Source organism: Lissotriton helveticus, chromosome 2_1 (assembly GCF_964261635.1).
Source record: "Lissotriton helveticus chromosome 2_1, aLisHel1.1, whole genome shotgun sequence".
Classification (NCBI taxonomy): domain Eukaryota; kingdom Metazoa; phylum Chordata; class Amphibia; order Caudata; family Salamandridae; genus Lissotriton; species Lissotriton helveticus.
Genome location: NC_136059.1, coordinates 1,730,619,354 through 1,730,691,442, shown reverse-complemented (window position 1 = coordinate 1,730,691,442; position 72,089 = coordinate 1,730,619,354). Strand labels below are relative to the sequence as shown.

Sequence of the window (72,089 nt, the reverse complement as noted above, 5' to 3'; positions counted from 1 at the left end):
AGAGACCAATGTCTCGAAATGCATTGGGTGTGAAGTTTATCATGTATATTGTGATATTGGTTGTAACATTTGAAAGTGTTTAAATGTTATTGGAAAGTATTTTTGATGTAAAAATTCATCAAATAATTTTGTTGAAATATAAAAGTTTATTTTGAATGAAACAATTGAGAAAATGAATTGAACATTTTATTGCCAGAAATACTCATGTGTTGATGCATGTTGTTGTCCCAGTCGCTCTCGTGGGGCTGGGCCTCTAAGTTTGTTGTTACATATGCTCAGTAGGCATTTACACAACATTGCACACGTATCGAAATATCGAAGTAAACTGAATCGGAGTGCGCCAGGTACACCATCACTCATTTAATTTTTCCTTCCAGGATACAGGCATTGAGCCAATGATAACTGTCTTAAAAACATTTGTCAACAGCGGTGCCCACAGGCCAAGATTACATTTAAAAAGGTGAAGGGGCACCCCATCTGGACCTGGCGCTTTCAAACGTATCGCCTGTGTTAAGTCTTCCTCAACCTTGGATACTGAAATAGATAGACTAAGTTGGGTGGCTGCAGATAGATCTACGGGCAGGTCCCCTGCAAACTCCTCTACCCTCTTGCCCTGCGGGTTAAAAATATCAGTAAAGTGACCTACCCAAGCATCTGACGAGATCAGTGAGTCCATCTGCCTCACTTCCTCGATAAATAGAGGGTGGTTAATAATTTCTTAATTGTTTTTGTATCTTTTAGGGCTCCCGCTCTCTCCAGATCTTCCCATGCAGAACTTTTCAAATCAGCTTTTCTTTCCACAATCACGAGTTTAAATTTGTGCCTTGCAGCTTTGACTAAGTTTCTATTGCGCGGAGTAGAGTGGAGTGCCGTTTTTAATTCCTTATGGGCTCTAGCATATATGGAGTTAAACCATCGGGCCTCCTGAGGTTTCTTATGTTGGGTGCGCCTGGTCAGTTGTTTAGCTACATCGGAGCACAGTGAACCAAACTCTCAGACAACGTCCCTGGGGGAAGAGTCTAGCCGCAAGGATCCCATTATTGAGTGGTAATTTCCTCTGATGGTACCTTCCTCAAGGGGGCGTGGCTTGGCGCGCAATGGCGACGGACGTAGAAGGGTAGAGCTCCAGCCCGAGCTCCCCTTCCCAGGGCCGTTTCTCCGGTACCAGTATCCTGATTAAGCCACAGTTGCGGGCGGACCCGGAGGTAACCCCCACCCACACTTCAACCGAATTTGGGGCTGTTTGCCTGCTGAGATCCACACCGGCAGCAGCGGTGTACCTGTAGCCGCGATGAACGATCCTGTCCTGGTGCACCCAACTACACGAGGCCGGGGCTTTGAAGAACGCAACAGGCCCGGCGGCGCGGCCTACCTGGAGCCATCCGGAGACACCCGCCACGCACGGAGGGGGACTGGGCGACTCCCTCGCCCCTGCGTTGCGGCCACCACGGCGACGCCCCTGTGAGGGGTCGGAACCACTTTCGGAGCTGCTGCTGGAGAGGTGCGGCGCCCGCATGTGACGGGCGCCGGTGAAGGAGCCCTGCGCCCAGACGAGCCCGCGTCTGTGGCGTAGTAGCAAGAATCACATTGGAGCTTGGCCCAGACGGGGTCGCTGGGACACATTCCAGCTGCTTTCGGCTGCCCACAAGCTCTGCACTGGGACGAGTGGCCCTGACTGCCTCCTAAGCCACATGCCAGGAAGACCGACCCCGGAGGTGGAGGGAGACTAGGAGAGGCTGAGAGCGGCGACCTGACTTCACTGGCTGCCATCCACGGGGACAGACCCAGAGAGGTGAGAAGCTGGGACGTGCAAGAGGCGTGCTGCTGAGGGACGATCACCAACAACTGGGCTCCCTTTGCCGACCCTCGGTGCAGCGGCGTTGGAGGTTGGGCCCCCCCTACGCCCCCCCGCCCGTTGGCGATGGTCGTGTACAACGGGTGCAGGCTAGGCGCTGCGATTCCTCCCTCGATGGTTGGGGGTGGTGCACCCACATCTAGAGTCGTGCTCCTGTAGGAAAGCGTGCGGCCTGCACAGGACACACAACATCGCATGCCGAGGCGCTGCTCAGCGGTGCTCCTCCGCCAGGCGTGCCCCCCTCCCACCCGCATTGCTGGCCTGCACCTGCCTACGTGGACACTATCACTGGCTATGATGCCCACGGAGCGGGACTGAGCGGATACCCCCCCCCCCACTGACACTATTGGTGAGACTGAGCCGAGCACTTTCCGCACTTAGTGACCAGCCTTCGCCAACGCCGCAATAGTGATCTACCCTCGGACACAGGACAACATCTCTTCCGGGGGCCAGCGTCCGGACGCCTCGACTACACCTGCACAACTGCTGCGATCTGCCTTCCAGATTTGCCCGCATTGAACTTAGAGGACGCTTCCACACAGTACTTTGCTCATGTCTGGGGGTGTAAAGACACGCACAGGAACAGGTGGCACTTCACTGAAGGGGAAGCAAGTCAAATCGCCACCCAAGATGGACTCTGACACTGTGACGTCCAAACTGGACAATGTACTGGCTGTAATGGAACGCCTGGAGGAGTCCCTTCAACAGACTCGCACCTCCCTGGAAACAAAGATAGATAAAGTGGCGATAGACCTAACTCATCTTAGGGCTGACCACAAGAAACTGCAGGACCGCACCACAACGTTGGAAGGAACAGTGGCTGATCTGGAACCTCGAGTGAGCCAAACGGACAAACATGTGCGTGACCTTCTAAACAGGGTGGAATTCCTGGAAAAGCGAGTGGAGGATGCGGAAGGACGGGCACGACGGAACAAAATCAGACTGGTTGGCATACCGGAGAAATGGGAAGGGACTGACCCCACTGGACATGTGGAGGACTGGCTAAGAGGCCTCCTACCGGAGGGCACGCTGTCGCCGTATTTCATGGTGGAGCGCGCGCACCGCGTGCCTACAAGACCCCTCCCCCCGGGCTCTAACCCTAGACCACTGATCCTTCGCGTCCTCAACTACAGGGATCGCGACACCATCCTGCGCGAAACCAGGAAACTTGGCGACATCCGGATTGACAACGCCACAGTGATGCTCTTCCCCGACTACACGATCCAGGTGCAGAGACAGAGACACTCCTTCCTGGCGGCAAAGCGGAGGCTGCGGCAGAAGGGGCTCAAATACTCACTCCTTTTCCCGGCTAGATTGCGAGTAGTGGCGCAGGACAAAACGCACTTCTTCACCGATCCTGAGGAAGTTGAGGCCTGGCTGGATGGAGGGGTCGCCCAGGAGGGCTAAAGGCACTGTCACGATGTCGCGCTCCAGAGGACCGAGACGATGCCGCGGACACAAATCGCCAGTATCACACCACTCACAGGAGGCGACGGCGCACTCCCCCCCGGCGAACCTGATCTTGCAGGAGCAACAGGACGCACTACGCAGAGTCACGGAAATCAGCGGCTCCCCGGCACCCTCCTCTGCACCAAATGCTAGCCCACGTGTGTTCCCCAGCGACGACGAAGCCATCTATGGATTGCCGGACTCCCAACATTCTGCCGACCTTCCCGACGTCACGCCGCAGACGGCAGATCTGCTCGTCTGAGGAGGGCCCCTGGCCTTTCTCGGCTCGAAACACTGCGACAGCTGGTTCAACGGCGCTAACCTGACCCGCCCTGAAGTGCATGAAGCTAGACGGCGGCGGGCGAGGGTGAGGCCCCCTTGCTCTACAGTCAAGGGCACCGATGAGACGCAGTGAGTAACCTCTTGCAGACACCACACACGCTTGTCAAGAGACATTGAGACATTCCCCCCATTGAAGCGGTTACAGCTGTTGTAGCGGCACACGGCCGTACTCTATCAATGACTTGTGCCCCCATACTAACTCTCCTGCAACACTATGTTGCGAACAAACATACTACCTTCAATTCGGGTAGCTTGGCCTCCCGGTGATGCCTGCCAGCTGTGGCATACATTCCACAGCCCGGGGCGGGAAGTTCCCCCCCACTCCTCCTTTTTTCATCTCTTTTTCTCTATTATTGAGATCAATATTGCTATGTCGCTATTGGTACCAACCACTTAACTCCCCCTAGACTAGTATAGCTTATTCAACTCACTTGAGTGTTTGGACGGCAGCATGTTGTGCGACCGACCTTTTGGTATTTTTTATTGTTCTGTATTATTTGGACTCCGTGTTTTTCATCCTACCCCCAACTCTTGGAAACTGCCTGGGTTGTTCCTAAATGTGACAACAATTATGTGTGGTCTGGATGGGGGAGGGGCACTGGGGGGGTCACTGGGGGACCGCGCTCAGGGGATTGGGACCGGATGACGGGGGTGACTCCCACACAAATGACGATAATGGCTGAAATTAGGATATGTACATGGAACGTCAGGGGCATGCACACACCGGCGAGGCGTTACCAGATTTACTCTTATTTGAAACGCCACAAATTTCATGTAGCACTGTTACAAGAAACACATTTAAACAAGGCGGAGGTAAGTGCTCAGCGCCGCAGATGGAGCGGACAGCTTTATGCCACTGAGTACTCCTCCTTCGCCCGCGGGGCGCTGCTGTGGATCCGGCCTGGCACCCCATGGGTGGTCATGGACACACATATAGACACTGAGGGCAGGTACGTGGTAGCTCGAGGCAGGCTCGACAGACAGCCCATAGTACTAGCTTCGCTATATTCCCCGAACACTGATCAGGGTAGTTTCTTTACTCGTCTCTCGACAGTACTGGCGACCTGGCATGAGGTCCCGTGGGCCCTGGGGGGTGATTACAACTGCGTCCTAGATGCAACTCTAGAAAGATCTTCCCCGCCCCCGACCAGTACACAGACACACACCGCCACGAAAGCCTTAACTGACTGGGCCATACAGTGGGATCTCCATGACGCATGGAGGACACGTAACCCAACAACACGGACATACTCCTACATGTGCGCTTAGACAGATTCATGATAACCACTGACCTGCTCCCGATAGTTACAGACACACAATATATGGGCCGTACACATTCAGATCACAAACCCCATACTCTAGCCATCGCATGGGAGCGCCCACACCCGCCTATCCCCACCTGGCGACTCCAGCCAGACCTCCTACTAGACGCAACTTTCCGTGATTCCCTTCTCACACAAACCGCCCAAAACTTTGAGGATAATGCTGGCACGGCGTCCACCCCCAGATTGAATGGGACGCATTTAAAGTGGTGACCCAGGGACACTGTTTAGGCACACAGGGTCACATGCGACGGCAACTAGAGGGTGACCTGACACGATTAGAGACTGAACTGCTGGACCATGAACGGGACGCGGTGGGAGGTGCAGATGATCCCCTGACGGAGGCAAGAACAGTACATGGACGCCTCCTGGAGCGATTGCGCAATCTCAACTTTGCGGCACACTCTGCCCGCACACACCGCCAGGGTGATAGACCTGGCAAACTTCTAGCCTGGCTGATTGCACGGGATGACCGCATGACCCCAATATCAGCGATACAAATAGATGGGGGAGGGTTACTCTACACGCAACGCCAAATACATGAGGCGTTCATAACTCACTATACAGGCTTATATCGCTCTCGGCTCCGTGTCCCACTACCTGACATAGCTGGATATCTCTCACCCCTGCAGCTGCCTATATTGACGTCTACACAGCAGGATGAACTCGGAGCACCACTTGCTTCAGAGGAACTCCGTGATACCATCTTCAACCTCTCGAACGGCAAATCTCCTGGTCCGGACAGCTTACCCGCCGAATTCTATAAGGCTGGCTCGGACATACTTATTCCCCAGCTGTTAAAAATGTACACTGCAGCCATGGAAGACTTCTCCCTCCCCAGACGCTTAATGAGCCTACCCTAATCTCCTTACTCAAACCCGGCAGGGATGGCGAGCAACTAGGCTCTTAACGTCCCCTGGCCCTCCTTAATGCCGATTATAAAATCCTTGCCTCCGCCCTGGCCCGGAGACTGGCCCCCCTAGTGCCAACCTTGGTGCACCATGACCAAAATGGCTTTGTACCAACACGCCACACCTCCTATAACATCCGCCGACTATTCCGCATACAGGAATACGCTTCACGCCACTGGCCACGTGCCGGGTGTCTAGTGCTGGACTTAGAAAAAGCATTTGACTCGGTGGAATGGCCATACCTACGGTCGGTCATGGATAAATTTGAACTGGGGGACGAATACGAGACCATGGTTGGCTTATTTTACCGTAGACCCACAGTTCGTAGCCACACTGGTACGTTGCTTTCGGACCCGATTCGCGTACAGCGAGGCACCAGACAAGGCTGCCCCCTGTCGCCCCTGCTCTTCTCCTTGGCCATGGAACCCCTGGCCACAATTCTCCGGACCCGAGGTGCGGAGTGGGGCATACCGATGGCAGATGGCCTCCACGCGGTATCGCTGTACGCGGACGATCTCCTTCTTTATGTTAAAGACTTGACCGTTGTCCCGGAGTCCCTCACCGATATTTTCAGCACCTTTGAGGAGATGTCGGGCCTGAGAGTCAACTGGGCTAAATCTGGGGCCTATTCCTTTGACCCAGATATACCCGAATGCAACATTTATATCGGGGGCGAAAGGCTACATTGGTATTCCACAACATTCCGGTACCTAGGAATCCATATCTACCGTAACCCTACAGACATTCTGGAGGGGAACCTGCTGCGAGCGATCGCATCCATCAGGTCACAGATCGGAGGACTCTGTCGCTGAATGTACCCAGCCGAGTAACCCTGGTGAAAATGATAGTCTTACCGAGACTCTTGTATTACTTTGCCAATATCCCATCCTATGTCCCCAATCGGGTATTCCGAGACCTCGAGGTCCTATTTCGTGGCTTGATCTGGAATGCGGGCCGACCGCGTGTAGCGCTGACGAAGTTGTATATGCCCACAGAATCGGGGGGACTAGCGGTTCCCAACATGGAACTGTATTATCTGGCGGCACAGATGCAGTGGGTGTCGGGATGGCTAGGTGGCAGGAACCTAGGGGACACTGCCACGGACGTCACTATCTGGTCTCAATTACAAGTGCACGCTCTGTTTCATCCGCTAGCCCGGGCTCCCCGTCCCCCGCAGCTGTACCTAGCGGTAGCGCACAGGTGTTTCCTACGATGCCTACGACTTACCCGAACAACGGTGCCGTATGCCCCGATACTTCCTTTGCTGGGCACCCCGCTAGCAACTGGAATACTGACGGATGCAATGCTGACCAGTTGGTCCACTGCAGGGGTGGAAACACTAGGGGACCTATACACTGACGGCGCCCTCCTCCCCTTTGCGAGCCTCGCGGAAGATACGACCATCCCAGCTGGGCAATTCCTTCTGCATGCGTCACTCATCCGCACGCTGACTGCCGCCTGGGGTGACATGGCTGAAGAGCTACCAACGCACCACTTCATGCAATATCTCCATGTTATGAGCAATGGCTCCCACATAATACATTGGCTAGCGCAGGCTCTCCTGATGCACACACAACCCGCCACCTTGCAGCTGAGAGAGAGGTGGGCGGCGGACAGGGGAAGGGACTGGATGGACGGGGAGTGGGCGATGGTGTTGGCTGGGCCGGTTAACATCCCGCGCAATCCTCGCTTCAAAATCATAGAACTCTACATACTACACCGTGCCTATCTCACACCGGACAAAATAAACAGATACTTTTCAGTTTCAGACACTGCCTGCAAACGTTGTTCCCTGGTAGGTGCAGACCTCTTACACATGCTCTGGCTATGCCCCAACATCCAGCCATATTGGGATGAGGTAACAGCGCTGCTTACACACTGCACTGGCGAACATGTACCGGGAACTTAGGAGGCCTGCATTCTGGGACTGTATAAACGCACAAAGCTAAACAAAGTGCCGTCCCGCTACTGGGACCTCGGGTTGATTACGGCCAAACAACTGCTTACCAAGCGGTGGAAGGCTGACAACCCTCCGCATATACGGCACTGGTGCCTATCACTCACCAACTGGGCACGGGCGGAGAGCACAGTCTTAAGATGGGAAGAGACGGCGGGGCTTAAGAAATTTCCAATTGCACAGCACTTGGACGACATTCTCCAATCTTTCCTGCAGAAATGCTTGGAGCAGGGGATCACTTGAGGGGATCTGCACCCGGCCTCCACACCCCCTATAGGGGACATCACGGAATACACCTGGGCCGCTGCCCCCCCGCTCCCTTCCGTCTTTCCCCCCCCTCCTTTCCCCCCCCCCAACAAGGTGCTACGGACCAGAATTTGCGCCCCCACGCAACTGCCACACTACGCACACCGCACTGAATACAGCCTGTGCCACGCTTATACTCCGAAATGCCCAAGACATATGCCCTAATGTTAAGCAAAGAAGTACTTATCGCCCCACCCCCACCTCCGCGTATCAGACCTACATTACGCACCCTGGACGCGGACCGCCCCACTGACTGCACTCCAGTGGCGCCACCACGGCGCTCCCGTGGTGGACGACCCCCCCGGATACACGCGCGACCTACAAAATGTACCCTACTCCCAGTCCACTGGACCTACACAGACACCACACCGCTGCTCCTATTCCCCTACACATGGATACACCCACTCACGATCCCTCTCCCTTTTACATATACCCCCCAAGTTCATGTCCCGATGTTTTATTGATGTGCTGGTCCTGTTTCCCGACCAGGCTTTCTTAAGTTTGTTCACAAAAGACATTGTACGCATTGCACGCATAACTTTAGATCACACATCCTAGCAAACATGTTGCGCTCCTTCCCTTTCCAAAGCCGACGAAACACAGCAGCACTGACCAGCGGCCAGAAGGGAACGCCACTGCGCGCACTATCTGAGGCAGGGCAGGTGGACCCGGGTTGTTTTATGCACAACCGGCTATCTCTCTTGAATCACAGCTACTATTCTATTCTATTCTATACGGAATTTGTTAAGCGCACGGTCACCCAGGGGTTTCATGGCGCTGATGAAAGCAGATGGTAGATGGTAAGTGAAGGGGCAGATGGTATATTGCTCTAACCGTACGCTTGTTTGAATAGCCAGGTCTTCAAGGCTCGTCTGAACTCTGTCAACTTGGTGCAGCTCCGGATGGACAAGGGCAAAGAGTTCCAGGTCTTAGGGGCGAGATATGCGAAGCTGGATCCGCCGAGTCGTTTCTTTTTAAAAGTCGGCACCGTGAGGAGGGACAGATGGGTAGAGCGAAGCTCGCGAGTAGGTTCATATTTGTTAATGAGTTGGTTGATGAACCTGGGGCTCTTTCCGTGAAGAGCCTTGAAGATTATGCAGCCTGTCTTAAAAGTGATCCGATGGGTGATGGGGAGCCAATGGAGGGAGGCCAACAGAGGTTTGGCTGACTTCCTGCGATTGCTCTTGAATATTAATCTGGCTGCTTGATTTTGAGCAATCTGCAGGCGTTTAGCGATGGTGAGGGGAAGGCCCAAGTAGGTAGAGTTGGAAAAATCCAACCGCGAGAGAACCAATGCGAGCACCACCTGGATGAGAGCAGAATGGGTCAGCAGATGAGCGATTTTTTTAATCTTTCTTAACTGAAAGAAGCAGGAGGAGATCACAGTTCCGACCTGGGTCTTCAGTGATAGATCGGCGCTAAGAGTGACCCCAAGACTCTTGGCTGAATGGGAGGGGGATGGAGGTGTACCCAGCGAGGGTGGCCAAAAATGGGGCCCCCAACTGAGTGCACTGTTGCCAGGAAGTACTAACTCAGTTTTTCCTGGGTTCAATTTAAGGTGGTTCCGATCCATCCAGCTCTGGATGTGCAGCATGGTCTTGTGAAATTCCTCGACAGCGTCCGGGGAGTTGAGGGGAAATACCAGCTGCAGATCGTCTGCGTAGTTGAATATGATGACCTTTCTATCTTTCAGGGAGTGCAGTAGAGGTTTGAGATAAAGATTAAAAAGGAGGGGGGACAGTGAGGAGCCCTGTGGGACACCGCAAGTGGTAGGGAGTGTGGGGGCTGTGAAATTCTCCAGTTTTACAGCCTGGGATCTGTTAGTCAGGAATGACTTTATCCAAGAGAGAGCCGCGCCGCTGAGGCCGGCTTGTTCGACACGGTGTAATAGTATGGTGTGGTCCACCGTGTCGAACGCGGCCGATAGATCAAGCAGCACGAGGGCCTGATGGATTCCACTATCTGCATTGGTCCTTAGGGTGTTCTGCACGGCGAGGATCACCGCCTCGGTGGAGTGTGCCTGGCGGAATCCCGCTTGGTTGGGTTCCAAATAATCAGATGATTCAATGAAATTGGATAAGCAACTGGTTACGTGAGTTTCCAGTAGCTTGGCACCATATGGGAGAAGGGAAATGGGGCGGTAGTTAGAGAGGTTGGAGGGATCGGCACCTGGTTTTTTGATAAGAGGGACCAGGGTGGCATTTTTGAAGGAATCGGGTACTATTCCTCGTGATAGGGAAGTGTTCAGAATAGGGAGTATGCCCTGGGGGAGAGCAGCATAGACTTCTTTTAGAATGTGCGGGGGGCAGGGGTCATTGGGTGAACCCGATTTTACTCGGTTCATTAGCTCCAGTAATTTAGGTGGTTCGATGGGGGGGATATCCTGAAGAGTGTTAGGGGTTCTACAGATATCCGAGTCGTCTGTTACAGCATGGTTGGTTTGGATGCTGTTTTTTATGATGTCAATTTTCTCCTTGAAGAAGTCGTTAAGCAGGTTGCACATTGCCTGTGAGGCAGGTTAAGAGGGAGAGGTTCTGGAGTCATTGCATAGGTCGTTGACGGCTCTGAAGATTTCTCGAGATTTGTTTTTGGCGTTAGAAATTTTATCAGAGAAGAAGGAGGCTTTGGCAGATAGGAGGGAGTCGTTGTCATTTTTGCGGGCTGTCTTGTATAGTGCTCTATCTGTGGCGTGGTAGTCGTGTCTCCACTTCCTCTCCAGTTGACGGAGTTCTAGTTTCTGCTTTTTTAGGTCAGCAGAAAACCATTTGTGGGCGTCCATACGACGGGCGCGGGAGAACTTGGTCAGGGGAGCGTGTACATTACATGCAGAGGAGAGCCATTCGGTATGTGCTTTGTCCATCAGATTGATGTCAGGGCCCTGGGTAGGGATGGAGTTGGTCAGGGTGGAGAGGAAATCTTGGAGATTTAGGGATCTCCATTTCCTGACAAACCCTCCCAGGGGTGCTTGGTTGTTAAGGTGACCCTGAATGGTGATAGAGAATTGCAGTAAGTGGTGGTCAGACCATATGCATGGTGAGGCCGTAGGACAAGAGGTGGGGATATTGCGAGACCAGATGTGGTCTAGGATATGTCCTTTTTCATGGGTGGGGATCAAGACATGTTGGTGGAGGTTTAAATTGGAGAGGAGTTCGAAAAGTTCTGTGGCGTGAGGCCCAGCTTCCGGGTTGTTGTACCAATAATTGAAATCCCCTATGACCATGACCTTGTCGTAGTCGACGACTAGACCTGCTATTTGCTCAGACAGGGAAGCAGGGAAGGAGGGCATAGATGAGGGTGGCCGGTAAATCAATGCTAGCACCATGGTGCCAGTCTCAGTGTCGGATTTGATGACTAGATTGTCCGTATCTGGTAAGTCTAGGGGAGGTAAGATGGTAAACCTGAGGTCTTTATGAATGATAGCGGCAACACCTCCTCCGGCTTTTCCTGATTTTCTATTTGCAGACAGGATGTAATAATCTGATGGTATAGCCGAAAGTATATCTGGCAGGGAGTCTGTAGTGAGCCATGTCTCAGTGACAAAAAGTATATCAGGGCTATCCGATTTCAGGAGCAGGAATATATCTAGTTGGTGTTTGACCAGGGATCTGGTGTTAAGATAGAGACAGCGGAGGGTCCGGGAATTGGGTTTGGGGGGGGCTTACTGTTTTTAGGGTTTGAAGAAGAAGTAGGGGCCGATTCCTGTGAGTGATGGTGAGAGAGAATGTTGCTTGCCTTGAGGCGGGCGAGAGTGATAAGGTCGAGGGATTGAAGAGCGGGGTTATGGAGAGAGTGCAACTCTAGGGAGGAGTACCTAATAAATTCTTCATTATGCCTGGTCCCCGGGCCCGTCCAGGCGCGGACGGGCGCAGACGGGCTTGCCTTAGGCGCGCCTTCGGCGCGCAGACGGCGCTCCCGCTGCGCTCGTCCGCTGCGCTTCCTGCCATGGCACATGATGAGGCTGATGGAGGGGGCGTGGCCTCAAGGGGGCGTGGCTAGCGAGCACGCCTGCGATGGCGGCCGCTGAGTGGGAGCAAACAAACAATTACCGCAGCAGCGCTCAATCGGCTGCGTGGTAGGAGGGCGATGAGAAGATTGGGTAAGCTTTTAAAAGTTCTCAAATCAACACGTTAAAAAAGCAGTTTATACAATTTTCAATTTTACAATTTTTTAAAAAAGCGTACCTCCAGAACCCGGCTTTCCGCCTCAGGTCTGGGAATCTGGTTTCTGACAAGGTTTTGCGAGCGGCGCCTTATAACGGGGTAGGGGGCGTGGCCTCAAGGGGGCGTGGCTAGCGAGCACGCCTGCGATGGCGGCCGCTGAGTGGGAGCAAACAAACAATTACCGCAGCAGCGCTCAATCGGCTGTGTGGTAGGAGGGCGATGAGAAGATTGGGTAAGCTTTTAAAAGTTCTCAAATCAACACGTTAAAAAAGCAGTTTATACAATTTTCAATTTTACAATTTTTTTAAAAAAGCGTACCTCCAGAACCCGGCTTTCCGCCTCAGGTCTGGGAATCTGGTTTCCGACAAGGTTTTGCGAGCGGCGCCTTATAACGGGGTAGGGGGCGTGGCCTCAAGGGGGCGTGGCTAGCGAGCACGCCTGCGATGGCGGCCGCTGAGTGGGAGCAAACAAACAATTACCGCAGCAGCGCTCAATCGGCTGCGTGGTAGGAGGGCGATGAGAAGATTGGGTAAGCTTTTAAAAGTTCTCAAATCAACACGTTAAAAAAGCAGTTTATACAATTTTCAATTTTACAATTTTTTTAAAAAGCGTACCTCCAGAACCCGGCTTTCCGCCTCAGGTCTCAGGTCTGGAATCTGTGGTGATACCCGCCAAACGCCACCGCCAACATGAGTCTCTATTGCTAGGAATAGTAAGCTACATGAACGCTCGTTCATTGACACACCTAAGACATCGCATAGAACTACCCTCTGATTTCGACGCCTCGCACCCACTTGGGGGAAGACCTCCACCGACACACTTACCCATGATATACATTAGTGGGAGCGGGCTGCTATCCGCCTGGCGACAATGACGAACACCAAAGTTGTTTTATAAACTCACAAAACCTCACAGACCTGTTCGCTCGTCGAGACATGTGGTTTACTGAATGTGCTAAGTGCTGCAAAGAAATACTGTACGCCGCCGAACCTCAGGGCTGTCGGCCATAAGGCTGTGTTCGCCAAACAACGTTTTATATGGTTATTGATTTACGCGGCCGGCCCTGAGGGGTTGTAAGCTGTAAGCTGTGTAACATGCACTTTGTACCATAAAGGTCTTTTTTTTAAATGATACCTTTTTTTTAAATTATACCTTCCTCAAATTTGGGGGGATTAATCTTGCCCCAATTTATTCTGACTCCCTTATTTGTGTGATAGTGAATCAGACGTTCATCGCCCTCTCTCATTCTGGATATTTAAATTGAGAGAGGCGATGAGGGGGTTATAGTCGCTCGCACAATTTATTTCCACCATAAAATCACGAACGAACATAGGAAAGTTCCTAGATATTAGCATAAAATCAATAAGGCTGGCCCTGCCACAGCCAGTATATGTGGGACACTGCAATAAGGGGTCACTAACTAGGCTATTGATAAAGCCTAAGTCATTCCCTACAAGGATAGAGTTTAAGGCTTCACCCTGGTGCAAATGAATGAAATGGGGCTGGGGCTGACCCTCAGTATCTACCAGCCCGCACACACAGTGGAACTATGTTTACAGGTTGTGCAATTAAAATCTCCTGCCAAAAGGATACATTACGGTTGCCACTTCCTGATAATTTGAGTAATCTCATTTTGTAGGGATTCCATAACCTGACAGTTGTTCTGATCAAAGATGTTGTGGTACTAATTCACCAATGGTATTTTGACTTTAATAATTAATTGAAACCGAGGTGACGAATTTAAACAGCAGGCTTTAATAGATCAATATTTTACAACTATGAACATCGCTATCCCACCCTTGGCCCTCCCTACGACTGATGGTAATGCAGGAACACAGAAAGACCAATACCCTCTATGGTAAAATCATCTCTGGACCAGGTTTACTGTAGGCAAATGATGTTGAAGCCTCTGATATATACTAGCCATTCCTCGTTTGTTATTTTGGAGCAAGCTCCTGCAATATTACATGAAATACTTTTAGACGGATGGGTAGCATTTTCCTGACTAAATAAACCCCCAGGTGTGTTAGTGGGTCCATAGGGTATAATGCACACTGAGGACGTGGACCCTTCAGCGGAGGGTTCTCCAACGTCTGTGGCATTCCCTGGGTTGTTACGTGCCTGTGCCGCACATCCATCCGCTACCTCGCTGATGTGGACTAGTAGTCAATTGTTATCAGTGAGGTCTGAGAGAGTTTCATAGTGATTCGGGAGGGTGAACGGCAGTGGCTGTGAGCGAGTAAAAGTTCTTCATCCTGTAGGGATCAACGCTTCGCTCAAACTGTTTCTCCTATGGGGTGGATAGAAAAAACCCAGCGGGTAGGCCCTTATGGGGGAAACGCATATACCTAGGGTCCCTAAAACTAAGGACCACACAATCTCCCTCAACAGATTTTGCTGTGTAACCCAACCAACTCAACCGCCTGGCCATAATAATGTTATCTAACAGGTTAGCCTGAGGCGATATTTTACTATGGCACCAATGGGCTAATTTGTTGATGAGGCTTTGGCAATTTTCTCGACCAACACTATATACCCCGTAGCAAGACACTTTGAGGAAAGCCATCAAAGCAACATTAATCATTTGAAGTATTTTGCTACTGACACCATTCCGCCCTTACGAAGAGGTGGTAACAGGGAACAACTCCTGAGAAGGTTGGAAACAAAATACATTTTAGAGCTCAACAGTAAAATACCTAATGGCTTAAACATGAGTGAGGATTTTTACACTTGCCTATAACTCATGGTTGAAGGTTTTCAGAATTGCCCTAAGATACAACTGCCCCGAGGCCGACACTTTAACTACTTTATCAGGAAAACACGATGGGAGCACACTGCTAGCTTCTCCTCCGGATCGCCCCTCTGCATTATGGTATATGAAGTACGTCCAAACTGAAAAGTGTCAAAAAAAGTTCATGTGTGATTCACCAAAGTTGGTGCAAGTAAGTACTTGAATTTTCAGCATCTCTAGACACGAGACATGGCTCCTGTTTCGGGCTAGTATCCCTTATCAGTAGAGAAAAGTTCAGGGGTGGAAGAGAAGGCCGCCAAACAACCGTCACAGGCCTCAATGCCTCTTAGGCGCGCAGGTGCATCTCCAAAAGCTCGTCAGCTTGGGGGCTCACGGGAGCCCTTTAACAGGAAAACACGATGGGAGCACACAGCTAGCCTCTCCTCCGGATCGCCCCTCTGCATTATGGTATATGCAGTACGTCCAAACTGAAAAGTGTTGAAAAAAGTTCATGTGTGATTCACCAAAGTTGGTGCAAGTGAGTACTTGAATTTTCAGCATCTCTAGACACGAGACATGGCTCGTGTTTCAGGATAGTATCCCTCATCAGTAGAGAAAAGTTCAGGGGTGGATGAGAAGGCCGCCAAACAACCGTCACAGGCCTCGATGCCTCTTAGGCGCGCAGGTGCATCTCCAAAAGCTCGTCAGCTTGGGGGCTCACGTGAGCCCTTTAACAGGAAAACACGATGGGAGCACACTGCTAGCCTCTCCTCCGGAATGTACAATTAGTTTTGAATATGGTTTTACATTTTCCTTATTGACGGCTGTCAATTTATGAATAGTAAGCCATTATATATTTGCACTAGGGGGATCATCACTTGTACACATTATTTCATACAATAGGTCTTTACATGGGCTGAATCTGGCAGGCTGTTGCTCACTTGAGCTTCGTGTTTTTTATCATCGTTGCCAATAATCCACTTTTTTACATTTGTAAAGGGTTGCACTTCATGAATTGCTTTTACACAAGGACGTCCATTTATTACATTGGTTTTTAACATATTATATTTATAATATTGTTTTACAGTCCACCGTGATTTTTATACCTCCTTGGGATTTTAGAGACGGTATCTAATTCCTTGTATGTTGTATTTAGATGTTTATTTCTTTATTTAAATATTTATTTATTGAATATAAATGGAGCATAGGTATTGCATGAAGGTTTGCACAGCATTTCACATTCTGTACCCTGCGGAAGTTTGCACATTAGCAATAATCAAATTGTGTTTTATTGCCTCACTATGAGGAGTATCATTTCAAGTAACACACATTGCTTTGCCGGCTATTTCCTTGTTTCAAACCATGTGACCTCACGTGTGATGCACTATCACTGTAAAAACAAAAAAATGGCAGAGGATAGCGTCTTGTGATCAAGGACTCGGACGAGTCTGAAACGCATCATGGTGGAGGTGCGGGCGGTTGCCAAATAAACCCGTTTTTGCACAAGAAACCTGGGTCTGCCTTCCGCTTTTCTAAGGATGATTGGAGTTCTGTGAATGCGTATGTATATATACATATATATTACCTACTGGCGGTCGCCAGTAGGTAGTTAAAGTTAGGACCTAGCTACCATAGGAAATCCGCAACATTCTATTGGGAATAACTTTGGCGCCGGTTGAGGAATTTGCGTGTAATTTTCCAAAATTTTGGCCAGCTCCGCTCCACTACTTCCCTGCAAGTTTCGGGGGGATTCGTGAAGTGGGGGCCGAGAAAAAAGGGGGGTCCCAAAACATGTTGTCCCATGTTAATTTCCATAGGACGTTCTGACACCGCTACAGCCCGAACCGCTGAACGGAATTACGCCAAACGTTGCCAAATTGTAGGGACTGGTACACAGAAGTGCCTTTGCTATATTTGGTGAAAATTGCTCCAGTGTTTTTTTCGAAAATTAACTTCAAAAACACATATATATCTATAGGCGCGCTTCGAGCGCTCACCGGTACGCGTACCGGGGAGCGCACCCGGCGCGCTACGGGAGTGCGCGAACGGAAAGCTGATTGGCTGTCGGATGTCTGTCAACATTCTAAATAGTCCGGAGAGTCCGCCATCTTGTGTCTCGGTAGAATCGAGACACAAGAGGTGAAAATAAAAAGGAGGAAATTATTGAAAGGGGGCAGGGTAGACACCCTCTGACCCCCTAGGTATTCTGAGGGGGTCTAGAAGGACCCTGAAGGGCAAAAAAACTATTTTTTTTTGTTGAAATTTTTGCGGGGTGAGCGCTGGGTGCGTTCCCGTTTGCGCTCTCCGGTACGCGCACCCTGAGCGCACCACGGGGAAAAACTGTGAAAAAAAATTAGAGTAAAAAAATTATTTAGAATGCTTAGAGGTAGGGTAGCTCTCAAAAGAGCTGTTGTGTTATGTGGGTGTTTTTTGTACCTACAACTAGGTACCGATGCAGAGTCTAAAATTTAAGAGAAAGACTGTGTTCCCCTCATCTGAGAAATGTACACCGTGTCCTCTGTAGATATCTTGCATGTTGTAATGCAAGTTATTGTGGTATATGTAACTCATACCATAGTCTCTCAGGAAAGTAGGAACAGATCCTTTTGGGACCGCCTGAAAAGGCCTAGGGGGTGAGGGGTCGTCTACTTTGCCCCCTTTTCACGTTCTGAACTATTATATTTCTCTCTCTTCTGTAACTACACAAAATGGTGGCGATAGGGTGCATGAGAGACAGATACTGAGAGAAAGGAGGCTGGGGATGAAGAAGAGATGTCAAATACACATTGGAGATAATATAGTGGGAGAAGGGAAGTAAATATGAGTAAACTTACTATGTAACATAAAAATGTTTCACTCTATACTATAAGTCTCATTTTATACTACAATCACTTCGCCACTACCTCATAAATTAGAAATAAAAATGAATAATGTCTCAAACAATTTTAAATTTCTAAATATAAATTTATTCTACTGAATTTTCATAATTTAAAAGAACAATTAACATGTCCACGTCAGGAATTTCGTCTTCAATCATATCATCCGGAATCTCCTCATGAAAAGTCTGCAATGATGATTCTTGTAACTCTATAAACTCCAAACATTCGATAAATTCGCCATCAAGAGATTGATCCAAAAAATCATTCAAGTCATCTCCTCCTTGTGAAAATAGTTCATTATTGGTGCTGTCAATTTCAATAAATGTAGTGGATAATTCAAAAGAGATTTCCACGGTCTCATCATTGTGATCCATTTTTGCTGTAAATTGCAGAAAAAAATAATCACTTTTATTTATCGTTTTTAGTAATACATAATATAAAACTAACTTTATCAAGTATTTAGTTCTTTAAAATTAATTGGGCAGTGTATAGTATCAGGCAGGAACTAGAAATATAAAGCACTGCATGTGATGAAGCCTATCTTAATGCATAATTATTACAGAAGGACTGTAAATAACTAACCGAAAACATTTTTTCAAATTATCTTAAAGTGTACAACATAGTTCCCCTTACAAATTAACAACTCACCTTTTTGAAAGTAGGAGAAGAGTTAGCACTGTGTAAATCAAACACCACAAATTGAGCACCAAAAATTCCTCACAAATGTACCTCAGACAGTAGTATCACAAAATGGCCGTGTTTTCCTCTTATTTTAGATATATACATAACCAATGAAACTTCATCACACACAAATACAAAACCAAAGTAACATTTTGATTGGTTCTAAATTTCAACTCTTTCAAATATGTTTTCCCCATGCAATTTTCCATAGGACATTTAGACATGGCTACAGCCTGAATGGCTGAACGGAATTACACCAAACTTTGAAAAATGGTAGGGACTGGTTGGTAGTAGGGCCTTTTCCATATTTGACTTAAATTGCTCCTGTGGTTTTTTCGAGAATTAATTTCAAAAACACATATATATCTATAGGCGCGCTCCGAGCGCTCACCGGTACGCGTACCGGGGAGCGCACCCGGCGCGCTACGGGAGTGTGCGAGCGGAAAGCTGATTGGCAGTTGTATGTGTGTCACCATTCTAAACAGTCCGGAGAGTCCGCCATCTTGTGTCTCGGTAGAATCGAGACACAAGAGAAAAATAAAAAGGGGGAAATGATTAAAAGGGGATAGGGTAGACACCCCCTGACCCCCTAGGTTTTCAGAGGGGGGCCTAGAAGGACCCTGAAGGGCAAAAAACTTTTTTATTTTTTTATTTTCGCGGGGTGTGCGCTGGGTGCGTTCCCGTGTACGCTCTCCGGTACGCGCACCCTGAGTGCACCACGGGAGAAAAACAGTGTAAAAAATTAGAGTAAAAAAATAATTTAGAGTGCTTAGAGGTAGGGTAGCTCTGAAAAGAGCTGTTGTGTTATGTGGGTGTTTTTTGTACCTACAAGTAGGTACCAATGCAGAGTCTCAAATTCAAGAGGAAGACTCTATTCCCCTCATCTGTAAAATGTACACCATCTCTTCTATAGGTGCCTTGCATGTTGTAACGCAAGTTGTTGTGGTATATGGAACCCATACCATAGTCTCTGAGGAAAGCAGAAACAGTTTTATTCACATGTTTCCTTGCTTTCTCAATCTGTGGACAAAATTGGTTGGACCAGTTCCATTTTTGCCTTTGGCAAATATTAGAAAATACCAAGGCAGTTTTTGGAAAAAGTGACATCAATTGCCCAAAGATGTCCTTTAACAGCATTTCCAGACCAACCCCAGTCAAAGTGCCCAAGTCATTGCCACCACAGTGCACAATTATGAGGTCAGGGTGTGGTAGATGCATAAAGGATTTTATCAATGGTATCAATTGGTGACTTCTCAATCCTCTCTGTCCAATCCACACAATGTCCTCTCACTTCCTCAGTCCCCTTCCCTCAGTCCCTCTCTTTTAGCCTTACTTTCTCCGTCCCTTGAGTCTCTCACTTCTCTTTTGTCTCACTTACTCCCTATAACTCACCCACACTCCCTCACATACCTTTCTTTGTTCTCTCACTCAGTCCCTTTCTGTCTCTCTTTCTTTCACTGCCTCTGTGTCCTCACTCCTTCACTCCCCTTGTCTCATGCTCACTTGCCTTTATCCTCCCTCTATCTTCCCTCTTTCCTCAACCTCACTGCTCTTCACTCACCCTCCATCACCCTTGTTCCCTAACTCCGGTTCCCTCAGTTATCCTCATTCATCATCCTTCACTCCCCTTCCTCTTTCTCTCCTCAAGCACTCACCTTTTACCTTTGCTTTACTTCTATTCCCCTTCTTTCCTTGCTTTGCTCCCTCAGTCATTCCCCTTCCCTCACTCACCTAACTCCCCTTTACTCACTCTTTTTCTCACTCCCTCTATTCTCTCATATTCTCACTTGTCTTCCCTCACTCCCTCTCTGTTACCCTCACTCCCATTGTCCCCTCACTGTCTTACGACCCTACATTCACCCTCACTCACCTTCCATCCCTCAATGTCATGAATCCACCATCACTCACTCCTGCTTCCCTGTCACTCACTCTCCTTTCTTTACTCCCCTTTCTTTCTTTAGTTTTCCTAATGCACATTCCTTTAGTATCTTACTCACTTTCACTTCATTTCTCTCTCCTTCTCTTGTTCTCTGTCACTGAATGTATCCATGTCATTATCCTTCTAGTAATTTGCTCTCCCTCTATTTCTTTTTCACTCTCTCTGACCTTCACCATTCCTTTGTTTTCCTTTCTGAGTCCTTCACTCCTACTTTATCTCTTACTACCCTTTTATGACTTTTAATCTCCTGCTTTCTCTCTTGTATTGTGAAATATATATTATAAATATTCTAACCTACTTTTTTTTCTCTTCCACAGATATTAAATTTACTGAAAATATGTAATTAAGTTTACATTACTTATAAGGTAAGTTTGACGTACAAAATGTAGTTTCTCAACACTCTTTTCCTTAACCTCACTACTCTTCTCTCACCCACCCACACCCCGTTCCCTGACTGCGCTTCCCTCACTTATTCTCAATCCCCATGTTTACTCCCCTTTTCCTCACTCCCCTCCCACACTCACCTTCTTTCAAACCTTCTCCTTCATTTCTCTTCCTTTCTCTTCCTTTCCTTCGCTCCTTCACTCTTTTCCCTTCCCTTACTCTCCTTACTCCTCTTCACTAACTCCTTCTCTTACTCCCTTTGTCCTCTTACTTCTACACTCCCCTTCCCTCATTCTCTCTCTGTTAGCCTCATTCTCTCCGTCCTCTTAGTCTCTCACTCCTCTTCTGGCACGCTCACTCCCTATAACTCAGACACACTCCCTCACTCACTTTCTTTCAGATCTCCTGTTTTACTTCCCTTCCTCTCTCTTCCCTTCCTTCGCTCCTTCACTCTTTTCCCTTCTGTTACTCTCCTTACTCCACTTCAGTAACTCTTTCTCTCAATCCCTCTGTCCTCTTACTTTCTCACTCCCCTTTCCTCACTCTCTCTCTGTTACCCCCATTCTCTCCGTCCTCTTAGTCTCTCACTCCTCTTCTGTTACGCTCACTCCCTATAACTCAGCCACACTCCCTCACTTATCTTTCTTTGCTCCCTCACTCAGTCCTCTTCTCTCACTCTTTCCTTCACTTCCTCTGTCTCCTCACTCCCTCACTCCCCTTGTCTCACGCTCACTTGCCTTTATCCACTCTCTATCATCACTCTTTCCCCAACCTCACTGCTCTTCTGTTACCCTTCCTCACCCCGTTCCCTTACTCCGCTTTCCTCACTTATCCTCATTCCCCTTGTTCACTCCCCTTCCCCTCACTCACCTGCCACACTCACCTTCTTTCAATCCCCCTACTTCACTTCCCTTCCCTTCTCGTCCCTTTCTTTGCTCCCTCACTCATTTTCCTTTCCTCTCTCACTGCACTCCACTTCACTCACTCCTTTTGAATTTGTAAAGAATACAGCTCTTTTTGGAGCATTGGAGGTAGTTCTAAAAAGAACTGGGTTTTTTCTTCTTTTTTAGGTTTTATTTTGTTTTTTACTTTTTCCGAACGTTTTAAAAAAAAATTGGTATTTTTTCTGAACAAAAACAAAAATAGGGAATGCCAAACTGCTCAACAGGAGCAAAAAAAAGGGGAAAACATAGGGCTGAGGAGGGCAGCGATGTTCTTCCCTTTTACGTACAATTAGCAGAATACTCTGCTCTTCGTAACAAAGCAGTTCGTCACACTGCTTACATCTAATGGTGATGTCAGTAAAAACAGGCTGAATGTTGGGTATCAGCTCCACTGCTCTTCCTCTCCCCGATGATGTAGCTCCTCCAGTGGAAGTTGAGGCGCCATCTCTCGGGGGATTACGTGCCAGGTCCCTGACACTCTCCCGGGCATAGTTCTGGGGGTGCCTCCTTTGAACATGCCTGATCATTGTTGAGTTGCCAAAACTATATTTTTTGGTGTGGTCACCACGAGAAAGAACAGTGTGGCAAATCTTACACTCCACCCCAGGAGCATTTACCTTCTTGTCCCCTGGTGGAATTGAAAAAAATTTCCATATAAAGTGCTCCTTCACTTTTGGCTGAGGAGGGTCCTCCTGGAGAAACTCATCAGTCCTCACTGCTGCTTGGTGGTCTGGCAGCCTTTGTTTCCACTGAATTGAAGAGCAGAAGGGAATAGGTCTTGCTGTCTTCAAAGTGAAAGAGGTAGTGAAGGAAATGGGTGGGGTTTTCATTAGTTGTAAAAAAAAACTGTTAACAACCAATGAAAAGTGTTATTTTAAGGTCACATGTCTTGACGCGCTTACGCTGCGCGCACCGGAGCGCTTTCGGGGGCGCTTACGCGGCACGAACATAGGTGCTTCCGGGGGCGCTTACGCGGCCCGCCTGAATGACGTTTTGCTGGCTATTCGGAAATGTGTTTAAAGTTAAAATACGGTTATTTAAAATCAAAAATACTACTTTTATAAGTATGCCACTGAATGTCTTGCATTATTATTTACTTTAAATACATACTTTTTTTTTCCGCACGCGGGAATAGCGCTCTCGCTGCGCTCTCGGGTGGGCTTACCGGTGCGCGCACCCTGAGAGCTCCAAGACAAAATGATTAAAAAAAAAAACACATGGAAAATAAATTGAAAAATTATTTTTAGAAAAAAAAATAATAATAATAATAATTAATAGTTATAAAAAACAGCTACTAAAAAAACTTAATAATTCACTTTAAAAATGACCCCTGACCCTGTTCTCAGGGCCGGTCGCTCCACGCACCGCACTGCCCCCCCCCCGTGAGTGCACCCGAGTCGTTCCCACTGCTGCTGCCTGAGCCAGCCCTGCCACTGAGTATTGTGCCATAATTCTGTATTTTTGTTTTTTGTATTTTGTTGCCCTGTGACTGTTTTTTCGTGTTTCCTTGTTTTCCCTCGCCGCCCTGCGCGACAGTCTTCCCGCTCCCCGCCGCTGCTCCCCTGCGGCCCGCCCCCTTTTCTTTCTGTAACCCAGCTCCCTTCCTATTCGCCGCCCCGCTCCCGTCTCCCAGCTGCTCCTCCCTCCCACTTGGCCATTTATGGCAGGGACCACGCGGAGGTGAGCTGTGACCACTGACCCTGTTCTCAGGGCTGGTCGCTCCACGCACCGCATGGCCCCCCCGTGAGTGCGCCCGAGTCGTTCCCACTGCTGCTGCCTGAGCCAGCCCTGCCACTGAGTATTGTGCCTTAATTCTGTATTTTTGTTTTTTGTATTTTGTTGCCCTGTGACTGTTTTTTCGTGTTTCCTTGGTTTCCCTCGCCGCCCTGCTTGACAGTCTTCCCACTCCCCGCCGCTGCTCCCCTGCAGCCCCGCCCACTTTTCTTTCTGTAACCCAGCTCCCTTCCTATTCGCCACCCCGCTCCCGCCTCCCAGCTGCTCCTCCCTTCCACCTCGCCATTTATAGCGGGGACCGCGCGTACGCGCAGCGAGCACGCGCTGCGGGTGTGCGGATTGTGCGCCAAAGGCAAGCCCGTCTGCGCCCGTCCGTGCCTGGCCCGCGCCCAGCGCCAGGACCCCTGGCCCCCGGCGATGCCAGCCCACACGACGGACCTACGACGCCGCCACCCTCAACGCACTCAATCCCGACCGGAACCCCGCCTGCTACCGAGCCACCCCGAAATGCACCCACAGACCCTTCAGCTGCCAAGCCTGCAAGTTCGCCTGCCTCCGGACCTGCACCGCACCCAAAAGACCAGGCACCAGTAACAACCACCTCAAGTGCATCCTGCTCAACACCCGCTCCGTCCACAGACATGCCGTCGAACTCTGGAACCTGCTCGACACAACATCACCAGACGTCGCCTTCCTCACGGAAACCTGGATGAACGCCTCCTCAGCGCCCGACATCGCCATAGTCATCCCGGACGGATACAAGATCACCCGGAAGGATCACGTCAACCAGACCGGAGGAGGCATCGCCATCGTCCACAGGAACACCATCCGCATCACGACCAACTCCGACGACACATTCACCGCCACCAAGCACCTCCACTTCCAGATACACACCGACCCCAAGACCACCCTCAGAGGCACCATCATCTACAGACCCCCGGGACCACGCACCCAATTCAGTGAAGACATCACAGACTTCATCAGCCCGCACACCCTTCCCTCCGCTGACTACATCCTCCTAGGGGACCTCAACTTCCACCTGGAGAAAAACAGTGACACCAACACCACCACCTTGCTGGACAACCTCGCCAACCTCGGACTCAAGCAACTGGTGAACATCCCCACCCACTAAGCCGGCCACACGCTTGACCCCGTCTTCTCCTCCAGCAAGCACATCTCCTTCAACCACTCCACCAGACTTCATTGGACGGACCACAGCTGCGTCCACTTCAGCTTCAGAAAAACCATGACCCACCAGCACCCGCAACAGACTCCTCGCAGGAGCTGGAGCAAGATCACCGCCGACCAGCTCACCACCTCCCTCAGCCAGAACCCTCCCGCCAGCGCAACGGACCCCAACGAAGCAGCCCGCACCTTCACACAGTGGCTCACCAACTGCGCCGACGACCTCGCACCACTGAAGAACCCCCCCAGCAGACCCGGCAGCAAGAAAGCCTTGTGGTTCACCGACGAACTCAAAACATCCAAGAAAAACTGCCGCACCCTTGAAAAAGCCTGGCGCCACGACCAGACCACAGAAAACATGACTGCCCTCAATAACGCCACCCGCAAACCCCACCAGCTGATCCGCACCGCCAAAAGGACAACATTCAAAGAACGACTGGACAACAACACCCACAACAGCAAGGAACTCTTCAGCATCGTCAAAGAGTTCTCTAACCCCAACGCCGGAAACAACAACATCACACCCTCACAAGACCTGTGCGACTCACTCGCCACCTTCTTCCACCGCAAGATCGCCGACATACACAACAGCTTCGGCGCACACACCACGCACCCAACCACCGAACCAACGCCCCCCACCACCACCCTCTGCAACTGGACCCCGGTCAGCAACGAAGACACCACCCGCACGATGAACACCATCCACTCTGGATCACCAACCAACCCCTGCCCCCACCACGTCTTCAACAAGGCCGACTCCATCATCGCACCCCAACTCCGGGACATTATCAACATCTCCTTCAACACCGCCACCTTCCCGGAGAGCTGGAAGCACGCCGAGCTCAGCGCCCTCTTGAAGAAACCACCAGTGAACCCCACCGACCTCAAGAACTTCCCGCCATCTCGCTCCTCCCTTTTCCTGCCAAAGTCATCGAGAAGACCGTCAACAGACAGCTCGCCGCCTTCCTCGAGACAAACGGATCCCTCGACCCTTCGCAATCCGGCTTCCGCGCCAACCACAGCCCTGAGACCGCCCTCATCGCAGCCACCGACGACATCAGATCCCTGCTCAACAATGGGGAAACAGCGGCCCTCATCCTCCTGGACCTATCTGCGGCGTTTGACACTGTCTGCCACCGCACCCTAGTACAGTGCCTCAACAACATCGGAATCCAAGGGAAGGCTCTGAAGTGGATCATCTCATTCCTCGCCGGAAGAACCCAGAGAGTCCGCCTCCCCCGTTCAGATCCAAGGCCACCGAAGTCATCTGCGGCGTACCACAAGGATCCTCACTCAGCCCCACCCTCCTCAACGTCTACATGAGCCCCATCGCAGCCATCGCACACCAACACAACCTCAACATCATCTCCTACGCCGACGACACCCAGCTGATCCTATCCCTCACCAACGACCCCGCCACCGCCAGAACCAGCCTGCACGAAGGGATGAAAGACGTCGCCGAGTGGATGAAGAACAGCCGGCTGAAACTGAACTCAGACAAGACGGAGGTCCTCATCCTGGGATCATCGCCCTCCGCCTGGGACGACTCCTGGTGGCCCCCTGCCCTGGGCACCACCCCCAAGCCAACAGACCACGCACGAAACCTGGGCTTCATCCTGGACTCCTCCCTCTCGATGACCAGACAAGTCAACGCCGTTTCGTCATCGTGCTTCAACACCCTGCGCATGCTCCATAAGATCTTCCGATGGATCCCCACCGAAACCAGGAAGACAGTCACCCAGGCACTCGTCACCAGCCGTCTGCACTATGGGAACACCCTCTACGCGGGAACCACTGCCAAACTACAGAAAAGACTCCAGCGCATACAGAACGCCTCCGCACAACTCATACTGGACATCCCTCACCACAGCCACATCGCAACCCACCTGAGAGACCTGCACTGGCTCCCCGTCAACAAGAGGATCACGTTCAGACTCCTCACCCACGCACACAAGGCTCTCCACGACATGGGCCCGAAGTACCTCAACAGCCGCCTCACTTTCTACACACCCACCCTCAGCTTCGATCGGCCAGCCTCGCCCTCGCCACCGTACCACGCATTCGCAGAGCCCCCGCTGGAGGAAGATCCTTCTCCTACCTGGCGGCCAAGACATGGAAATCCCTCCCCATCCACTTACGGCTGACCCAGGACCACCTCTCCTTCAGGAAACAACTCAAGACCTTGCTTTTTGAGCAGTAATGGACCCCTCCCCCCAGCGCCTTGAGACCCTACGGGGTGAGTAGCGTGCTATACAAATTGCTGATTGATTGATTGATAGGTTACAAACTCGATATAGCAAGGAATTAGCTTTTAAAAAACCTTTGAAATTCACTGAAAAAACCATAGGTTTCACAATCGTTATAGTTAGGAATTAGCATGTAAAAAACCTTTGAAATTCACTGAAAAAACCATAGGTTTCACACCAGTTATAGTTAGCTGAACATTTTACTCATACAAAACCATTGAAATTCCCACGTTACAGTTAGTTGGACTCCTTATAACTCGCGCGCCCGCAATCCACTGCTGATGATGTCACATATTACATCATTCATGACATGGTCAGTGACATCACTGATGACATCTCAAATGACATCACTGATGACATCACTGATGACATCTCAAATGACATCACTGTTGACATCACTGATGACATCTCAAATGGCATCACTGATGGCATCACTGATGACATCATCCAGTGTCTGTGTGTTTCTGTAAAGTTTAAATATGTTTTACATATTGAAGTATGAGTGAATGTATAAGTGTCTGGATGAAGGATTTAGTAGGTGCGTGACTGACTGTATGAGTGAGTGATTAAATGTGTCTTACTGAATGCATGGGTTAGTGACTAAACTGTCTGAATGTGTGCATCATTATGTCTGTTGTTGTGTAAGCTGCTGCATGTGTTGATCAGTAGCTATATGAGTGGCTATATGAGTTATTGATTGGTTACCCAAGTATTTATATGTGAGGCTGCGTGTGTGTGTGGGTGGCTAGGAGGTGTGTGACTCTGTGCATACATGTGTGAGCGGTTGATTGAGTTGTAAAAGAGAGTAAGTATGTGTTAGTCTATTTTTGAATACGTAAGGTTTTGTGTGTATAACTGTATAGATGAGAAAATGGGAGTGTGATTGATTCTTTGCATGACTGTCTAGGTGTGTGAGTATCTCCATGGATGAGTGCCAGTGTATGAGTGTCTGTATAGGTGTATGAGTGCATATGATTGTGTTGTATTGATGAGTGTTTGTATGTATGAGGGATTGTATGTGTGAATGAGTGAATGTGTGTGTAGACCTAGGAATCAGTGTGTGCGTATGTAGTTACTGGTATTGGTGTGTCAATGGTTTCAGCAATGGTAATTTGTATTTAACACTGGGTGTATCAAAGGTTAGATTAGAGTGTAAGGAGGTGCATCTTATTATCACATGGATGATGTCATCAGTGATGTCATCAGTGATGTCACTGACCATGTCATGAATGATGTAATATGTGACATCATCAGCAGTGGATTGCGGGCGCACGAGTTATAGTGAGTCCAACTAACTATAACGTGGGAATTTCAATGGTTTTGTATGAGTAAAATGTTCAGCTAACTATAACTGGTGTGAAACCTATGGTTTTTTCAGTGAATTTCAAAGGTTTTTTAAATGCTAATTCCTAACTATAACGATTGTGAAACCTATGGTTTTTTAGTGAGTATATATATATATATATATATATATGGTGCCGACCATGGGGGGCAGCCTCAAATCCCCGCAGTCCCTGTTAGTTCCCCGCCTCTAGGGGGAGCCGGCAGTGCTCCTGCACATAGGGAGAAGCAATAAATGCTTTTCCTGCTCCCGCCCCCTGGGAAAGAACCTACAGTTTTCTCTCACTTGGCGGGAGCTGTCAAAGCTCCCACCAAGCGAGAGCAAACAACTATGTCTTGAGGCTGGACACTTCAAGGCATATGGCGGTGGTCCCCAGGGCCATTATTAGCTCCAGGAAAATGGCTGAGCAGTCCCCCTATTTAGTTTACTTAGGGCCAACCCCAGAGAGCTGGTAGTCCCCGGGGCTGGAAACAGGCCAAGAGGGGCGCCATCGGACCCCCCTCAAAGTAAAAACGTACCCATGCCCCAGGGAGGTGGCTGAATATGGCCCAGGAGGGGTGCCACACGGCCCCTTTGATAAATTCCCTTCGCCCAGGGGAGGTGGTAGTCCTTGGGGCAATTTTAAAGTAAGGAGTGGTGGTCCCCATGGCCCCATTCTTATTTCATGATCAAGCCCCAGGGAGGTGGCAGTCCACGGGCCATAACAGACCTACAGAAAGGGGCCACGTGGCGTCCCTCCTCGTATTTCCATATTCGCCTAGCCCTGGGAAGGTGGCAGTCCCCAGGGTCCATATTAGTAATGGGGAGGGGGCCACATTCGCCCCCTCCCCATAATATATATAAATATAAGCCCCTGGGACCTAGTTAAAATACAAACAAGCACAGAAGACCGCAATTGTGTTTTTTTAAATCATTTTCACTGGGATTCACGAGTCCACCTGCAATTGTCGCTGTAAACATTTAAAAAAAAATTGTTTTGTCCCTGGTAGTGTCCCGGGTGGACCCCACCACCAGGACTACCCTGCCCCTTCTTTTTTAAATCTTTTTTTGGGACTCAGCTGAGACCTTTACTGTCAGCTAAATACCACAATGAGTATGTAACAACGTTAACTGTCCTGCGTGGACGCATTATGCTGACTTTCCGCATGCTACCATGCACTAATGAAAGATGCCCATGTGATATCGTGAGTAAGTATTTGTGAAATTACTATTGGGACCCTTTATGCTGGCTATCTGAGGGACTCTTTCCTGAAAATAATAGCATCACTACGCGGTAAGATTCTTCAATACGGAAGAGTTTTTGGTATTTGGATGGTTCTCTATGATAGCAGAGGTATTTATGGAATGGGCGTCTTATAGTTCAACTCAGAAATTTACAGCTTCATTTATGACAGTAGTCATGGTGCTTATGCAGTACTCTTTCTTTGCATAATAGGGTCAGCGTATTCCATGACGAGCATTGATAACATGAATCAGTTAACGGGGCCTAGGGACCTGTGAAATTAAAGTCTAACCTCAAACTGGTAGGCTATATTACAGTAGCAACGCTTGATAGTCTTAACAACAAGGTAATCATGGTGAGACATTTTAATGGTTATCGCTGGGTCTTTATTTCGTGCAGGCACCGACAGTATAAAGTGCATGCAGCATTTAAGTAAATGGTAAGCGTAAATCTACACACATTGTGTGGTTATCACAAATCACTGGGTGTGACCAGGAAATGCTTGCAGGGTTATCAGTCAGGGCACAGTTTGTTATGCACCTTTTCCTTTCTTTTCTTTGTTTTGTACATGTCATATAGAGGACAGTTGAGCGACATGTAAGAAGGCGGATCTTTTCTGGGTTCCCTCTAAAATGCATGAGCACAGTGGGATTTGGTTAATCTTTAACATGGATATTAATTTATTGTATGTCTCAGGTAATCTCTCCCTTTTTTCGATTGCTTTGTCAGTAACCCATTTTCTCTATGATATATAACATTTATGCAATCAAACAACTAAAATGCCCATCAGCTACTTGTTACGTAGACAGGGGACCGACCTACTTGCTATTTTATGTTTGTTTATGTCTGTTTTATTCTAGTTACAATCTTTGTCCCCTGAAGAAGGGAGTGCATCCCGAAATGCATTGGGCAATTCAATTTTGTAACGATTGGAATTACAACAATAAATTATGTATTGTATGAAGGAATATGACATATCTAGGAATCAGATGGAATTAGAAGTAAAGTTGTAGACTACAGGATTGTTCTTTGTACTAGAGCAGAAAATATTACTTGTTTCATTATTAGAGGTTTTGAAAAAAATCATTTATAAAGGATAAAGGAGATTTATGTTTTATTTTTTTTATTGATTTGATTGATTAATTCTTTTTCTTTGGGGTCCAAAGAATCAACATCTTTGGCAGTATTAATAGTTATGTATTACCATTTTTATTGTAAAGTTAGGAAGGTTAATGTAGTGGAGGTTAGTATTGAAACTGTCCTCAATAAAAAAAATGGAAACATAAACAACATATAGCCTTGGTGAAAGCATTCTTGAAGAAGCAATCTTTGAATCCTATTCACATTGACAATTTTTATAAAGGTTTCACAGTTCCTCGCCATTTGTAAGCTTGCATATAAGCAAATCAACTTTTCGGTCAATGTTATCTGAGTTTAAATCAGAAAGGAACACTGTTGTTGGCCTGTTTCTGGTGGTCACCTGTTCTAAGAATGGAAGTAGATCACAGCACTGTCGGGGTACTGATTCTTCTTGATTTGGTGGCAGTGTTTGACATCAACCCCTACATCTGCAATGAATACTGCAATAAAGGCATATGACACTGAGGCATTAAAACATGTCCTTGAAGTGAATGTTGCCATTCTACCCAATGATTGCATTCCCGCTATTTAAGGGAGTGATTTCTATGTTGCCGGTATGTATGCTCCGTTGCAACTGCAACAGAGCATACATACCACCAACACGAAGGTCTGCCTGCCCGCTGTAAATGCGGACAGACATTGAATTTGGCCACAGTGGAGACTACTCTGTCTCTGCTGTCGCTAAACTTCTCTGACATCCCAGGGAAATAATGGGTGGGGGAGAACTGGCTACATGTCCGTCCAACAAATTAAGATGGGCGGACATGTAGTTGTTTTCACTGTTTCTTACCTCAAGGCAAAACCTGACAGCAAGAAGCATTAAAAACATTATAATGCTCCCCCCACCATGGGAGAAGACTCCCGTGGCGAGTGGATCATTATATGTTTTTTTATATTTGTTTAAACTCTGTGCTACAGGGCTGCGTCCTGCAGACGCAGCCCTGTTTCAACAAGTAAAATGCATTGACAGGAACCTCTGTGACGGCGGTGCCCCCAATGCTTTTATAAATGAGCGCTTGCTTGGCAGTCATTTATAAATCAGGTGAGCAGTCCCTCCTATGGAGGAATGGCGGGTCATTCGCCTATATATATATCGCCCCCTAAGTCTGCACCACGACCCATAAACTGCTTAAGATTCATCCTACATCACACACAATCCAACAGAGCACCCTGTACATGAATCCACCTCTGCCCTAACATTCCAAACCTGAATATCTCCTGAACTTTTTTACTTGAAAATTATCTTCCACTACAAGCAAAATTAGAACAGTCCGGCCACCAAGCCAAACGTCTCATCAAAAACAACAAACACATGGGATGTTTTCCCACCCATCCATATCAAAGACCCATCCATCATCATCAGGAAACTCAAACTGACAAACTATTACCCTGATCATCTACCTGTCAACATTACCAAGGACACTTTTCCCATTGTTGAAGCCACCTGTTGTAGCTTGATCAATGCTTCTCTCTTCCAAGGCACCTTCCCTGAGTCTTCATTGATTAGGCAAATCATCACTATTGTAGAAATAACCCACTCTCACTCCGAAAATACTGTCCAGTTTCTGGCCAGTTTCTAGTCTACGCTTACTATTGATAGTTTTGGAAACATAGGTCACTAATTAAGTGAATAACTTTATTGCCAAGCAACACTTGCTTATTGGCTACCAGTTAGGTTTCCACAATGGTTTTAGCATTCAAGTGGCTGCTTCGAAGACTCTGTACAATGCGCCTTGCATTTTTGACAAAGGTGACTCCTGCCCACTCCTCCTCTATGACGTATTGATGAATTTCCTTACAGTCCTCCCGTGCAGTTTGATATGAAATGTGGAACATCTCATGGATATTAGACGCTTGTCCTGAGCGGATTTTCTTCTTTTCTCACTATCCAGCACCAAGTGGTGAAGATGAAGAATTTCTTCTTATAGGTGTTGGGAAAAAAATATATATATATATATATATCCATATAGATTCATATGTATGCACTACAAAAATGTCATGCTCAGATATATCACACTAACATGAGGCCCAGAGCTCCAAAGGGCTTCCTATCTGACCTTGTCTCGACAAGCTTCATCAGCTATTCTGAACCACCTTAGTGGTCACTTTGCTTGTCCTGACTTCATGTTAGTTTCCTTATCTGGTTGTGCAATTCGCTTACGCTGTAGATCTGCAGTATAATTGGCACAGTGCTGAGCCAGCCTTTCATGGTCTACCCATATCTAGCTGTTTATAATTGGCATGGGGGAGATTTTGCACATCCCTGTTAGCCATATTTGGCTCTGTGCCTTATTCTAGTTCCGCTGACATGGCCTTACTAAAATGTAAATAAGACCCAGAATCCAGTCACTCTGGGAAGAAGCAGGCTGAGATCACTAGTGGGTGACCTGACTTCTTCCTTGCTGATCACCAATGATGCACGGGCACCAATGAATACATTCCACATTGTTTCTGAGAAAACTACTGTGTCTGGTGAGTTTCATTCATTTGCTCCTGGGAGGGTGCAAAGTATTTCCCTAACAACAGGCAGCTGAAATTCTTTCACCAGGTGATAGGATTCAATCCTATCACCTGCTTTACTAAATTTGTATTTAGAGTTCCTGAATCTGATAATTGGGAATGCAGGCATATCCTTTCACAAATACGCATGTGAAATGCAAATTTACCTGAAAATATTGATATGTGAGTGTTGGACTTGGCCCTTTCCGAGGGCCATCCCCAAACATTTGCCTTTGCCCACCACTTTTTTCTGAATTATTTTTTGTTGGCTTTAGGGCTCTGCACACCTTTTCCACTGCTAACCAGTGATAAAGTGCCTGTGCTCTTTCCTTAAAAAACATGTTACATTGGCAAAGAAACAATTGACTTATTTAATGTACTTGTAAGTCTCTAGTAAAGTTGAACTATCTGTGACCAGGGCCTGTAAATTAAATGCTACCAGTAGGCCTGCAGTATTGATTGTGCCACCCAATTAAATAGCACTTTAAACATGTCTCAGCGTGTCATCACAGCCTGTGTGGGTGTGCAGTTAAAACTGCCATTTTGACATGGCTAAGTAAACCTTTTGTCAGACCCAAACCTTTCTTTATAATAGTGCATTGTATTTAAAACATTGCACATGTACGTTTAAGTTGTACATGTCCTGGTAGTGAAAAACTCTTACATTCATTTTTAAATACTGCAAGGCCTTCCTCTCCCATTGGATTACATTAGAATTACCTTATTACATTTTATAAGTGTAATTTCAAAATGGGAACAGGTACCCAGTTCATCTTTGGTGTCACAGGAATTGTAATGAAAAATCCTAACTCATGGTAAAGTCAGATTCTAAATTACAATTGTAAAAATGCCACTTTCAGAAAGTTACATTTTTCTTGCCTTAGCCATTTGGTTTCAGTATCCTGCCTCTGGGTCACATGACTGGGTGTAGTTGACAGTTGGGCATTGTGTATTCCTCTTAGACAGCCACACACATTGAGAGCTTAGGTGTGACTAGATGGACCATCACTGGCAGGATGGGAGAGAGGAGCTGGGCCCAGGCCCACTTGTGCTTGAATAGGCTGTGTCATGTCTTCAAACAAAGGGCTGATTTCCCCCTTTAGTTAATCTAGAACCAGGGCCAGGAAGGCAGGGCATTGTGTGGTTGAAAGACCTGTCACTAGAACATCCTCTCCACTTCAAAGGCACAACTGGGTATATATACTGAACTTCAGACACCACCATTTAGGTACACTTCTGGACCTATGGATACTCTGCCAGGAAGAAGGACTGCTATGCTGAGAATAGGACTGTCACTCTGCTGGACTGCTGCTCGGAACAGTGTCTGCTCTGCGGTGCTGTCCTGCTGCCTGCTACCCCATTGCCTCGGTGAGAAGGACTGGGCCTGCATCTCTTGAACCCAGAACTCAAACTGACTGCAAGGGCTAGCTGGCTGGCCACCTGACCTATGGCATCAAGGACACAACAGGCTTCCAACAAACCTGCACCCGGACTCTGCTATCTATGAGTAACCTACTTCCTTTTAGCTTTAAAAAGGAGCCTGTGTTCCTTTATTCAGTAATAAGGGGAATCTGTGTTGTTTTCTCAGAAGTGGAAATGAAATGTGCGTTTTGCTCCAGAGAGGGAACCAATGCTACTGTTTATTCAGGAATGTGCAATATATTGCTCAAGCAATGCTGCACTGTTTTATTAATTTTTGAAAATGGATGCACACTTTTATGTTCAGTAATTGAAAGAAATGAGTAATGTTTTCTCCAGAAATGAAAAGGAGTGGGTACCATTCTGTCCCTACAATGGAAATGAATATTTATTATTTTGATTCGGAGGCTGAAGGGACATAATCAGTATTGAAAATGAATGAACATTGTTTCGCTCCAGTAATGAAAATGATTGTTCGCTGGTTCAGTCATGCAATAGAAAGGAATGCCACGCTCTCTCGACTAAATATTTTTAAAATGCATAGTTCATCAATACATGTTATTCAAGTGGACTACCTCCCCTATTCCAACCTATCGCCAATATCATTCCTCTGAAAAATTATTTACTCGGTCCCACATCAAGGGGAGACTGTGATGGTTCTTCGGGACCAGGAAGCACTGAGAACCCTTGAAACTTAAAACATAATTGAAATAGTGTTGCTGTATAAACTGAAAGTATTTGAATAATTAAAAAAATATATATATGTGCCTGGGCCCAAGGTTTTACTTGCGTTTCTTGGTCAAAGGCTGATTATAAAAATTATTTCTGGTCCCAAAACATTTGTGCCAGTGGGCAGCACCTGCAACCACCTAAACAAATTAAGCAGATTTTTAGCAATCTGCGTTCAAACAAACCAGGTACTCCCCTTTTGGCCAAAAGCTGCAGTGAAACTAGGTCAAGGGGTGGAGGTTTCACAGCACACTTGCCACATTCTAACTTTCTGCTAGGCACCTTTGTTCCCTACGCTAGGCTCTGTAAACAAAGCCAGATTAAATAACCTGTGCTCACAAACTTCTCTAATTTTTTTAAGTAGTTTCACTACCTCATTTAGCTCCTTTACTGAAAGAGAAAACATGTTTATGGCACCAAGTGCTGAAAGTAAATTAAAGAACGCATGTACAAGTAAGCTCCATTAGTGCCACTTGTGTCATCCAAATATTAGAAGATAGTCAGTGTAGGTCGTCTTGAGGTATTTTCGCGCTCTATGCAAGACACATTTTTTAGAGTTTACCTCCCCTTTTTTTTGCATGCATGTGTCTCCAGATTTACTCCAAACACAGCAGTGCTAGAATGTTGTGGTGCCTGTGGTGGTCTTCATTTAAGTGACACCAGTTAACCGCATTATCTATGCATAGAATCCCCCCTGCCTCTTTGAGACCATGGAACTTAACAGTGAATGTCAATATCCTACATTATGTGCATTTTATGGACAGACTATTCTGCGCAATATAATGATAAGCTCGCCCCTTTCCTCCCTTGATAACAAACCACACACCTTCCCTTTGGATGAAACCCACTTGCCTGATGTACTAACCCCTCTTCAGGCACCATTGTTTAAATAAAGGTAAATATTTTAAGGGAGCTGTTCCACAAAGTAAAGGTGGTTGAAGGTAACAGTATGCCACCCCTAGGATTTTTATATCTCCAGGTGATATTGAAACATGCAACAACAAGCATCTTGAAGAAAAACTAAGAACAACTAAGAAAAGATAGGTAATGCCTGGAAAAGATATAAATGTTTGGGAAAAACCACATCTGGAAGGATCAAGCCAGGTCTCTGCTGAGGGAGACTCCCAAAAATGTAGCTGATTCAACAACTTGTTATTTTGTTGCACTTAATACTCCGAAAAACCTGTGTTTTATCAAGCTTTAATAAATTACTGCTTTAACAGCTCGTAATGCCTTAAGAGGCTTGGTGATACATATTGGCACATTAACATGGTACATTATTTACCACTCACCAATTATTTGTCCTCATCTGCAAGGCATATTCGAGACAGTTCCTTTGTTTATGAACCGCCATGAGTATTTTATTTTATTCCTTTTCTCCTCTGTGCAGTTTTTATTAGTCAACTTACTGATGTTGTTCCTGTTTTACGACTCATTATGAATATTATAATGTTGTAATTCTAGTATGATACCTGATTAACATATTACTTTAACTTTCTTTCTTTTTCCCTTCGTTCTTTTTTCCCTTCTCTCTCTTCTTCCTTTCTTCTTTTTCTCTCTTCCTCTTCCTCTTCTTCTTTTCTCCCCTCCTCTTGAAAACTTGAAAAATGCTATTTGGATTTTTAGGTACATCCTTTGACTATTGTTTTTGCTTTTTGGAATATCTCTTTATTATTGATAGGTTTCTTGTGTTCTTTATTCCGTTATATTATACATTTAGGGCCCGATGTAGGTAGGCATTTACCGGTCGGTAACGGCCGAATTCGGCCGTTACGACCGGTAAATGCCTTTTCCAATGTAGGGGGCATGTATTTACAGATTCTGTATTTTTACTGAATCTGTATTTACCGAATCGGTAAAATTACCGAATTGGTAAATACAGACTCGGTAAAAATACAGAATCTGTAAATGCGGATGTAGGTGGCGCTTTAAACAGTGCCACAGGCCCCTCAGAATCCGTTATTTACCATGTAATACTATTGCATGTTAAATAACTAATACAGGTGTACATGCACATCTGTGCATGTACACCTGTGCCATGTGACACACAGACATGCCCTAAGGGCATGTATGTGTGCCACATGGCACACAAGCCTGACATTGGGGTGCTACAGGGTGTCAAAGTGACACCCCGTTCCCCCTGGCAGGATTCGGTATTTACTGATTCGGTAATTACCGAATCGGTATTTGCCATTGATTCCTATGGGCTTCAAGGCCCATAGGAATCAATGGCAAATACTGATTCGGTATTTACCGAATCGGTAAATACCGAATCATACAGATTCGGTAATTTAAAAAGGAAAATTACCTACATCTGCCTACTTCCAATTTACCTACTCTTAAATACCGAATCGGTATGTAAATCAAAATTACCTGCATCGGGCCCCAAGTGTGCTATTTTTGGCCTATTTTCTTGTTAATATTGTTGTATATTGTACCTTTTCCTAATTCACTTCAATAAAGCTCTTTAAACTAAAAAAAAGAAAAAAAAACACATAGTACATTATGATTTTAACAACAGTTCTTTCTGTTTAGACTGGTACAATTAGATTGCTTCTTAGGAGTTTTCGACATCCCTGCCGTTACCAGTGCTGATCAGTGCTGAAAACTAATCAAGCCCTTTTGTATGGGTCATGGTCCAGGGGTGTTGACACAGTAAATAAGTAGATTTGATCAATATTTCCCCCATGTCCATCATCACAAGCACTCTGTTAAGAAAGTATATGACATAAAGTTGAGCGCTTTCTCAGCATCTAAAAGTATCAATGCGAGAAAATCTTCGATCGCTTCAGCTCGATGCAGTAAAAACATAGCAAGATTAGTGCACAGGTGGTCTTCGTGTCCATGACAAACACATGTTGTCCATCGGTTACCGAGTTGGGAACTAAACTTTTCAACTGTGAGGCAAAAATCTTTGCATATAGTTTAGTACGCACATTAACAAAGATTTTGGATGATACAGTTTGATAGATAGATGATAGATGTTGGGGACTGAGGTTGTTTCCTACTTTTAAGGAAAACAGCTTCTCTTGTAACATCATGGAATGACAGAGAATGATTGGCCAGGGTAACTTCCTGGTTCCCCGACGAAAACTTTGGGGCCAGAATAATGCCTTATTGAGTTCCCCCGGTAGTCCATCTGCCCCGGCAGCTTTGCAACTGGGGGTATATTTTATGCATTTTATAGTTTCTTGGAAATTTAACTCAGATTTTCTCTATCTACCAATATTTCCATAAAATCATTGGGAGGTCAATGTCAGTCAGATCAGCCCGAAGAGATGCTGTACCAGAACAGACAACTAGACCTTTATACAAGTTGTAAAAGAAGTTTGAAGACCGCCATGACTAATTGTAGGTCAGACACTAACTGACCACACTTGTTGGGAACAGCTTGAATCATGCCTCAAAGTTTGCTTTCCTTAGTCATCAAGGCCAGGGCCCTTCCAAATTATTCCCTAAATTGTAGCATTATGTTTCACCTGGTTAAAGTAGTTTTAAGTAATGTAAGGATTATACAAACATTTAGCTCTGCCGCAAACTCACAAAGTGGCAGGAAGCAGAGATACTGTTGAGGAATATCGCGAGGATTTGGAGGGTGTGCTGAACTTCAAGTTCTTGAACTTTGAGTAGAAGTTTGTATCAGACCAGGTACTTCTTGTTGTATGAAAACACAGTTAATCTGTTGCACACATAGGCTTCCAATATTTCCCAGACCCTACAGGCTGATGCTGAAGCTTTACTGATCCCTTGGATGTGTTTTCTTTGGATGTAAGATATGCAAGACAGTTTAGCATATTGGGCATGGGCATATTTTTTGTTACACCTCCGATGTCTTTTTAAGACAACACCCCACACTTATTGGGAAGATCAAAGAGGGATCGTAGACTGTTGTAGTGTGGATTCCAATTCTCACTCAGCTACTCAGGTCGTTGTAATGAGGGAAAGATGAATTGGGAAATAATGTTACAGTGAAGAGTGTAAGCGCCTTCTTTTACTCATGTGGCACTAATGCCACTGATTAAAAATATTTAGATTGAAACGATGAAACGTTTACAATTCTCCTCTAATATCAAAGCCCTTCCCATTCTGCCAGCACCAGTGAGAGATTGCTAAAAAATCATGGTTTCTCCATCTTGGCGCAGTAAAGAGACCAAAGGATTAGGGTGACGCTTATGGCCTGCAGGTGGACGATGAGCCAACATTCTTGTTATGTTATGTCATGCAGAATTGTTTAGCGCACTATCACCCGGGAGGTTATCTTGGTACTCTTGTGGATCAGTCATCACCTGGGAGGGTATTCTGGTGCTCTTGTGAGTCAGTCTTCCAAACAGATTTTAAAGTTGATCCGCTTCCTGATTGGAAGCCAGTGGGGGGTCTTCAGATTGGGAGCCGAGGGTGAGCGGGGGAGGTTAAGAACCAGCCTGGCCACTGTGTACTACAGGACCTGGAGCTTTGTTACGTGTTCTTCCTTTTTGGATGCTAGTAAAGCTTTGCCATAGTCTAGGCGGCTTATTAATAATCCCTGCACTAGTGGCATGCGAGAAGACAGTGGGACCCATTTAAAGATTTTTCGGAGGCTACGCATTAGTCCGTAGCATGTGCGAGACACATGATTGACGTGGTCAGACATAGAGAGTTTGTTGTCAATTATCACTCCAAGATTGCGTGCTGCTGTTTTAGGTGAATGAACCTAGGGTGGAAGCTCACCAGTTATTGGTCCAAAACTTTGGTGCATTTCCGAAGATTTTAATTTCGGTTTTACTAGCGTTAAGGTGGCGATGATTGTCATCCAATCATTAACGTCTACCATGCATTGCTTGAATCTGTATTTAGTATCAGTGGGATCTGGTCCAAGGGTGATTAGCAGTTGAGTGTCGTCCGCATACGACACTGTTTCAAAGCCATGAACTTGAATAACCTTGGCTAAAGGAGATACATACAGATTAAAGAGTGAGGGACTTAGGATGGATCCCTGGGGCACACCCTTGTCAATGGGTTGGCTGCTGGATGTAAAGGCTCCTATTTGAACCTTAGATCTACGGTCAGTCGGGTAACTGCTCAGCCAGCTCAGTGCGGGGCCCTCAAACCAAGTTCCAATAAGTGCTCCAGTAGAATGCAATGGGAAATGGTGTCGAAAGCGGCCGACAGGTCAAGTAGGACCAAGATGGCAGATTGTCTGGCATCAAGAGAAAGCCTGATGTTATCGACTATCTCCTGTAAGGCTGTTTTGGTGCTGTGAAAAGCCTGAAACCCAGATTGAGAGGAGTCCAATAGGTGTTTGCTGTGTTTAGATAGTTGTTCGTCGACCAGGGATTGTAGGACTTCCCGAAGAGAGGAAGGAAAGAGATACGTCGGTAGTTATTGGGCTACTTCGGGTCTGCGGTGGACTTCTTTCGGATGGGTCTGACTTTCCAGATTGAAGGCACAATAGACTGGAATAATGAAAGATTGAAGAGTTTGGCCAGACTAGGAAAGATGGCTGGTCCAATTTTGGACATAATCTGGGAGGAGACTGGGTCCGTAGGGGAGCTAGATTTAATCCTTGTAAGGGTGGATGAGATGTCTTCCTCAGTGACTAGGTGAATTTCACTGAGACTGTTGGAATGCGGAAGGTGATTATCGGTGCACCCCTCTGTTAGAGGTTTACTGGTTGTTTGAGGGAAGCGATCTGAGTTGGCTGACAAGAGAGGGGTTGGTGAATTATTTCAGAATCTTTTACTGTTCTTTGTGGGAGTTAGAGGCCTGAGTAATTCTGTCGCCTTAGTTGATATTTTTAGCTGCAGCAATGTGGTCCATATAGCGCCGGTGTATTATTTTGTAGACCTGTCTATCTGCGGCATTTTATGAGTGTCTCCACTAATGTTCTGCCTTTCTAATGGCTATTTTGACTGTTTTTAGGTCTGGAGTAAACCAGGGGGAAAGTTTATGAGGGTGTTTGACTTTTTTTCTTGGGTTGATTCTGTCAAGTGTCTGGCAGATTGCTTCCTCAAGGGATTTAGCTGCCTCATTGGGGAGATCCAATTCTGATGGGGAAGGGGGGACAAAATGAGAGGAAAAGGAATCTAAGTATTTTTTATTCAAGGACCTGCTTAACATAGGTTCTTTCTTGGGGTCTTGCCGGGTCGGACCATAGGACAGGAATTGGTCGACCTTCACCTAGGGGGCGTTGGTGAATAAGAGGACTAAGGTGTGACCTGCTATGTGGGTGGGACCAGTCACCAATTGATTGAGACCTAAAGTATTTAAGCTGGAAATAAGGTTGTTTGAATGCGAGTCAGATAAGAGTTCTGCATAGTAATTAAAATCCCCCAATAGGAGAAAGTTATCGGCAGCCAAGACATGTGGTGCTAATGCCTCAGTTAGATGGCTGGAAAAGTGGACTTTGTTGCCTGGGAGTCGATAGAGTAAGGCACCTCCCCAAGACCCCGTGGTTGAGCTTTTTATTTTAAAAATGCAGATTTCACCCCAATCTGTTTGAAGGGTGTCAATAGTGTGTAGTGTGGTATTCACCCTAAAAGCTATGGCTATGCCTCCGCCACTTTTATCATTTCAGTCCAATCTGGTCAGCTGATAGTCATGAGGGAGGACTGTAGAGATATCGGGTTGAGAAGACTCATGAAGCCATGTCTCGTAATAAAAAAAGAGGTCGGGTTTCTTGGAGTCTAGTAGAGACCAGATTTCTAGGGCATGTTTTGGGAGAGAGCGAGCGTTGCAGTATATACCAGTTAGGTTGTTATGGTTAGATGTTAAGGCATTATTTGAGGAATTACTAAGGCTTACTGTTGAGGAGGGCTGGTCACTGTATGAACAGTTTTTATGAGTCGTGGGATTCTCAGTCAGTTGAGAAGGGATAATGCCTACCACAGGGGAAGATGTTTTGTTGAGCAAGTGGAGCTTTTGACTGGTGTACTGTAAAGTAGCCATGAAGGTGGTTTGTCCAGGAAGAGGGTGGTCGAGGGAGAGATGGGGATTGTGTGTGGGCTGAAAACCAACATAAGCTTGGTCTGACCTGTCTTCATTCTGTTTGTTTCTGTGATCGCTGCACGTCCGCTCTGCGCACTTCCTTTTGAGTGAACGGAAGTGGGCGGGACAAGCGACAGCGAGTGGAGCGCTGACCTATTGCGTTCAGGGCTTCCGTGAAAGTTAAAATGGTAGTGCTATGACCCTCAGCACAAACGGCACAAGCTGGGGTGGAACAGGGGCACCACAATGTGGAAGAGGTGAGCAGCGCAATAAAAACGTGGGTCAGTCTTTACTCTGGAGGGTATCCTGCTGCTCTTGTGGGTCAGTCTTCACTTGGGAGGGTATCCTGCTGCTCTTGTGAGTCAGTCTTGTCCTATATTATCTTTGTTTGTCTGCTAAAACCATAAGTGATACTCCAAGAATTCAGCCTGTTTGTGAAGTGCCTTTAAATCTGTCAAATGCTTTTAAATATTTATTCTCAATCCGTGTATAGAACATTTGTTACTTGACAACAATATCAGGTGGAGCAGCTTTAGCTCAAGCATATCTTGGGATTGTTTACGTCTCACATAAGTTACTGAGACATCAGTGAGTTTGCCCATCTTTCTCTTTCGGTGATTAAAAGATTTGCAGCACCTTGCTTGGATGCTGCAAAACAGGGTCTCCCCTTTTAAAGTGCTCCCCTAGAGTTCTGTTAATTGGTAAATACAGAACAATCATTTTGATGATCGAAAAATTAAGAGTCAGTGTATGACTAACAATCACCCCATGGACTCGAGCCTCTAACTAAAGTACACCACCGGTACAATATACACCTTACTAATGAGAGGGTTCAGTTGTACACATCACTGCACTAGCATTTTTTAACAGGCATAACAGTCCTTGCTGCACACTCCAAGAAAAGAGTGCTAAGTGCCAGATTACCTACTATCTGAACGAAAATACTGGCTGCAGTTTAGGTCAGTATTTTTGCGACAAGGACTTTATTTTACGAACCGACCTGTGTACGAATAGATCGGTTTGCTTAATACAAAGGGGATTCAAAGTGGGTCGCATATTGACCTACCTCCCTAATATTGATAAGGTAGGTTACAAATTCCAATTGGAGAAAATCACAGGGATGGTGACCAGCTAGGGTCAGCAGACCACCAATCTGTGACTGACTTTAATCTAAGAGTTTTTTTTTTTTTTTTTAAAGCAGTCCAATTCTATTAAAGGGAAACAGGGCTGCTTTTTGAAAAAAAAGTTTTCTTTTTTTATTAGTTTATGTGAGAGCTTCCTTGTACCACTACCTTCTGACCCGAGAATGTTTTCCAAAATTGACGAAAGAGAAGTTTCTCCTTTGTGAATGGGTCACCGCCTTCTTTGAGGAGTTGGTAAATTTGCAATGGTTTCCAATCAAAATTAGGGATGAAAACCATTGATACATATGATAAAAAAAATTGTTATTTGAAGGGGGTAAGCACACCCCTTTCCAACTTCCGTTTTGTAAACCATTTCTAAACTCATTTAGCAAATCGCAAATTCTTTTACAATTCAGTAAATAGTTTTAGTGCCCAGGTAATAAACCTTTTAGTGGTCGCAAACCCACTAGTTTAGTGAATTTCCAGGTTTGCGACCACTAAAATATTTTATACATCTGGCCCTAACTTTCTACGTTCTTCTTTAGTACTACATGAGTATTAAAAGACCCAGGAGCATGCTGTCTGTGGATCTGTGACCGCCCATATCCCTTTTGAGCGTGCAGCCACTTGGGTTTGCCGTTGTTCGCTTACATTTCCCTGGGGTATCATTTAAGAGATAAGGGACAAAGGGAGTTCAGAAGCATGTATACCACTGGAGTACAAAGAGTGCCATCAAGAATCCTCACGGTTTTTAACCGTGTGGTTGGGAGACAAAAACAATTGTGGTCCACCAACGTGTATTTTTAGGTTTCTGAGGTAGGTCTGTATGACAATAGCAAACCTGGCAATGGGAAACAAACACGATTACAACTATTATTAGAACAATGGCTTCTAGTGAAGCTCTATAGACTTGGAACACAGATGTAGCCTCAACATGAAAACTTCATGGGTTGCTTACCAGTTACAAAATGTAAGACTCCAATGATGAAGTGTGCCACACTGTCTGGGTGAAGGCTCTGTCAGCTGTGTGACTGACCACACTGGAGTTGATACTGATTTGTAATCACAGAGAGGGCTGTAAAATGAATATAAAATGTAAAGTGCAGCGACCACCACTGCAGAAGAAAAGGCCTTGACACATAACTGGCCCAGAGGCTCGTCAGAACATGGGGATGTCAGCGGGGCCTACAACAAGGAAGTCAACACCGGCTTGCACCAGCCCTACGCTGCAGATTAACCCAGGAGTCAGTAGGGCAGATCAGTGAGATGCATAGTTTCCCATATATTATCCTCTAGGTATGCCTCTTTTCTGCTCCTGGGCAGTGGTGTTCACATGCATCGGAGCACAAGCAATGTGTTGGTTGGTAGCCGCAATCTTCTTCCCTTCTCTCACCTTTCAAAACCACAAATATATCTCACCTTACCGACTTGCAGAATTCTCATACCTATGAGGGAAAAAACACCTGGGAACGGTGGATTAGGCAAAATGCAGGCAAATCAATTTCAGACATTCATTGGAATAACATTACTTTTGAAAACCAAATACAACCTGATGTATATATATTTCATTTATTTTTTCAATTTTTTGGGGAAAAAAATATATAATCTTTTTTTTAAATTACAAAAGTATATATTCAAATGTTAACAAATAGCTTTAAGAAACACACAGAATGTTTTAGTCTTTTTTTGTTTAAATTGATATACATATTTTCTTTCTGGGAATTAATTTCACAAAAACTCACAGTTATCATATTTCTCTATTCTTTGTTACTCTCAACAACATTAACTTAATATTTATGATCATATAATCACTAATTGAAACCGTCCCTCAAATTAGTAATGTAAAAAGACTGGCAGCTTGTTGAACAAATGATCAAACCATCCATCATTGTAATGGTATGAGGAGACTGGCGGCTTGTTGACAAACTACGCGCGTTTCGGCATAGGCCTTCTCATACTTCCAACTTACCACCCTTTCACTACCTGTTTATTATTTTGACACCACACCCGCATATTTTGTGAAGTGTTAAATGACAGGTCACACATCACTTGCATCAGTTTTCGCCCTCCCTCTCCTAGGAGATAAATGACCCTATTGTTAAATTCTAAGTGGCCAATGGAGAGAATGGGGTTAGTAGAAGCCATACTGCATCATTGTTAAGGATGGTATATCACGGTGCACTGGTTGTACAAGTCGGGGGCATAGCTGTCAATAGTGCAGCAAGTACAGTGGCACCAGGGCCCAATAGTGTTAAAGGCCCATGCACCTGTATTTTACTATCCAGCCACTGGAGAGGGTTGGGGGAATTTATCTTGCTTGCACCCAAGCCCATGGCACCATTTCTTTGCCACTGGCAGAAATGTGTGGAATATAATATCTAATTGCACCGTCCCTGGGTAAGGCTGCAGAATGGGATCAATGAGCTGTAATTAGTTATAGTGCCACTGCACGTGAAAGTGGAGTCAGTTTCACACCTCGGCACATTCCGACTGGGCTGGAAGGCCATTCCAACCTGCTGATGCAAAGCACTGCCGCTCGGTGTTGATGCAATTACCAGTCGCATATTTGCAGAGCGTTGTTTTGTATTACTTCCGTTTACGCGCCGTCCCGCCCTCTGTTAGCGGGAGGAAGCCATGTCTGGCAACACCTGGCCGTTCCTGGAAAGACTAGCCCCGTGAGGCACCGGGGATTCATTTAATGTGCACCTGTCAACTGAAATGCAATTGGTCTTAGTGAATCAAATGCCGCACACGATGCTAGGCTCAAGAAGGACATATGTCATCAGTGGCTGTGTAAGCCTCAACTCGTTAAAATGCTGGAGCGATCACCCACGAAATGTGCTTTTCTTAGCACTAGATAAAGTTGCATAATTCAGGAAAAGTTATTCACATGGAACCTTTAGCCCACTAGGTCCTCGTTCATTATAAGGACAAAGGTACCATTGGTGCAGCAGGTGCAGTGGCACAAAGGCCGAGAGCCCCGAGGAGGACACTGAACTATGACAATTGCTATATTTTACTACCCTAGAAGCGGTCAATGGACTATGTTCCTAGGTGGCACAGGACCCTTGATGTCCTTGCTACTACTGGCCCATTACTTCCATATTGCTCGTTCCTCACCTCAGTCCTTTCTAAAGAGGTGTTTGTATCCTTCGAAACATCACCGTAAGTATTCTTAGGTCTGGCTAGAGGCAGCTTTAGCTGTTCGAGGCAGCTTTAGCTGTTCGACACAGCTCATGTAAAAGTAAACAAATTAAAATGCAGTATGGAGAGAGGGCTTTAGCTCCTCACCTCGCTCGATGGTCTTCTTTTTGGACGTGTCCTTGGACTGTAGTTGGGTCATCCCACCAGGGTCTTACTGGCCGTAGCTGGCACCAGGCATTTTCCTGGGGGGCCTGAAGGGTGGGGCCAGTTTTTGAGTGGTGGGGGCCGTTTTGGTTACCGGTGGCTGGTTTTGCAGCAGTGCGGCAGTATCGGCCCCCCTGTAACAAAAGCAGCAGCAGTGCTACTCACTAGCAGTGACAGCTCCTCAACTAAGGCGGAGAAGTGTCGCCCCACTGCCATGAAGCAGCAAAGAAAGGAAAAAATAAAATGATAATAATGTAATGTGTTTATCATTTAATTTTGTCCTCCTGCTGTGGCAGCTTGCGTGAGGGGGCAGGGCGCAGGGAAGGGGAAGAGTGGTGGAACACTCCTAAGTGCACAATGACTGTGTGGCCGGCCCTCTCGGGCTGCCCAAAAAAGTAATGCGCACTTTCAGTGTTCTCCATGCAGGCTACATTACAGCCTGCGTGGAGAACATGCCCACCCCTCTAGGCCCTGGCGGTGCTCAGACCAATCACAACCCTGCATTGCAGTGCAGTGACTGGCTGTAGGGAGCGTGGAAGCCCTGGTATTTGATATTTATTAATTTATATAGCGCCCGAATCACCCCGTCAGGGGTATCTCTGCGCTAGGACAGCGTGTAATAGTTGAACAAGTGGACCTCAGAGGAGATGAGTTTTTAACAGTTTCCAGAAATTGGGAAGGCTCTGGCAGTCGCGTAGTTGGCGGGGGAGTTCGTTCCAGAAGGTCGGGGCAAGGTAAGTAAATGCTTTGCCACCCATCCGAGCCTTTTTAGTTCTCGGAGTACAAAGAAATAGCTTGGAACCTGATCCGAGGGGCCGGGAGGGGGTATATTTTAACAGTTTGTCAGATATGTGGGTCCCGGGCCATTAAGGGCTTTAAAGATTGTGCAGCAAATCCTGAATTCCACCCGCTTTCTTACGGGGAGCCAGTGGAGTTTGTTAAGAAGTGGTATAGAGGCCGTCCTTGGGGGGGTACTTGCTACTAGCCGGGCTGCTGTATTCTGGACTCCCTGCAGCTTGTTTAAGGAAGCCTCACTGGCCGAAGCCAACAGTGCATTAGTCCAGACGGCTTAACACTAGAGCTTGCATCATTTATTTCCTCGTGGAGGATAGTAGCAGAGGAAACACTCTTCTAAGAAGGCTGAGTGTGTGAAATCAGGTACAAGCGGTGGTAGTGGCGTGTGCTTTAAGCGTAGGATTCTGGTCGATCCGGATTCCCAGGTTCTTGACCTCTCCTTTTGGAGTTGGAGCAGATCCCAGCTCCTCCGGCCACCAGCTCGGAGACCAACTTATTGCTGCACCTCCAAACAGCATGACCTCCGACTTTTCGACATTCAGTTTCAGGAAGTTAGCTCTCATCCAGGCAGCAACAGTCTTCATGCCCTCCGAGAAGGTGAGTTTTATGTTAGGATTTGACTTATCAAAGGTGAGTAGGAGCTGGGTGTCATCCGCGTAAGAGATGGGACAAAACCCCAGGGTCCTCATTAGTTTTGCCAAGGGAGTAACATAAATGTTAAAGAGGGTGGGGCTCAAGCAGGTGCCCTGCGGTACTCCCTTGGTAACTTTGGTGGTCTTAGATCTAAAAGTACCCAAGGTGACTGTCTGGGTTCTGTCTGTTAGAAAGTTTATCAGCCATTTCAGGGCAGTCCCTTGAACTCCGATGTCCTGAAGTCTCTCGGAAGGATTTGGTGAGAGATGGTGTCAAATGCCGCAGATAGGTCAAGCAGCACTAAAAGTGCTACCTGACCCTTGTCCACGGCTATTCTGATGTTATCAGTTACCTCTATCAGGGCGGACTCGGTACTGTGCTTGGCCCGGAAACCAGACTGGGAGACATCCAGGCAATACAAGGTTTCCACAAAATCAGAAAAGTACCTGTTTATATGTTTTTCAAGGAGCTTGCTCAGAAGGGGGAGCAGAGAAAGGGGGCGATAGTGTGACAGCTTGGAGGTGGGGACTTTGGGGTTTTTACAAATGGGGACGACTTGTGCTGCTTTCCATTCTGGGGGGAGTCTGCCAGCTCTCAGAGAGCTGTTGAGGATGGTGCAGATGGGTGTGGCTAGCTGTTTTGCTAGTCGGGAGGAGATCTTTGTTGGAATTACATCTAGGGGGGACCCAGATTTGACTTTTGTAAGTAGAGATTCTATCTCTTCCGGGGTCAGTGAAGGAAAAAAGTGCATTTGCTTGGTGTGGATGGAGGTTGCAGGGCATTCTATGGGGAAGTTATTAGGAATTCCGATGGATGTGATAATTTTATGGTAAATGGCATCAATTTTCTGAGTTAGAAAGGACACTATATTGTCACACAGCGACTGTGAGGGAGTCTCCTCGGTATCGCAAGCCTTGGGCTTAGTGAGGGTTTTCAGGATCTGAAAAAGGGCCCTAGAGTCGTTCCCAGTTTGTTCTAAGTTATTTGCGATATGTCATTTCCATGCAGACTTTATGTTTTTATGATAAGAAGACAGTGTGGCTTTGAATCTCGCTTTGTCCTGTGCATTTTGTGACTGTTGCCATTTCTGTTCTGATTTTTTGCAGTGCCTCTTTTCCGTCCGGAGTCTAGGGGAGTACCAACCAGTTGAGGAATGTTTGGGAGGGTAGGCCTGTGGTTTCCGCGGTGCTACGTGATCTACAGTAGATTGTACGATGGAGTTAAAATGTGTTAGCTGTTCTTCTACACTATATGTGACTGTATCGGTGTTCCAGGAGTAGAAAGGTGTCTGGAATTGGTCAGGTTTGAGTTTACGCCATGGCCTGTACCAGTGCGTGGTGAGAGATTTAGAGGTGGGGTGAATTCTGGGACTTATGAGTTGGAAATCCACCAAAGAATGCTCTGACCAAGTCAGAGGACGAGTTTCTCCACAGATGCTGTTAAGGGAATTGGTTAAGACAAGACCTAGAGTGTGCCCTGCAGAATGGGTAGGTGTGTTGTGGATCTTCAAGAGATCAAGTGTGACTAAATCTGCTAGGCAGGCTGTGGCATCGAGATTGGAGGCATTTTCACTATGGATGTTAAAATCCCCTAGAAGTAAGACGTTTCGGTAGATATGCCATGGGGGGAAATGAGTTCCATCAGTAGGTTAGTAAACCCTGACAGAGGGCCAGGGGGTCTGTAAACGAGTGCCCCTTTCCAGCTATGCTGTGGGTGCAGGTTGAGTCTAAAAAATAGGCATTCTATTGTGCCCTTACACATCTGATCTAAAATGGTGATTGGTAGAGATTCCTTATGTATTACGGCTATGCCTCCCCCCGCCCGTTCTGGCCAGTGGAGTTTTTGGACTCGGTAGCCGTCCGGTAGAGCCACCGCAATGGCAGTGTTGGAAGAGGGTTTAATCCAAGTTTCAGTAAGAAACCCGATGTGGGGATCGTTTTCGGTCAGGAGATCCCAAATGTTTACATGTCAACATTAGCCAGAAAACAGTTCCAGCTAATGTTAGTGTGAGGGGGTTTGGACACAACTTCATGGATTATTCCTACAGGGCTCCAATCCTGTTATCTGGTTGGGGAGCACACAATGAGATGGACTGTATTGAGGAGCAAAGCTCTGAAATTTATAAAAACCTACATGAGAAAGGCCCTTCTAGCATAGTAAGTGAGTGTGCTGAGTGTTCACAGGGGTTATACTTGGTCTTTAGTAATGCGTCCCTTGTGTAGGAGCAACAATAGATCATGGAATTGACAGTCACTGGGGAGAAACTGGCAGGGGCCCTGGCTCCTGGCGGCGTCCAGGTGCAGACGGGCGCAGACATTCTTGCCTTCGGCGTGCCAGTGTCGCACATCCATTGCGCGTCGGTCCAGGCATCGGTTTAAGTAGGGGGGTTTGCAGCTAAACTGTTAACCTCCCATCTAGTATCAACCGAAAGTGGCCGTACCTCACTTCCGGTAGGTGGCGCCTGCTTCCTGTTTGTTTCTCCCAAGAAGAGGACGCAGGAGAGCACAGGCTTTGGTGATACTGAAGACTATAAAGAACGTGCAAAGAAGGAAGAACTTTGCGCCATAATAAAAAAATATGTTACCAGTTTTATATTCAGAACTATCAGGAGATGAGAGTGGTTTCCATTGTTCAATGCACTTTCCGTGCTGCCTAAAGTTCTGTCCCATTGTCTAAAGTGCAGTTCTACGAATTTAAAGTGTTTTCTACCCCCATCTGAATTGTTCCAACCCAACATGAACCGCTGTCCCTAAAGGTTTGCAATCCTGTCGATTGTGGTGGCAGTTTCCTAACGAACTGCCTGCAGGTTCATGGTCCTTGTCCCCCCCACCTCCCATCTTATCCAAAGTGCTGTTTCCTAAGGTGTCACCCCTTGTCCAGTCCCTGTCTGGTATATGCTCCCTGTCTTCATGGATGCATGCCCTCTCTGGAGTGAGGTGCTGCCCTTTACGCCGCCTGCCCTGTCCTTTCACTCACCCATAGTGTTTGCTGAGTGGTAAGTAACCCTGGGCAGAATTGGGGTAGTGCCACTATGTGTAGTTCCATGGAGCTATGAAAAAATCCTTGGAACAGGAGCCCACGTCCTGCAGCCAGCCGAGGATCAGTGTTTCCGGGACGGGGTCCCTCGTGCCCGGCCAGACTCCCAAATACCCCGACCTGGGTGGGTTGAGAAGAAGGGACCAGACCCGGGACCTGGATTTCGGACAGGGCCTGGGGTGTGGGAGCCCCCGTCCAGTGGCCTGCCAAGTGTCTGTGTGCCCGGGACTGGGGTCCCTGGTGCCCGGGAGGCACCCCCCTCCCCGGCTGGGCTCAGAAGTGGGGACCGGTTCCAGGGCCTGGGCTCCGGTGGGCCCTGGGTTGCGGAAGCCCACGTCCTGTGGCCAGCCGAGGGTCTGGGTGCCTGTCACGGGGGTCCATCGGGCCAAGGCAGACCTCCCCCGCTTCTCCTGCATGTCAAGGTGCCTGTTAGCCTCGGGTCAGAGTTCAGTCGGGGGCCCCCCTTGCAACCCCATACCCGATACCCAGCTAAGGACTCTGATGAGCCCCTGGGAAGCAGAGCCCCCAAGCCCTGCATGGGCAGGTGGGAGCCCTCCAGGGAAGGCTCGGGCTGGTAGTTTGGCGTCCTTCGGCCCGGCTATCTGGTCGCGCCTTTCCCCTCAGCCATCTGGTCACATGCAATGCTTTCCATTGGGGTGACCAGATGGCCGGGCCGACCTAGAAGTCCCGATAAGGACTCTCCCACCTCCCCAATCCCAGCCAGGGCTCCAGATCAGGCGCCCCCGTGCCCTGGGTTTCCTCCACCACTTGGTGCGCATGGGTTATCAGAAAGAAGGGTAGCTTCTTCCGACTTACTCTGGGTTGGCAGTTCTCAGCCAGTACCCAGATGGGCTGGGACCGGGCACCACCTTACCCCCCCTGTCCGGGGATTCATCCTCTGGACTGCCACGCAGCAAAATGCCCAGGACATGCTCCATCGGTCCTGGGAAGTCTTCCCCTGGGCGTCCGGGTCTGAGAGCTCTAGCCGGGTGCTCCCACTCCAGGCTCTGCCCAGACGGGCCTTCTCCAGCTTTCTGGGTTCAGGAAAATAGGCCGGGGCCCTGGGTGAACCCAACGCAGGCCCGTGGAGGCATCCCCTGCGCAGCCTGGTCCGGGACTACCAGGCGGGCCCAGGGATGGGCTAAGCTCCACCGGGGACCTCCATTCTCAACCCTGGGCCTGAGGCCCAGCTGGGGTCTCTGAGCCCCCCGGGACGCAGAGCTCCTGATCCGTGCAAGGGCAGGCGGGAGCACTCCGGTGAAGGCTCGGGGTGGGCAGATTGGTGTCCTTCAGGCCCGGCCATCTGGTCGTGCCTCCCCCCTCGGCCATCTGGTTGCGCGCAATGCTTTCCAATGGGGTGATCAGATGGTCGGGCTGGCCTGGAAGTCCAAATGAGAGCTCGCCCACCTCCCCAATCCCAGCCAGGGCTCCAGGAGGTCAGGCGCCCCTGTGCCCTGGGTCCCTTCCGTCACTCGGTGTGCACAGGTTACCAGAAAGAAGAGTAGCTTTCCTCCGGATTACTAGGGACAGGGTATGCCAGAACTGCTCCCGGGCTGGCAGTTCTCAGCCGGGGACCAAAAGAGTTGGGACCGTGCACCACCTTCTTCCCTGTCTGGGGCTCCGCCTTCCAGCGTGCCGCACGGCAAAGTGCCAGGGACGGGCTCCATCAGTCCTGAGCAGTCCTCCCCCGGGCGTCGGGCCTAAGAGCTCTGGCCAGGTGCTCCCACCACGGGCTCTGTCCCACTCCACGGGTCCGAATGGGCCTGCCCCAGCTTGGCTGGCTTCAGGAGCATAGGGCGGGCCCTTGATGGCCCAACGCAGGCCTGTGGAGGCCTCTCCTTTGCTGCCTGGCCCAGGACCACTGGGCTGGCCCAGGGATGGGTTAAACTCTGCCATGAACCTGGGTCATAGGTCTGCCGGGGACCCCATTCTCAGCTCAGCAAGGGAATCCAGGCCCCCTTGGACGCAGAGCCCCCGAGCCCTGCATAGGCAGGCGGGAGCCTTCCGGCGAAGGCTCGGGCAGGCAGATTGTCATCCTTCAGGCCCGGCCATTCTGGTCATGCCTTCCCCCTCGGCCATCTGACTGCGCGCAATGCTTTCCAATGGGGCGACCAGATGGTCGGGCCGGCCCGAAAGTTCTGATGAGGGCTCGCCTGCCTCCCCGATCCCAGCCAGGGCTCCAGGAAGTCGGGCGCCTCGATGCCCTGGCTCCCCTCCGTCACTCTGTGCGCATGGGTTACCAGAAAGAAGGGTAGCTTTCCTCCAGATTACTGGGGATAGGGTATGCTGGAACCACTCCCGGGCTGGCGGTTCTCAGCCAGGGACGATATGGGCTGGGACCGGGCACCACCGCCCCCCCCTGTCTGGGCTCCGTCCTCCGGCCTGCCACGTGGCAAAGTGCCCAGGACGGGCTCCATCGGTCCTGGGCAGTCCTCCCCAGGCATCGGGCCCGAGAGCTCTGGCCGGGTGCTCCCACCCCAGGCTCTGTCCCACACCCCGGGCCTAGCTTGGCTGGCTTCAGGAGCATAGGGTGGGCTCTTGATTGCCCGACGCAGGCCTGTGGAGGCCTCCCCCACATGACCTGGCCCGGGACCGCTGGGCGATCCCAGGGATGGGTTAAGCTCTGCCATGGGCTCAGGTCGGTGGTCTGCCGGGGACCTCCATTCTCAGCCCCGGGCCTGAGGCCCAGCTTGGGTCTCTGAGCTCCCCCGGGACGCAGAGCCCTGAGCCCTGCATGGGCAGGCAGGAGCCCTCCTGGGAAGACTCGAGCGGGGAGATTGCCGTCCTTCGGGCCCAGTCATCTGGTCATGCCTTTTCCCCTCAGCCATCTGGTCGTGCGCAATGCTTTCCAATGGGGTGACCAGATGGCCGGGCTGCCTTGGAAGTCCCAATGAGGGCTCGTTTGCCTCCCCGACCCCAGCCGGGACTCCAGGAGGTTGGGCACGTCCGCACCTTCGGTCCCCTCAGTCCCGTAGTGTGCACAGGTTATCAGAAATGGGGTACCCTTCCACCAGATTACGAGGGACAGGGTACTCCAAAACCCCTCTCGGCCTAGCCGTCCTCAGCCGGCAGCCGGATGGGCAAGGACGCACGCCCCCAGCCTGGTGCTCTGTCCCCCCCGGCCCAACGAGTGGTGGTGAGATATCACCTCTGTCTGCAAGCCCCAACGGGGTCCAGGGGCCCCAGGCTCAGTCTCCTGGCCAACCACTCTGCCAGCAGCCCGAGACGGGGTTCTGATGGGCCCGGGGAGCATCACCCTGCTTGGCTGGTTTAAGAGCTCCAGCCGGGGCCCTGGGGAGGTTGGCCTCCCCAACCTAGGCTCCGTCCTTGGGCCTTCCGCATGGCAGGTTGCCAGGGACGGGGTCCTGCGGGTCTGGGGAGGCAACCCCTGCACCTCTGGGAGCTCCCAATGGGTCCAGGGTCCCTGCTGGACCCTTGGTCGGATGCTCCAGCCATGGGCCCCGTCCCCCGGCCTGCTTCTCTGCCAAAGGCCCAAGATGGGGATCAGTCATGCCTGGGGAACCTCCCCCTGCTTGGCTGGGTTCAGGAGCTCCAGCCAGGGCCCCTGAGGACCCTGGGGAGGGCAGCCTCCAATCCTGGGCTCTGTCATTGGGCCTGCCATGTGGTATGGGGCCCAGAATTGGGTCCCATGGGCCTGGGGAAGCTTCCCCTGCGCCTCTGGGCCCGGGAGCCCAGGCCGGGTCCAGGGGCCCGTGGGGCCCCGGGTCGGGTACTTCAGCTCTGATCCCCATCCCCTGGCCTGCCGCTATGCCAAAGCCCAGAGACAGGGTCTGTCATGCCCGGGGAGCCCTCCTCGTTAGGCTGGGTTCAGGAGCTCTGTCCGGGGCCCTCAGGGTGACCTCCCCACCCCAGGCTCCGTCCTCAGGCCTGCCGCATGGCAGGGTGCCCAGGACGGGGTCCCATGGGCCCGGGGAAGCTTTCCCTGCACCGTTGGGCCTCGGAGCCCCGGCTCCCAGCGGCGCAGTCTGACTCCCAGAGGGGAAGCCTTGAACGGGTCGTCCGGGCCATCTTGCTGCACGGGTGGTGGACAGACAGGCGTTGCTTCCTCTCCTGTGCCTGCAGGTGCGCAAACATTTTCGAAAAGTTGCCTGTAACTCTTGGAGGTAGATCACTCGGCTCGCGCGTCGATGAAGAATGAAGCTAGCTGCGGGACTTAGTATGAATTGAAGGACACATTGATCATCAACATTTTGACCGCATCTTGCGGCCCTGGGTTCTTCCCGGGGCTACGCCTGTCTGAGGGTCGCTCGATTGTTAATCGCCCCGGGGCTTCCCCTGGACCTGGCTGGGGCCGTCGCAGGGTTAGCTCTGCTTCCCTTCATCCCCCACAAGGTCAGACCCCCTGATTCCCTGTGGCGGGGTCCCTCACCAGTTCCTGTCATGGAGGTATGCCGCTGGCACGCCTAGCCTTGCCTCCCCTGCCTCTGGCGGGGAGGGGAGGGCAGCGACCATTCTGCCCCGGGCCAGTCCCACCTGGTTGTGTGCCATGCGTGGCTGTCTGTGGTGTCCCACCGGGTGTCTGCACGCACATGCCTCGAGTGCCCACCTCCGCGGCCGACTTCCAGGGGAGGGCGAACCCCCTCCAGATCCAATCCGGGGAAAGAGGGGGTGCGCTGCCGGGATGCCAGGCCCCTGCCCTGGCAAGGGCCTGGTTTTCCCCGGCGGCTCCCGCTGAAGCTTTGGCATTTTTTCCGACTACGACCTCAAATCAGACGTGACGACCCGCTGAATTTAAGCATATTACTAAGCGGAGGAAAAGAAGCTAACCAGGATTCACCCAGTAACGGTGAGTGAAGAGCCCAGGAATGAATACCCGCCTGGACGCAGGAATTGTGGCGTCCAGAAGACCGACTCCCAGCGTCACTCAGGGAGCCCAAGTCCTTCTGATCGAGGCTCACCTTGCAGACGGTATTAGACTGGTAGCGGCCCCCGGCACGCCGGTATCAGGTCTTCTTGTAGATGAGTTGCTTGGGAATACAGCCCAAAGTGGGTGGTAAACTCCATCTAAGGCTAAATACGGGTGAAAGAATAATGGCCAACAAGTACCGTAAGGGAAAGTTGAAAAGAACTTTGAAGAGAGAGTTCAAGAGGGCGTAAAACCGTCAAGAGGTAAACGGTGGGGTCCACGCAGTCCGCCCAGAGAATTCAACACAGCAGGAAGGTCGTGGCCCGGGAGTTCAGATCCCCTCCGTGGGACTGGCGCCTGGGCCCCACCGGCCCCCGCAGGGCCTATTTCCTCCATGGCGGTGCACCGCGACCAGCTCCGGGTCAGCTGGTAAGGCTTCTGGGTGGCCCTCCGCTCCGGCGGAGGGTGTTACAGCCCCCTGGCAGCAGCTTCGCCGTGTACGTGGGCCAAGGGAGATTCGACCGCCTCCATGCCCTCCCCCGAGCACCCACTCCCGGCCACCCCTCGGGCTGTGCCAGGGTGGGGAAGGGGGGACGGCCCCCTGCTCCCAGCATGACTGTCGACTTGGGCAGACTGTGCTCAGGGCACACTGACTGCGTTGTGCTGCCGGGCAGGGAGGGCCCCCACCGGGCGCCAGGTCTCTGCGGCAATGTCAGTTACCCACCGACCAATCTTGAAAAACGGACCAAGGAGTCTAACACATGCACGAGTCGGAGGGCTGAGCGATGAAGGTGAGGCCAGCGCGTGCCGGCTGAGGTGTGATCCCGCCACGCTTCAGGTGGCGGGCACACCACTGGCCCGTTTTGCCTGCTCTGTCGGGGAGGTGGAGCATGAGCATGCATGATGGGACCCGAAAGATGGTGAACTATGCCTGGGCAGGGCGAAGCCGGAGGAAACTCTGGTGGAGGTCCGTAGCGGTCCTGATGTGCAAATAGGTCATCCGACCTGCGTATAGTGGCGAAGGACTAATCAAACCATCTAATAGCTGGTTCCCTCCAAAGTTTCCCTCAGGATAGCTGGCACTGGGACCCCCCAGTTTTATCTGGTAAAGCAAATGATTAGAGGTCATGGGGCTAAAACTATCTCAACCTATTCTCAAATTTTAAATGGATTAGAAGCCTGGCTTGCTGGCGTGGAGCCGGGAATGGAATGCGAGTGCCTAGTGGGCCACTTTTGGTAAGCAGAACTGGTGCTGTGGGATGAACCGCACGCCGGGTTAAGGCGCCCGATGCCGACGCTCAGCAAACCCCAGAAAGTGGTTGATATAGACAGCAGGACGGTGGCCATGGAAGTCAGAATCTGCTAAGGAGTGTGTAACAACTCACCTGCGGAATCAACCAGCCCTGAAAATGGATGGCGCTGGCTTGTCAGGCCCATATCCGGCTGGCACTGAGAGCTGCGGGGGCTAAGCCGTGACGAGTAGGAGGGCTGCTGCGGTGCACACGGAAGCCCTGGGTGAGGGCCCGGGTGGAGCTGCCGCAGGTGCAGATCTAAGTGGTAGTAGAAAAAATTCAAACAAGAACTTTGAAGGCCGAAGTGGAGAAGGGTTCAATGTGAACAGCAGTTGAATATGGGTCAGTCGGTCCTAAGAGATGGGCGAGCGCCGTTCGGAAGGGACGGGCGATGGCCTCCGTTGCCCTCAGCCGATCAAAAAGGAGTCTGGTTCAGATCCATGAACCCGGAGTGGCGGAGACAGGCGTCCTCGCGGCGTCCAGTGCGGTAACACAAACGATCCCAGAGAAGGCGGTGGGAGCCGCGGGTAGAGTTCTCTTTTCTTTGTGAATGGCAGGGCGCCCTGGAATGGGTTCACCCCGAGTGAGAGGCCCGAGCCTTGGAAACTGTCGCAGTTCCAGCGGCATCCGGTGAGCTCTCACTGGTCCTTGAAAATCCGGAGGAGATGGTGTAAAATCTCGCGCCGGGCCGTACCCATATCCGCAGCATGTCCCCAAGGTGAACAGCCTCTCGCATGTTGGAACAATGTAGGTAAGGGAAGTCGGCAAGTCAGATCCGTAACTTAGGGATAAGGATTGGCTCTAAGTGCTGGGTTGGTCGGCTCTCCCCATGTCCCCTCCCCGGGGAGCGGGGCTAGTGTTCTGCCTCGGCCATCTCCTAGCAGCTGAATTAGAACTGGTACGGACCAGGGGAATCCGACTGTTTAATTAAAACAAAGCATCACGAAGGCCCCAGGTGGATGTTGATGCGATGTGATTTCTGTCCAGTGCTCTGAATGTCAAAGTGAAGAAATTCAATGAAGCGCGGGTAAATGGCGGGAGTGACTATGACTCTGTTAACCCATTCTCAGTTGTAGTGGCCTTTTCCTCCCAGTAGTCTCTCCGGTAACTACCTCTATAATGCTAGACTCTGCGTAGAGAAGTCTATAGACACAGGCCAAACAAGGTTCTATCCTGGCGGCGAGCGTGATAGTGAGAAATGGCAAAGCAAACAAACACAAATCCAGATGGGGTAGTACCTGGAGAATAAAAACCCTGGGCCTAAGGAGGTGCTGTCTTTTCCAGAAATCATTCACTTCCTCACCGAATTTGACAAACCCGCACCCACTTCAATGCAACAAGCAACAATCATTCAGATCACGATATAGGCCCTAGTTCACCCTCGACAGCAGAAGAAGACACAACAGTAGACCTCAGTGAAACCATCGAGTTTGTGGCCTCCTCAGCCAAGAATGACATTGTTCCGAGGTCAGCAAAGAATTAATGACAAAGAAAAGTGACTGCACAAAAAAAGTCACATATTGGAAATACCCAAACTAAAAGTAGAAATGTGACTTGTGTGGAGACATATTGGGAACTTTTAAAGAATTGAGAAAACATGTCTCCAACAAGCATAAAGGCTTCTATCTCAAAACGTATTGTTTAAAATGTGACAAAGAAGCCGAAGACCACAATATTACATGCCATGATGCCAAATGTAAAGGAAGACCTCAAAAAGGAGAGCTGCCATTCCAGTGCAGCTCTCTTGACCTCAGATTTGGAACAAAGATTGGAGTTTCACAAAATGCTAGGCATGCGCATCCAAGAGCGTAAAATGAGGCTAGACTAGCAGCTCTAGCAAGCAGCAAACCTTCAAAATTATGGTCACAGGAAGAAATACTGCTATTAGCAGAACTGGAAAAGGTGTATGAGAACAAGAGAAATATTAATGCACTGATGGTTCCACATTTGACAATAAAAACAGAAAACAAATTGCAGAAAAAAGAAGAGATAGAAGAGATAAAAGTAAAAAATTGGCAAAAGATGTACTGCAAGCATCAAGTGTTTCTGAGAACGGCTCTTGCGATGAACCAGAGGTTACAGTGGAAGTAACAACAGAAAAGCGCAGAGACTTTATCAATCGAAACGTGCACAAAAAATCAAGAACTTTGTTGAGCTGGAGGATAGACTCACAGAAGTCGAGAAGTACAGCCAAAACTTAGAGGAACACGATGCTGTTATGGATCTGATGGATGAGATAGTGTCTTATATCTCAGAAAACACCACTGATATAAGTCCTGTACCAGCAAATGGTAATGAACCAGCAAACAAACTCAATAATGAGCCTATGAACTCTGCTCAAGATGAGCACCAGAATGCTTCGATAGAAAACAAGATATCAAAGAAAGACAAGAAAAACGGAAGGCTTAATCGGACACACAAGAAAAATTATGCAAAAGCAAAGGGCAGCTATAAAGAATGCCAGGCAATGTTAAAAAAAGACAAAAATAAAATTGCCAGGATTATCACTGATGGGACGGAAGATGCCACTTGCCAAATCAGTGCTGATGAAATTCTCCAATACTACAAAGGTATAATTGAAAAAGAAAACGAGAAAAACCCTAAATTCAGGCCGATTTATCGGATACTGGATGAATGGGAAATTAGAAATGTATGTAAAGAAATTACAGTACTTGAATTACCTAATGCCTTTGATGACTCAGATTTAAAGAAAGCAGTGGGGCCTGATAAGATTGGTCTGAATTACTTAAATAAAGTGCATAGCAGGCATCCTAGACGGCTGCCCAGAATTCTATCGTCTTGGTTATCGATGAGAAGAGTACCAGAAAGTGTCAAAAAGAACCGTACGATATTGATACCTAACAACTAGAGATTCTCGTAGATTTTGGCGCATAGTAGCTAATGGTACGGAGGATTTAGCCTCCGCCATAGAGCCCAATATAGCTGAATCGGCATGGCAGAACCACTTTGAGACATTATACGCGCTTGGGGGGGAAGACCAAAATGGCGATGGTATTCTAAATATAGCTAGTCCTACTGGGACCGCTTTCACTGAAAAAGAGGTGAGGGAGGCCATTAAAAACCTAGCTGCAGGAAAAGCCCCGGGCCTCGATGGAGTCCCAGGGGATCTGTTCAAACAGGAACCGATGATATGGACACCATACCTCACACTGATATTTAATGCCATTTTGGGGGGAATGGAGGTGCCCGATACTTGGCGGGGAGCAGAGGTGGTCCCAATTTATAAAAAGGGATCCCCCCTGCTTCCCGCGAACTATCGCCCTATCAGTCTCATTGGCATATCACAAAAACTTTTCGGCAGACTGATTTTGAATAGATTGCAGGCATGGATAGAAGAGATGAACATTCTATCTCCCTATCAGGCAGGATTCAGGCAGGGCGTGTCAACCATAGATCAAATATTTAGACTAAATCTCCTTTACTGGAGAACAGCTGTAAACGAGGGCGGAACTCTCTACACCATTTTTGTAGATCTACGCGCCGCCTTCGATCTGGTACCCAGAGAGAGGCTGTGGAAAGTGATGGCGGAGCTAAACGTTCCAGGTGATATATTGGCAATCCTAATGAGGCTCCACCACAATAATTATGCCCGTGTAAGATGTGGCAAAGGTGGCAAGTTAACCGAAAGATTCCCCGTTCGCAGAGGGGTAAGACAGGGTGCTAGCTCCGACCCTGTTCTGCCTCTTTGTGAACGGGGTGATTGCCCACCTAAACAGGATTGCCAACACTGACGCACCAAAGCTGACAGGCAGCAGGGTGCCTGCAATCATGTTTGCAGATGACACCCTGCTGCTGTCTAAATCCCCTATGGGGATTCAACGTATCCTGGACGGCTTTTTAGAATTTTGTTCTGAACACGGTTTAGAAATAAACCCACAAAAAACTACATTTATGATCTTAAACCCTAACCCCCAAAATCGAGTCCCACCAAGGATAGGCCCTGTCCAACTAGAACGCGTGCGCAACATTGAATACTTGGGGATCACCTTAAACGAACACTTAACGTGGACGAGTCACCAGACTAAAGTGTCCATCAAACTGGCACAGTTGGCGGGTGGCATAATGCGTCTGGCGAACAAATCTTTCTATCGCCCACTAACCCCAATTATGCACATCTACAAAATCCAAGCACGGGCGGGTGTCACATATGGGGCAGAACTGTGGGGTCACTGCCAATCACACAACTTACAGTCTACAGAAAATAAATTCTTGAGGCAGGTTGTCGCCCTTCCCCAGAGCACCCCCCTATTCCCCCTCAGACTAGATCTGGGAATTCGACCAATGACAGAGGAGTTGGGACTTAAACCCCTAACCTTCTGGAGGCGGTTGTGGTGTAGCCCTGATCTCACAAACTATAGAGAGGAACTACAGGAATTCTTGGAGCTACGGAACGCCAATAGGATCCCTTGGATGACCTATGTCAAGGGAATGCTAGAGGAGATAGGATACCCGGAACTATGGACAGATCCTGCAAACTCTTGTACAAAGACTCCAAAAAAGGTATTAGCGAGAGCATATTACGAACTGATGCTCACAAGGGCTATTAATGCTACGCGTGAAGGATCCTTGACACATTTGTTCCTGAAAGTGAAAGACTCCTATTGCCTTGAAGGCACCCTAGACGCAATCTCACCTGTAATAACGAGAAAACTATTTTTACAATGGAGATATGGATGCCTCCCACTAGCTTCATTCACAGCGTCATGGCAATCTCGCTCCACTGTAGCAACCTGTCCATTATGTGCTCACCAGAAGGAGGACGACGTGCACGCTGTCTTTTTCTGCAAAGGCTACGAGAGAAGTAGGAAACACTGGTTAGTCCCGCTACTCAGGAACTTGGGCTTCAGATCTTTCCAACCAGCCTACAGAGTTTTAAAATCTGACCTCTCTCCCACTCTAGTTTTCGCCTTATCGAAATTCCTGACTTCCATGTGGTACACCCGAACACGAGCGATGAAAAGACTGGTATAAAATAAAAAAATAAAAATAAAACTAGTTGAATGAAATATACTGATTTATTTTACCACTCGTTTTAACCATCTTAAATATTGGATCACTTCATGTTTAATAAGCTTTTAAGTTGTATATATGCTATGTGTCTTTTATGATCTGTGATCGAAATAAAGATTTTTAAAATGAAATGATACCTAAGAATGTACCTATTAGTGAACTTTAAAAAATCAGTAATTGGCGTCCAATTACCATCGGTACGGCATTCGTGAAGTTATTCACAAAAATACTAACTAAAATACTCAATTTTTTTGTTGAAATAAATAAGAGACAAAAAGGCTTCATGAAGGTGAGAGGTTGTCTCGAGAATCTGGCTCTTCTGCGGGGCACAAAGACACAGTCACTCATTATCAGATTACCAAACTCCTACTACCATTATTTTAGCCATATAAGTGACCTTTAAGTAACTTTGTCAAAACCTTTGAGGATCTGAATTTAGTTTTGGCCTGAGATATTCTGTGAGGTTCGTCAGCAAGGCACAAGACTCCCCATAAAATAACATTAGCTATATGACTCAATGTAAAAGTAGACCAAAAGCCCAGCACTTAGACACTATAGAGATTTGTGGTTTTAACTCTGGCTCTGAAGTTGGTAGGCACTTCTGTCTTCACACTGAGATTATTATAAAATGTACACTGTTTATGAGTGTCTAAAGTCACACTGTCGCCTTGAGTAAGCCTTTTTATTTCTACGGAGTTTTATATAGCTTTAACTTGACCCAAAGGTAACAGAGCGCTTTACATGAGCAACAGTTGCGTTACACAAGGACACATTCATTTTTGTTAGGCACAGGGAGATTAAGTGATTTCCCCAGAATCACAGGATGTTGGGCATCATTGCTGAGACTGGAACCTGGTTCCCCAAATTTGAGATTGACCGCCCTGGACGTTAGACCACATCCTCTCCACAGCCTTTGTTGCTCAACCAAGCTACCCTGTGAGAGTTAACTGCCAAGCACCTGATCATCCAGTTAGAGTGCAACAGTATTGCAGCCCAAGGATGCCATTGTTAAACAATATTACATGTTACATATAATGCCTAGTAAGTACTAGGGACACTAGGATCCCAATAAGAGCCCTCATTTAGGTGTAAGTCACATTGTGAGTTTACAAATGTTTTAGGAATATGTCCCGTTATAATTTTGCTGCTCACACACACGGATAAGCTCATGTTGCACCTCAGTGGTTTGGGAAGCACAGATGGAGCGAAGAACAATTGGGTGCTATTAGTCTTAGCTCGTGGCTTCAATGGAAGAGGTTCAGCTAGCTATTCATTCAAAGGCTTGGGACTGCAGTTTCCGATTGTTCTGCTTGTACTGAGATGTTATAGGTGAATGCTGTCATGGCTGCTCCTTAAGTGCGCACACGTTATTGAGAGTCTTTGGATCTGATGCGATGTGCATATTACACCAGTGGAGTGCACTTGCCCAAGCAGCTGATGTTGTTTCATTCATGAATCGTGGATCTGCAGTCACCAGTACAGGTAGAGGTACAGGCACCAGCAGGCAAGTGTGCTGGGATAAAGCTATATCTGCTGCAGCATTTTGTGAAGTGCCTATAGGATGTGGGATGAGGTAGGTTCCTCCTTGTCCATTTCCTTTCCCCTATTTACCCTAGTTGGCAAAGACAGAAATACAAAAAAGTTTCCAGATCTCAGTCAAGGCTCAAATCTGAGGATGGAAGTAAATAATGGATTACAGGAGCAATCTCTTAATGAAGAAAACCAAAAAAAACAAGACATGCTAATGAAGAGTCGTCTTCCCATGACCCATCCAAGGACATAAACATTGACTCTGACAGAGGGAAGCTACAGCCACTGAACTTAAGGGTAAATAATTTGCCAAGGACTTTTGACAGTTTCCTACCCTAAGGTCTCAAGAACTTTAGTCTAGTTGGAGTCTTAGGCTGGAGTATATGATGGGAGTCACATTGAAGGAACGGAGGGATATTAATAAAGGCTCCCTCCAATTCATGCCCCATTTTTGCCCACTCATGGATGTGGACAAGAAGCTGCTACATTCAGCGTGTGTGTGTAGTTGACATTGTCATGAATATAATGTCATTTTCTCTCCTGGGGATTCCCTTTTTTCAATCACACATGTCAATCAATTAAAAGTGATTATATGTGATTAATAGAAAGCACATTAAGCTTATATTAATATGTTCTGCCACATAATAGCCAAGTATTGCTTATATATCTTCACAGTATTTAATCTAAGCGCCGACCATTCTGTCTTGTATTATTTGATTTCTGATGAATTTCTAGAAGGTTGATAACTACATGTCTCATTTGTTGTTCCTTTCAAAATAACACTGTCATTCAGAATGAAGATAAGTTAAAGGGCATCATGCCATTCACTGCGAATTGTTTATTCTGTGAGTTCTTTAACAGTCAAATAATGTAATAAAAGCAACAGACCAAGAAAGAAGAGGTAGAGAGGAGACATTCACTTATACTAATTGTAGGCTACTCGAGAGATACTTAACCTGCATTTCTCCACTGGCAGAAATTATTACTGCAGTGGGACTCAAGAGACAAAAATAGCAGCTCATACCATTATATCCAACACAAGACCTATTGTTCTAGCAGGTATGCAAGTGTAAACCATCTGTGAAATCCAAAATAAGTTTTATTGTCTGCTGTGCTAAAATTAGGTAAGTGCTTAAAACAGTGGTTCCCAACCTGTGATCGAGGACCCCCGTGGGTCGCAAAGCCTCCTCAGGGGGCCTGCAACAACTTAGAAAATGAAATAATAATAACAGATTAATAAAGTATATAATAAATAAAGAAGTAAAATGAACAACTGAAAATGTTCATACGTACTGTAAATGTGAAGGCATAAAATGTAATTAGATCCTCAGAATTATTCGTGGGAGCAGTGCAGGTGCATTAAACATAATATCGTATGGACATAGTGGCCTCAATTGAATTTAGAAAAGCTCCAACCTTTCTATTAAAATTTAGATTTTTTTAAATGTACATATGTTTGTGAATCAAATAAAATGTCTCATCATTTGTGTATTTGTTTGAGTAATGACTCAGTGGGGGTCCCAGGATTCCAATAATGATTCAGTGGGGGTCTCTGGGTTCTAGTAATGGTCCCCAGAAGTCAAAAGATTGAGAACCACTGACATATACCATTACAAATCATAATTTGTAAAAACAATAAAATATCTAACAACCCAAAATTATTCAATCATATTTTAAATACAAAATACATACTATTTGCATTTAAAAAATGTGCATTTCAAGAAGAAATGTAAAATATTTATGTCAAATTCACTTCCCTCCCTTCTTCCTAAAGGAACCAAAAACAACCAAAAATAAATAAACGATACATAAAACAATAATTAAATCAAATACTACTTTAATAAAGCAAATACAATTTAAACCAATAAATATAAAAGCAATAAAAATTAATATATAATAAATACATCAAAAAATTCAATACATTGCTGTTGCCACTGGTGACATTCTTTAACAGACTCATGGGGTGTTGGGGGGCTGGTGAAGGAGCGTCAGTTTCCGTTTTTGTGGCCTTTTCTCCATGTTTGTTGACAGTCGAGTATTCTTCCTTTCAGCCATTTTGGTGAGATCATGCATCTTAGGAAATCAGCGCTCTAGAGGCCAGCACATGTTAGACTTTAAGAGCCCAACAATCTATAAAAATCGGGCTGATGCGCAGACATGCCCTGCTACCATTGGTAACATTCTATACCAGACTCATTTTAGCTGTTTTTCAAATTGACTTAGCACCACATTTTAGACTGTGTTTTTGTTTAACTATATGCTGAATGTGTTGGGGGTGTTGGGGGGCTGCTGAATGAGCAGGCAGTGTCTGTTTTTGTGGCATTTTCTTTGCGTTTGTTGGGGGTTGATCACTCTTCCTTTTGGCCCTTTTGGTGAGGCCGGTGTATCCTAGGAAGTCAGAACTCTGGTGAGCAGCACACGTTAGACTCTATGAGGAATATTTACAGAGGAATGGCGAAGTGTGGCGTTAAGCAAATATTGCTAACGTCACACTCCGGCAGTCTGAAAACGCAGGGATGTGCCGCATTTACACTGGTATGGCACATCCCTTTGTTTTCCCTAGTGCTGGCGCTAAACTCAGCTGACTAGCGCCAATGCAGACACCCTTTCACTATAGTGCAAGGGTGTCTGCATTGAGGAAATGATTGTTTATGTGCAGGAAGGTGTCCCTTACTGCACATAAACAATCCAGAATGGCGAATTGTAACTTCCATCTGTGCTGCATTGTGCAGCACACATAGAAGTTTGAAATCGTTATTTTTAGATGATTGTTTATATGCATTGGGACACCTTCCTGAACATAAACAATCATTCATGGTGATTTGCTGTTTCTAGTGTGCTGCACAATGCAGCACACATTGAAACAGCAAAAACAAATAGAAATTAAGCATTTCTCCTCGTTTTGCCATGTTAAGACCAGGTTTTCCCTGGTCCTAATTTTTGCACTGCCTCCCATTTACATCACACATGTAGCTGGCAGCGTCAAAATCAATGGGAGTTGCGGTGGGACGCCCACCGCAACACCCATTGAACGCTCCTTTCACGCTAAGTGTAACGTGAAAGGGGGCCCTTATTTTCAAGGTGGCGTTAAGCCACGTTAAATGCCTTAATGCCGCGTTGTAAATAAGGCGAAGGGTTTATTGCTACAGAAACATCATAAAAAGTGACATTCGTGTGGCAATAGGGTCTTGTAAATATGCCCTTGAGAGCCCTATGCTCTATAAAAATTGGGACATAGGCGGACACGCCCAGCTACCACTGGTGACATTCTATAACAGACTTGATTTAACCGTTTTAAAATTGACTTAACGCCTCATTTTTAGACCGTGTTTTTTGTTTAGCTATTTTCTGAATTTGTTGGGGACAGGTGAAGGTGCAGGCAGTTTTCATTTTTGTGGCCTTTTCTTTGCGTTTGTTGGCTGTTGAGCGCTCTCCCTTTCGCCTATTTTTGTGAGGCTGTGTTTCTTAGGAAGTTAGCTCTCCATTGGGCGAGCACATATTAGACTGGCCCGATCATCTATCACAATTGGACCAATGTGTGGAAACCATGCCAAAGGCAAGCCCGTCTGTGCCCATACACTCCCGGACGCACCAGGGAAGAGAGACCCTGGTCCTTCGAATGGAGTAGCTGTCTGTTATTCCCCCTCCCTGTTAAAGACCTTATGCCTTGCGATGCCTAATAAGTGTGCTCAAGCCATAGATCTGGAGGAGGGTGACTCATATTGCGAAAACTGCAGCTTCACTATTTGCCCAATGAGTAGAGATGTGGTTGTAACGGAGGGAAACGTATTAACATGTCTTGACATGTTTAGCATTAAACAGGGCCACTGGAATTATACAGCAGAAGAGGAACAAATCATAAGGCAGGGTTTAGTAAATTACGCAGCAAGAATATGCAAATTATGCAGCATAATGCGGCACATTTTGTAAAAGCATTATTTCATTATTTCATTATTTTTTAACTTGGTAACACTCTCTGGGCATTGTTTATATTACATTAGTACTAACCCTGGGCAAAGCACTACGCTACGCTTGCGTAGTTTGCGCTACTTCGCACTACACAAACTACTCGTAGCACAGTGCAAACAAGCGTAGCGTAGCATTGTGCAGCGGTCATTTTTTGCTTGCTCGCGGTCCTCAACATCAAGTTGACGACCGCAAGCAAGCAAAATGACATCCGGGCGAAACTTTTTCCTTGTTCGCGATCAGCAACATCAAGTTGCCGATCGCGAGCGTGGAAAATAAACCTCCCGCCGAGATTCTCAACGCGGGGAGGCCAGGTTTCTCATTGCGAGTGGTCGCGTATGCTCGCTACCGCTCACCTGGTGAAGAGCAGAAAAAGTCTGGATCAGCTGTCTGTGACCTGGGAGAAGCCCTGAAGGACTGGACCCTCTCCCTTTTGTATCCAGAAGAAAGAAGCGAGCACCAAGATTCATAATGTTGATCTCCTGCTCAGGCAACAGGATACAAGTAATTACAAGAAACCTTTCCTGTAACTTCCCAGCTGTTTGCCTCTGCTGGAGTGAGTCCTGACCACTAAGCGCTCTACCTGAGGTTCTGGAACCCTTGGCTGTGTCTTGCTGGACTTCTACCACACATGAAAACATGGGACTTAACGGCATTTTCAACATCACGACCTTCGTCGCACCGGGACAAACCTGCCAAGCCAATTCAACTGAGGTGTGTTGGCCTTGGAGCATCTTCGCTCAGCAAATCTAATTCAGTAGGACTTTGCGGAGAATGTATCTGGCCTTGTGGAGCCCTTTTAAGCAACCACTGAAGCTCTAAAAAGTGACTAAGTGTGAATGTCGAAATCTTTTTTTTTTGTTGAAACTTTTTATTGAAAATAAAAACAATAAAACAGAAAAACAAAACATGGCAAGGCATTACAATAGAATTGTGTCACCATTCGGCCCGTGGGGGGGGGTACAAACGTAAATCAGATATCGTTGCAACCAGTAAATCGGGGGGGAGGGGGGGGAAAGGAGACCAGAAGTATACAAAACATCTATAATCCTGCGGAGGAAACATCAGGTTGGGAGGAAGACAAGTCAATATCACTTTCCGATATGGGGGGAGCACATATATCACCACGGTATGTGTTCCACTGAGTCCAGATTTTCCCCCATTTGCCAGGTGTGCCACGGGAAACATAAACCGTTTTTTCTCGAAACATGCACCAATCCATGTTTTGTTTCCACACTAGGACTGTCGGAGGCCTCTGGGCGCCCCATAGCTGGGCAATGTCACGCTTGGCGATCATGTTACCCAAGGTCGCCCATCGAAGCTGCGCCAGATTGTAATCATTCGGTTCCCAGACGTTTAGCAAGCACCTCCGCGCTTCAGGCATCAGCCGTACACCCGTAACCTCACTCATTACCGCATGCACGCGATTCCAATAGCTCAGCACAGCCGGACATTCCCAAATCATATGGAGAAACGTGGCCACCATGCCACATCCACGCCTGCACAATCCATCCGTCGAGAATCCCATTCGCACCAGATGCGGACCAGTCACATACACCCTATGCAGAATTTTGAGTTGGACAAACCGAAGGCGTGCCGGGATAGCCACCTCTTTCGGGGAAGAGATCGCGGCTTGCCAGTCTTCATCATCGAGCTCCAGACCATCACTGGTCCACAACCCTCGGAGGCCTTCCAATAAGTCAATCCTAGTATTAATCAGTTTTTTATAAATGAGCGAGATAGTGCTATCAGGGACATGCCCATCTAGTATCCTATCTTCAAGCGGGGATGCCTCCGGCACGTCCGAGCCTCGGGGAAAAACAGACAAGATTGCGTGCCGGACTTGCGCATACCGAAAGGATTCCCTATCATTCAATCCATATTCGACTTTCAATTCCTCAAAAGTTTTGATCCTACCCTTGATCCACACATCATCGACCCTGCTGATCCCTATCATGTCCCACCGATCAAAACCCTTCGATTGCCAAAGGGAGCCAAGTTTATCCGAGGCATAGAGTGGAGTAGCCCGGGTCGGTCTGTTAGCCCATCCCGTGGCCGCCGTAGCCCGATACCACACCTGCACCGCTGTTTTAGTGGGACCCGTAAGAGATCCACCGGCTGACTTCGCGTATAAAGCCCTGTTGTAATCGCCGCCGGGCAGCAACCATTTATCCATCGCAAAGGCCGGGTTTAGTGAATGAGCATAGGTGCCGTGGTTGATGGCCCCTAACTGGGAGGCCCAATAATAGCGACGGATGTCCGGGAGTGCGATGCCGCCATCATACCAAGGGAGCGTGAGCTTCGAAAGGGCAATACGAGAACGGCCCCCCCCATATCAACTGTCGCTGTAGACATTCAATCTCCCGGAAATACCCGGCTGGTACTACATCAAGCGTGTTTTGAAGCGCATAAAGAAAGCGGGGGAGCGACATCATCTTAAACAACACCGCTCGTCCCAGGGGAGAGAGAGGGAGTCTGTTCCACGTTTCTATATCCGCCCGAAGACGTCGGAGAGGGGGCAACAAATTGCGCTCGTAACGAAGCGTAGGGTCTAGGGTAACAAAGATTCCCAGATATTTGAATCCCTCGAGCACCACCGAAAAAAGACATCCATGTGGCAAGAGGGGGGCATTGCCGGAAAGAACATAAATGCAAGATTTTGACCAATTGATGACTAGACCGGAATTTTTACTGAAAGAAGTCAAAACGTCGAAAAGGACGATCAACGACTTCCGGGGCGACGTAAGGTATAGGAGTATATCATCCGCGTACAGAGATATACGGTCTTCAAATTCCGGAGACCATCTGATACCCTTCAAGGACGGTTCCCACCTCAACCAAGCCGCCAATGGCTCTAAAGCAAGAGCAAACAGAAGTGGGGACAGAGGACAGCCCTGGCGCGTACCCCTACCAAGCGCAAAGGAGGCCGAAACACGCCCATTCACCACTACCTGGGCTAAAGGGTCAGCATAAAGCAGCTGCACCCAACGGATAAAGGCGGGCCCAAAACCGAATTTAGAAAGGACCGCCCAAAGATAAGGCCACTCAAGCGTATCAAATGCCATAGTGGCGTCTAGGGACGCCAAGATGGCCGACTCCCGCAGAGCCCCGGCTCGCGCTAGGACGCCATGGAGGCGCCGAAGATTAAGTGCTGTATTGCGATGCGGTATAAAGCCGGATTGGTCCGGGTGAACAAGATCACCTATAACAGTTATCAAACGAGTAGCAAGAACTTTGGCCAGGATCTTAGGTTCAACATTGATCAGGGAAATAGGTCTGAAGGATTCGCAGCGGTCATTCGGCTTTCCCTCCTTATGGATAACCACTATGGAGGCCAGCCTTTGATCAGGAGGAAGAGACCCTTTCTCTAGGGATTCCAAGAACATCGATCGCAAATACGGCGCCAGTACGTCGGGACGGAGCTTGTAAAGCTCGATGGGGAGTCCATTAGGGCCCGAGGCCCTCCCGGAGCGAATCGAACGGATAGCGGCCGCAATTTCATCAACCGTGAGCGGAGCGTCCAGCAGGTCCCGCTCCGGGTCAGACATGCATGGCAGCGAGATATCGCGCAGAAGCAAGCGGGAGTCCCGCTCTGGTCGATCGGACACAGGGGAATACACTACCCGAAAATAATCGGCGAACCGCGCAACGATCCCAGCAGGGTCAGTGATACTTTCACCATTCACATCAACTATGACAGGGATAACTCGATTCTCTCCTATCCAACCAAGCAAGCAACTTCCCAGCCTTATCTCCCACATCATACAGACGCCCCTGCTGTTCACGACCCATCTCTTTCGTAGCGTCAGTCACAAGTGCTCTATATTCGTGCTGTTTTAAATCTAACAAGTGCAGCTTCTCAGGGGAGGCTCCAGAGTCCAACTCTCCCTCAAGGATGGTAAGTTCAGCCTCAAGGCGGACAACCTCTTCCCGCTTACACCTCTTAACATTGCCAATCGATGAGAGGGCTTGTCCCCGAATGACAGTTTTATACGCCTCCCACAAGGAGACAGAAGAGGACACTGAACCCACATTTTCAGCAAAGTAACGATCGATCGCTTTAAGTAATTCCACTCTAATCTTAGGATCACGGAGGTACCATGGGTTAATCGGGGCAACCCGACCTCC

At 48.0% G+C, this 72,089-nt stretch overlaps 1 non-coding gene and 1 pseudogene across 1 annotated transcript; both read left to right on the top strand.

Moving 5' to 3' along the window:
- The first annotated feature begins 55,388 nt into the window (after positions 1-55,388).
- Positions 55,389-55,542, top strand: LOC144820906 (5.8S ribosomal RNA). Its single transcript, XR_013608038.1, has one exon. It is a non-coding gene; the product is annotated as a 5.8S ribosomal RNA (ribosomal RNA).
- Positions 55,543-56,017: 475 nt separating this feature from the next.
- On the top strand, positions 56,018-58,169 carry LOC144820775 (28S ribosomal RNA; annotated as a pseudogene).
- The last annotated feature ends 13,920 nt before the right edge of the window (positions 58,170-72,089 follow it).